The sequence below is a fragment of the Canis lupus genome, chromosome 6, assembly GCF_011100685.1.
Source record: "Canis lupus familiaris isolate Mischka breed German Shepherd chromosome 6, alternate assembly UU_Cfam_GSD_1.0, whole genome shotgun sequence".
NCBI lineage: Eukaryota > Metazoa > Chordata > Mammalia > Carnivora > Canidae > Canis > Canis lupus.
Window position 1 is genome coordinate 47,801,610 of NC_049227.1, and position 60,948 is coordinate 47,862,557.

The 60,948-nt window shown below is 34.4% G+C and overlaps 1 long non-coding RNA gene across 1 annotated transcript; it reads left to right on the plus strand.

Moving 5' to 3' along the window:
* Window positions 1-10,530: 10,530 nt before the first annotated feature.
* LOC102152700 lies at window positions 10,531-60,302 on the plus strand. Its single transcript, XR_005361135.1, has 5 exons — window positions 10,531-10,802; window positions 15,631-15,693; window positions 26,769-26,803; window positions 57,730-58,000; window positions 59,734-60,302. It is a non-coding gene; the product is annotated as an uncharacterized LOC102152700 (long non-coding RNA).
* The last annotated feature ends 646 nt before the right edge of the window (window positions 60,303-60,948 follow it).

The window sequence follows — 60,948 nt, forward strand, 5'->3', positions numbered from 1 at the left end:
TTTGGAATGTTCTTTTATCCTCGAAGTGGGTTTCTTCTTCCTCAAAAATTTCATAAACCATTGTAAAAAAAAAAGAAATCTATATTAAAAAGGTAACCATATACAATATCTAAAACCCATTGATATTTGTGATGTCAAGAGGACATAGGATCTATGGGAATGGTGGCAGTATGTCAAAGACATCCAATAAGTATAAATTGAATGAATATATTTTGGTGCAAATAGGAGGTAAATATTCATGTGTCAAGGGAAATTCTAGACTAAGTTTTAAAAAAAATTGCACACTAAGAAAAGACATTGCATAGGACATAAAAGTTCCCATTCAGCTTAATGGTTTCATTCATAATTTGCGTTTGTGTAAGGGTTTAATGCCCAGTTTCAGCTTCTTTCTCCTTTTCTTTCTCCAAATAGGTTCTTTCTTTCACTGCAAGGTGAAATAATTTATTTAATAATAACATGTTTTTCTTTGTTGTTTTTGTTTCAAGTGGAAATATGACAGTAGAAGGAAATCAAATTGTAAGCTTTATCAATTTTACACCCATGTTACTTTTGTTTTCTGCAACTTTGAAAAGACACCCAAAAAGAAGTTGTTGTTTTTTTTTTAAGTTTTTATTTTAATCACCAGATGCTCATCACAAAGTGTCCCCTTTAATCCCCATCACCTATTTTACCCAACCTGCCACCCACTTTCCCTCTGGGAACCATCAGTTTATTTTCTGTAGTTAAGGGTGTTCCTTGGTTTGTCTCTCTCTCTTTTTCCTTTGTTCCTTTGTTTTGTCTCTTAAATTCCACATACAAGTGAAATATAGTAATTGTCTTTCTCTGACTGACTTATTTTCCTTAGTATTCTACTTTCTAGCTCCATCTTCCTGATTGCAAATGGGAGCATTTCATTCTTTTTGATGACTGAATAATAATTCATTGTATACATATATACCACATCTTTATCCATTTATCAGTCAATGGACCTTTGGACTGTTTCCATATCTTGGCTATTGTAAATGATGCAGCCATAAACATAGGAGTGCAGCGTTCCTTTGAATTAGTATTTTTGTATTTGGATATTTACCCAATTGCTGCATTGTAGGATAGTTCTAGTTTTAACTTTTTGAGGAACCTCCATATGCTGTTTTGCACCAGAGTGTTTGCACCAGTTTGCATTTCTGCCAATAGTGCATGACTGTTTCTTTTTCTCCATCTCCTCGCCAGCACCTGTTGTTTCTTGTTTTTGGTTTTAGCCACTCTAACAGGTGTGAGATGATATCTCATTCCCGTTTCGATTTGTAGTTTCCTGATGATAAGTATCTTTTCATGTGTCTGTTGACCATCTAGATATCTTCTTTGGAGAAATGTCTGTTCATGTCTTCTGCTCATTTTTAATTGGATTATTTGCTTTTTGGATCTTGAATTTAATAAGTTCTTTATATATCTCTGATACTAACCCTTTATTGGATATGTCATTTGCAAATATCTTCTCTCATTCAGTAGGTTACCCATTAATTTTGTTGACTGTTTCCTTCCACTGTGAAGAAGCTCTTTATTTTAATGTGACTACTGTAGCCTATTTTTGCTTTTGTTTCCCTTGCCTCAGGAGACATATGTAGAAAGTCTATTTTTATGCCAGTACCATAACTGTTGTGGTCATACAGCTTTGTAATATAATTTGAAGTCTGGAATTGTTATGCCTCCAGCTTTGCTTGTCTTTCTCAAGATCACTTTGGCTATTTAGGGACTTTTGTGGTTCTATGCACATGTTAGGATTCTTTGTTCTAGTTCTGTGAAAAATGCTGTTGGTGTTTTGACTGAGATTGCATTAAATATGTAGATTGCTTTGGGTAGTAGAGCATTTTAACAATATTTGTTCTTTGAAATAATAAGCCTGGAATGTTTTTCCATTTCTTTATGTTGTCTTCAATTCCTTCATCACTGTTTTATAGTTTTCAGAGTACAGGTCTTTCACCTCTTTGGTGAGGTTTATTCCTAGATATTTTATTACTTTTGAAAATAATTTCTGTAAATCTTTTTGTTATTGTTTTCTTAATTTATCTTTCTGCTCCTTCATTATTGGTGTATACAAATGTAACAGATTTCTGTAGATTGACTTTACCAGTTATAGCAGTTTTTTGACATTCTGATGAATTTTCTATATAGAATATCATTATCATGTCATCTGCAAATAGTGACAGTTTGACTTGTTCCTTGCCATTTGGATGCATTTTGTTTCCTTTTTGTTGTCTGATTGCTATGGCTAGGACTTTAGTACTAGGTTGACTAAATGTGGTGAGAGTGGACATCCTTGGACAGTGGACCTGTTCCTGTTTCTCTCTGTTGACAATGGTATTAGCTGTGGGTTTTTCATTTATGGCCTTTACATGTAGAGGTATATTTCCTCTAAACGTACTTTGTTGAGGGCTTTTATCATGAATGGATGTTGCACTTTGTCAGATGCCTTTTCTGTTTCTACTGAAAGGATCATATGGTTCTTATTCTTTCTCTTACTGAAGTCATGTATCACACACTGATTGATTTCTGAATATTGAACAACCCTTGCAACCCAGGAATAAATCCCACTTGTTTGTGGCAAATTATTTTTCAATGTATTTTTGAATTTGATTTCCTAGTATTTTTTTTTTTTTTTGAGAATTTTGCACCTCTGTTCATCAGAGATATTGACCTGTAGTTTTGTTTTATTTTGGTAACTTTATCTGGTTTTGGTATCAGAATAACACTGGCCTTGCAGTTTTCCTTCCTTTTCCATCTTTTGGCATAGTTTGAGATGAATAAGTATTATCTCTTCTTTAAATGTTTGGTAGACTTCACCTATGGAGCCATGTGGTACTGGACTTTTGTTTGTGGGTTTTTTGATTACTGATACAATTTCTCTTTTGGCTATCAGTTTGCTCAAATTTTCAATTTCTTCCTGTTTCAGTTTTGATAATTTATATGTTTTTAAGAATTTATCCATTTCTTCTATGTTGTCCAATTTGTTACCATATAGTTTTTTACAATATTCTCTTATAATTGTTTGTATTTTAGTATTATTCATTGTTATTTCTCCTCTTTCATTCGTAATTTCATTCATTTAGGTCGCTTCCCTTTTTTTCTTGTTAGGTCAGCCTAGAAACATCAGTTTTATTGATTTTTTTTTTTTTTTTTTCAAAGAACCAGCTTCTGGTTTCATTGATCTGCTCTATCGTTTTTTTGTTTTGTTTTGTTTTGTTTCTTTTTTCCCCACCTCCTTGTTTTGTTTAGTTTCTATATCATTTATTTCTGCTCTAATATTATTTCGTTCTTTCTACCGTTTTTACGTTTTGTTTGTTGTTCTTTATCTAGATCCTTTTGGCGTAAGGTTAGGTTGTTTATTTGATATTTTTCTTGCTTCTTAAGATAGGCCTGTATTGCTATAAACTTCACTTTTAGAACCTCTTTAGCTGCATCCCAAAGATTTTGAACCAGTGTATTTTCCTTTTCATTTATTTCAATGTACTTTTTAATTCTGTCTTTTATTTCCTGCTTGACCTATTCAATGTTTAGTAGCGTGTTATTTAATCTCCATCTACTGGTGGTCTTTCCAGACTTTTTCTTGTGGTGGACTTCTAGTTTCACAGCATTGTGATCAGAAAATATACATGATATGATTTCCATCTTTTTTAATTTGTTGAGGCTTGTTTTGTGGTCTAAGTGATTTATTCTGGAGATGCTCCATGTGCACTTGAAAAGAATGTGAATTCTGCTATTTTAGGATGGAATGTTCTGAATATATCTGTTAAGTCTATCTGGTCCAGTGTGTCATTCAAAGCCATTGATTATTTCCTTGTTGTGCTGTTTAGATGATCTGTCCATTATTGATGTAAGTGGGTGTTAAATTTCCCTACTATTATTTTATTATTATTGAATAATTCCTTTATATTTGTTAATAACTGTTTTATGTATTTATGTATTTGGGTGCTCTCATGTTGGGTGTGTAAATATTTATAATTGTCATATATACTTGTTAAATTGTCTCCTTTATTACTTATTATAAAGGGTCTTTCTTTGTCTCTTGTCACAGTCTTTGTTTTAAAGTCTATTATGAAAAAAATAAAATAAATAAAGTTTATTTTGTCTGGTATAAGTATTGCTACTCTGGCCTTCCTTTGACATCTATTTGCATGATAAATATTCTTCATTGTCTCAGTTTCAATCTGCAAGAGTCTTTAGGCCTGAAATGAGAATTTGTAGGCAGCATATTTTTTTTTAATTTTTTTTAAATTTTTATTTACTTATGATAGTCACACAGAGAGAGAGAGAGAGGCAGAGACACAGGCAGAGAGAGAAGCAGGCTCCATGCACCGGGAGCCCGATGCGGGATTCGATCCCGGGACTCCAGGATCGCGCCCTGGGCCAAAGGCAGGCGCCAAACCGCTGAGCCACCCAGGGATCCCTGTAGGCAGCATGTTGATGGGTGTTGCTTTTCTATCCATTCTGTCAACCCTATGTCTTTTGATTGGAGCAGTTAGTCCATTCACATTTAAAACAACTATTGAAAAATAAATAAATAAATATAAATAAATAAATAATAAATAAAATAAAACAATTATTGGTAGGTAAGTATTTATTGCCATTTTTTTACTTGTTTTGTGGTTGTTTCTAAGATTTCCCTGATCCTTTCATGGGTTTACTGGTTTTCTTTAGTGATATATTTGGATTTTTTTCTCTTTATTCTTTGCATATTTATTAGTGGTTTTTGGTTTGTGGTTATCATTAGGTTTGTATATAACATCTTCTGCATATAGCAATCTATATGAAATTGATGGTCATTTAACTTGAACTGATTATTTACTCTTCTCCTCCAATGTTTTAGGCATATGGTGTCATAATTTACATCATTTTATTTTGTGAGTTGACTGATTTTTTTTACAACTATATTTATTTTTACTCCTTTTGTGTTTTTTACCCACATACTGTCATTTTTGGTCTTTTCTTTCCACTGTAGGAGTTCCCTTTAATATTTTTTAAAGGACTGGCTTAGTGGTCAGGAACTCCTTTAGTTTTTGATCATGTGGAAAATTCTTGATCTCATCTTTTATTTTGAATGATAGCCTTGCTGGATATAGTATTATTAGCTGTAGGTTTTTCTCATTCAGTACTTTGAATATATCATGCCATGCCTTTCTGGCTTAGAAAGTTTCTGCTGAAAAATCCACTGGTAGCCTTAAGAGGTTTCCTTTGTATGTAACTGTCTCCTTTTGTCTTGCTGCTTTTAAGGTTTTTTCTTTATTGCCATATTTTGTTATTTTAATTATAATATGTCTTTGCGTGGATCTGCTTTTGTTGAATTTGTTGGGCATTCTCTGTGCCTCCTGGATGTGGATTTCTGTTTCCTTCCTTTTATTAAGGAGGTTTTCATCTATTATTTCTTCAAGGAAATTCTCCACCCCCTTTCTGTCTTTTCTTCTTCTGGGACTCCTATAATACAAGTGTTATGTTTGATGGAGTCACTGAGTTCTCTAAGGCTATTCTCATTTTGCACGATTCCTTTTTTTTCTTATTTGTTCAGCTTGATTACTTTCCATTACTCTGTCTTCTAGGTCATTAATTCCTTCCTCTGCTTCTTCCAGCCTGCTGTTCATTCCATCAAAAGTGTTTCTCATTTGTTTTTTGAGCCCTTTATCTCTACTATGTTACTGCTTATCTCTGTGTTGATCATCTTACTTATGTCCTCCACTCTTTTCTCAAGTATCCTTATGATCATTGTTTTAAATTCTCCATCAGGCATGTTACTTATATCTGCTTCACTTATATCTCCAGCTGTGGCCTTGTCCTATTCTTTCATTTGGGACAAATTCCTCTGTAATCTCATTTTGTCCAAGTTTCTGTGCCTGTTTCTGTGTGTTAAGGAAATCAACTACATCTCCTGTCCTTGAGGGTAATGGCTTTATGAAGAAGAGGTCCTCTGGTGCCCTGCAGTGTCTCCTGTTCCTCAGGGCCTGAAACTTCTGGGAGTGTCTCCCGTGTGTGTGCTGTCTGCTCTGTTGTTGTGTCCTGGCTGCTTTATCCTTCAGACCAGTAATCTGCAGAAGCTCTCTTTGCCTGTTGTGGGCAGTGTTTGGTCCCTGGGTTGAATGTGGTGTGTTTTAACTAGGGATGTTCTGGTCTGCTTGTGAAATGAGATGTGTCACTGCCATTGGATTTGAGGCCTTGCAAAACTTCCAGGTCAAGAGACAAGATGTTGGCAGGGTTTGAGCCAGTCTTTGGAGTGGGAAGGAGAGGTCCACCACACTGGACTAAAGCAAGAGTAGCCAAGAAGGGCATTTCCACCAGAGCATGGGAGTACGGGGTTTGATGTAAGCAAGTTAGGTAGAGTGTGGGTGCTGTGCTGGTTCCTATAGGTGGCTCTGTTCTCTGTGCTGAGGGGTAGGGGAGAGAAATGCCCTGCCAGATCCTTTGTTCCTAGAGGGGTCTTTCTGTGAACCCTGCCTCTCTGGGATGCACTCTGAGATGAGCAACTGACTTTCCTACTGTGTGCTCCAGGCACTCTTCAGATGGCTGTTTCTATACTGTGAGTCCATGAGCTATTTGTTATACCTTTTCCCCAAGAGCAACCTCAATGTCCTCTGAGCTTTCCCTGAACCAAGCATGCTGATCTTTAAAACTTTCAGCTTTAAGCCCCATTGGTTGTAAGAACTCATGAAATTTGGGTAATCCTGCTTTCCAAGCCAATTGCTATGGCGATTATTTTCCCCGTGCCCTCCTCTGTGTGCTACTCTGCTTTTCACCCTCTTCTGCAATCACAGCTCTTTCCCCACCTCAGCGGCCAGGATTAGTTTCTATCCTGACTATGGCTCTGCACTTCCTACCTTTTTTTGATGTGGCCTCTTTAACGTTAGTAGATTTGGCTACTTGATTTCTCAACAAAGACTGACTTTCCCAACTGGATTGTATTATGACATTTTCCATAAATGGAATAAGTTAAATCTATTACTCTGAGGTTATAGTAAAAGGGATTTAAAACCTTTTAATGGCTAATGTTTACAATATATAATACACAGGAAAATGTATCTCACTACTATTTAAGTCAGTCATTTTTTAATATCAAATTTAAAATGAATAAGAGAGTGTATATTTCAAAATCCTTTCACATGGTATGCAAGCAAAAATGTTCCATTTAGAACATGAGGACAGGAGGGAAATCAAGACATATTTTGTCTAATTAACAGTTGATCGTGAGCCTGGCCCTGTATGTTACTTGCAAAAAGCTAAGGATTCATAATAAACTTCTAAAATCTCCACACACAAAACCAAACATGTAGGTTTTGTGATTGAAACTTTCGAAGATTTTATTTTGATGAGCTGTTATAAGGGCAGGTGTCCTAGCTACTGTGAAATAAGTACAGGAAATGCAACATAATGATAAGGATCTAACTGCCATAATGGTTATTCTTTTGCATCTAAATTATGCAGTGACTAGTCATTCATAGAGGCTGCATTCACACATGGTAAACCACAGTTGAGGATCTAGAAAGGTTTGTTTTGAGGGTTTAAACTAAATCATCTCAGGGCTACAGTGACTGATTGGCTGGGCTCAGCACCACCTGTTTCAGTTATCAGAGCAGCTGAGGTGAAGGCCTAGGCAAACAATCAACCTATGAAAATTAAATATATATGAAAGAATTTCTGGCTGTAAAGCAGTGTGAACTGGATATATATTATAAAGTTGATTGAACTCCCCTTTTTAGCTACACAAGAGTTCTCTTGTTATAAAAATTGTGTTTTGCAACAATCACCTGCCAGTGGAATATTGAGCCTCTGACCTAAATTTTAAAATGCAGTCTTGGGAATTATGTTCTTACCTGTTTATATGCCAGTTAAAAATTCTGACTGTGATGACATTCTGGTCACACAACGATTATATACACATGATTCTAAATACCCAAAAATAAACAAAAGCTCTTGATCAATGATGCATGCTACCACATAACCAAATATTTTCCAAATATTTGTTACTAAAAAGATGAAGAAAATTGTGATTTCATTTCATTTAGTACCACTTTGGACACAACTTAGAAAAATAAAAACCTCATAACAACAACAACAACAACAACATAAAACACCATATAATTTTGATTTAAGCAATTGGTAGCAAAGAATTTGGGAACCACATTGTAGTGACACCTAAGGAATGAAATCTCTTTTCCAGTCCTGTTACACTCAATTGGATAGAAACCTGACTTCACCTTCCTAGATGTATTTTTTCTTTTACATTTACCTAAGTACTTATTTTTAAGAAAAAATATCAGGCTTTTAAAAAAATATTTTATTTATTTGTTCATGAGAGATACAGAGAGAGAGAGAGAGAGATAGGAAGAGACACAGGCAGAGGGAGAAGCAGGCTCCATGCAGGGAGCCTGATGTGGGACTCAATCCTGGGTCTCCAGGATCATGCCCTGGGCCGAAGGTGGCGTTAAACCACTGAGCCACCCAGCTGCCCAGGCTTTTTAATATCACAGTTTTTTTCAATGGAAAATGAATTCAATAATTAAATATATTACATGTATTTTCTAAGTTGAAATTCAACAAACTATTGATCCATTTCCTTGAGGAGACAAATACATTTTATAGTGTTTTCCTCTTATTTTGCCCTGACTATAGGATTAAGGTTTTTAGAATTATAAACATAAATCACCTTTTTAAATTAATCCTCTTTTAAATCTGACTTTTTAAATATCAAGATGTTGCAATAAATAGCATACTATTTTGTACAGCAATTTTAAAAATATATATATTTTTTTATTAAATTACCATCAAACTAGCTGAGTATTTTGAAAGCAAATACATAAAAAAAAAATTGAACATATTTGTTCATTATTCTCTGACATCCCCCTACCCCTAGATCATTTCTCTGACCTTCTCTGTACTACTATGAGCCCCAAGAGGCTAATGCCAATAGGCTGTATCATTTACTGCCCTTACCTTAGGCTTTCGATTAGATTTGGTTATTTCAACAGACTTTCTCAACCAAGACACTACTGACACTTTGGTTGTATCATTTGTTGTTGTGGTTCTGGGGGTCTGCCCTGTGCATTTTAGGATGTTTAGCAGCACCATGGCTTCTACCCACTGGATGCACCTCCTCCCTCTATAGTGGCAATCAGAAAATATCTCCAGACATTATCAAATGTCCTGTTGGTGGGACAAAATTGCCCCTGTTGAGAATCATTGTGTTAATAAGAAGAAGTAACAGGGGATGGAAGAGGAGAGGAGGAGAAGTGGTCCATGTACTTAGATCTACCCCAGCCCTTACTAGGTAATGGCTTTGCCAGTAGCTTTATTCTTCTGTTGTGACTTTCACCTCAAGTCCCTGTTCAAGGCTATGTTTCTCTCTGAATTCTCACAACAGTAACATCATTCCATTCCCTTGCCACACCACTTCTCACTGTTGCCATTCCTTGGATAATTCACCAGCCCTTGATAGTTCTTTAAATCCTGACACTAATCAAACTCTCTGCAGCCTGTTTCCTGCTAAGTTCTTGATGAACAAAATATTTTTGGAAGATGACTTACATGCCCAGTAAGCACAATATTTTTGCTTATCACTAATTGAAGATCTTTCTCATCCTTCCTCACTCTGTCTCTCTGTCTCTATCTCTCTCTTCCTTTATCTAACTCTTGATGCACATTCAATAGACAACATTGCAACATTAACATCATTTGGACTGTACTACAATCTGCATTAAGATTTTTCAGAAAACATTCATCTTTTCATTTCTTGTATGATTAAATACTCTTCCCACTCTTTATAAGGCTTGGTGTTCATTCTCATGTTCTCAGAAAGCTTTACCATCCATTCTAGTCTACACTGACCCTCTGATTAGGGTACCACAATGAACTATATGTTTGTGTCCTGTCCAAAAAATCCTATATTGAAATCCTAATCCCAATGCAATGAGGTTTGGAGATGGGGCCTTTGAGTGGTAATTATGTCATGCAGGTAGAGCCTTGGGGTAGGCTTAGTGCCCTTATACAAAGAGGCATAAAAGGGCTTCCTTCCTTTTTCTCTCTCTCAACTATATCAGTTCCATGTATTACATATAAGATGAAATTTGTCTAGTCCATGAACAAGAATTTGTTGAATATATATTAGAGCCATAACATAGTATTCAATACATTTTTTGAGTGAATCAAAAAGTCACTTCTTTTGAAGAATGTACAAGTTAGGAAAAAGTTTAAATACATTATGTAAAGTACATCATTGAATGTTATCTAATAGATTTGATATATTGGTGAGGGCTGGTAGTTGTTACCTATGGCAAGGTAGCAGACAAATCAGTTATTGGAACACAAGGTCAATTGAGCTTTGGTGGAAAGAAGATAGGGCTAGACTGAAGATCAGACCTTTACCCAGTAGGACAGATCTCTGATCCTAGATGATAGCTATTCATATGGGCTTGACTTATACAATGGAAGTTAAAGTAGAAATGTGCTGCTTAGCTGGCTCAAAGTAGCTTAAAAGCAAATTGTGACCTCATAGTGCACCTAGATAAGGCCACAAGGTTGATTCTAGATCTTACCATTGGTGAAGAAGGAGTTTCTTTTTCTTTTTCTTTTTCTTTTTTTTTGAAGAAGGAGTTTCTAATCTACTTCCACATATCATCTGGATTTGCCCACAAACTTTGATGGGAATGAATCCATACATAGAATTATCTGAAGTTGAGCTTGAAGACAAAAAGATTTAATCACTTCCATTTATTAACATATTTAATTTATATTTATTAATAATTTGCTAGATAATCAACATCATTCCGTGTGCTGAGGATATACCAGTAAGTAACATAAATACCTTTATCACAACCTTATGATGCTTACATACTAATGGATATGTACTGACATAATTCTTATACTCATTTGCACAGTGTTTTTCCTGTAAGAAAGAAAGAAAGACCTCAGCTAAAACTATCATATTGAAGATTTTTATTTTGTCCTAATTTGCTCTTAGATAATGTGATTTCAATTTACATTTTATTATTCTTTTGAGTCTTTGAAACTGTATAGGACTAGCCATGGAAAACTTCAAATAAGGAAAACATGAGTTTGGTTACATTTTATTGCCTTTTTTTTTTTAAAAAAAAAGCTTTATTTATTTGTTTGTTTGTTTGTTTGTTTAACTTATTTGAGACAGAGAGAGACAGGCAGCCTGAGCAGGGGGAAAGGCAGAAGTAGAGGGAGAGAAAGAGAGAGAGTCTCTCAAGCAGACCCCACACTGAGCACTGAGCCTTATGCAGGGCTCAATCCCACGTCCCTGAGATAATGGCCTGAGCAGAAACTGTGTTGGGTGATCAACTGACTGAGCCAGCCAGGAGCTCCTACATTTTAGTGTTTTTTTTTTGTTTTTTTTTTTTTTGCCTCTTCTGCCGTATGGCATTTTCCTGTAAGAAGCCAAAAATAATAATAATAATATAAAAGAAAGAAAAGAAAAATGTTACAGTTTGAAGGTTAGGGCCTACCAGTTTTGAATCTGGAGTATGCTACGTAATAATTGTGTCTTGCCATCTAAATGTCTATAAGACTCAATTTTCATGTTTGTAAACAGACTTGGAAACTGAGACTGCTACCGAGGAGAGATCAGCAGGACAGTACTGTTGTTCTGTTTCTCCCAACCCTCTATGGCTGCTGGACTCCCTCAAATGCTCTGAGAAACCAGGAGAAATGGAAAAATTTCAAGTTGCAAGATAGATTCGAATTTTTATTGATAAACTTTTTTTTTTTTTTTTTTTTTGGATAGCTAAGCTTCTTTTTTAGCACTATGTTAAGAGCTTGAAAGAAAAAAGAAAAATATGAAGGTGCATGTGATTTTCTAGATAATGTATATCTCTTCTCTTTTTCACCCACCTATACAACTGAACTCTGAGCTTCACTTAGTCGGTATCTTAGGAACAGATTATGCTATTTTAACAAAAAGTAAAAGTCTCCTTCTGAAGGTGAAGTTTTCCAGACCAGCTCATTTATTTTGTGGCAAAGATTACCATCACACGTCCAGTGCTTTATTTGCCTGGAGTCAATTCCTGTGGTTCCCATAGTTGGAAGGCAATCAGAAGAAGTAGGAAAGACAGATGCTGGTCAAGGCTAACCATTACTCGGCAGCAGCAGCTTCACATGTTTGAAATCATGTTGTGGCTTTTTTCAGTTTGATTTTTATTGTCTGTTTGGCCCAAACACTGCCACTCTTGTTATGAAGCTAAGGATCATAAAGACCAGTGTTCCTTAATATCACATTGCTTTAATACCTCATTGTTAGAACTAATTCCATCCATAAATCTCTCAAAAGAAGGAACATATTGTAATGACACTTAGGAAAAATTTACAGCTTACGGGTACATTGCTGATTTTAAAGAATACCATTCTTAGAGTTTCACTTGTTTTAAAGGAAGGTAAAGCTTACCCTTCTGAAGAATTTACTGGTAATTCCAGAGGCATGCCACTGAAAATGTGATATATCTCATGCACGAGTGATACACAGATAATCCCCTGTCCCTCAGTTCTTTTTACCTGGAGATTGCCCTTCTCAAAAGTATTAACTCAAATAGCATATCTGTTTGTGAAGTTGGAGTAACTTAGATAGTTCAGAAGCAAGCTTTCCTTCCTGTTAGTTGTGTGGCCTTGAGCAGATTGTCCAACCTCACCAAACCTCATTTTCTGATTTACAATCGGTGATTGTAAGAACTGTGAAGAGGCTGATATTCTCCCCTAATTGCAAGGTAGCATATTAGCATGCTTCGTTTTCATGGATTCTGGCTGAAAACACACAACTAATGAGTCAGAGAAAAGGGACAGTTTATTATGGCAAAACAGTAGCCAGATAATCATTTTTCCTGTGCTCTTTTCCCAAGCTTCAATTCCCACAGGGCAATGCAATGAGGGCTTTTGAGAATCTAGAAGTGGAAAAGACTTTTATATTGACATTTAATCATCCAGTATCATCTTTTAAAGAACAGTACTTTATGCCTACTCTTAGTTTTTATTTTGGAATACAGACTGTCTAGTTAAATCGTTCCATGTACGTGTGTATAAATGTGTGTGTACATACACACACACATATGGAAAGATGGAATATATATATATTTTCCATATATATACTTTCCATATATATGCCAGGGTTAGTCAGGGAATTTATCTGTTTCTTCAAATAGGGGCAAATCTCAGAAGGCCTAAATATCTTTGTAGGTTTCTAAACTCACCAACATCCCTTCTCCAGAGGTACCTGGTGCCTCTGAGCCCCAAATCTTGTGGATTCTGTGTCAGGAAAGCCTCACTTGGGGTGTCTGGGTGGTTTAGTGGGTTAAGTGTCTGACTTCAGCTCAGGTCATGATCCTAGGGTCTTGGGATCCAGCCCTGCAGTGGGCTCCCTCCTCAGCAGAGAGCCTGCTTCTCTCTTTTCCTCTGCTACTCCACCTGCTTCTCTCTCTGCTTGTGTGCTCTCTCTTTATCAAATGAATGAATGAATGAATGAATAAATAAATAAATAAGCAAAATCTTAAAAAAAAAGAGTAAGCCTTACTTATTGGCTTCTTTCTTGCAGACCTCAGTTTTATTTTTCCCATTTTCTAAATCAATCAATGCTTTCCATCCACACTCTGGCTTCTAGAAATTTATTGATATGCCATATTTATGGTTACATCTATTCCCTTTTTATTTGTTTTTGTTGATTTATGCCTGTTTTGTTCCATCACTCTCATTTAAATCAATTTTCAGGAGGAAGCACAGCTTAATAAAAAACTCATATAAGCCTGTTTTTAGAAGTCTACAGTCTGAGATATGTGGAAGTGTTCTTATACTATTTTTAGTCCCAAGTTATTAGCTTACATATACAAACCTAATGTAGAAGATTCCATGGCATTTAATTATTTTTCCTTGGATTTTTCTCTTCTAGAGGTTAAATTTTTTTTTTCTGTTGAAAGCTTGTGACACAAACACAATTTTTCTGACTCCTCTAAAGGATCATAATGATTTATGATTTATCTTAAATGATTTATTATAATGATTTATCAGAGAGAAGTCAATATCATGTGATCTTATGTAAAATTCTTGTCCTGACTAATTGCTGCATTTTGTGAAGAAATCTAGATGCTTTTGTAAAAATCCAGTGTGATATTACACATATTAAAATTATTTGAATAGAACATATATTATATAAATATGATTAAAGGAAAATATCCTATATAACTTAAAAGTTTAAAAGTGCTAATTTTTCTGAATCACCAGTTGATTGATTTCTCTCCAGTTCCTTGATATTCTTCTTAAAGTATAAAGTTCCAACTTAGATGTAGTATCTTTAAAAGAAACCTACCCTCTATGTTTTCATTCATTCCATTAATGTGTTGCATTCCAGTATTGTGTCAGTTTTTGAAGTACATGTGGAATTCCCTTTTAACAAATACCATTTCGATCTCCAGTTCTCCAAAAGAGAATATTCCTAGGCTTCAAAGCATATGAAAAGAGAGTATGACAATTCAAATACTATTTTACTGACTTGGATACAGCAATCTGTATTAAATGAAAAATTCTCTTCACAAGACATATAGACATATTCAGAAATCCCTGTCTACCTAGTGATATTTTAAATGTAAATTGTATCCTTTAAGTATGAGGTATTGCAGATAATTGAAGAGAATAAACTATTATTGGATATTCCATATTCTGAATTATTACTTTAGATTAAAATATATGCTCGTATGCATCTGTAAGACTATTGACGGCATGGGGTGCCTGGGTGGCTCAGTCAGTTAAGCACCGGCCTTCGGCTCAGGTCATGACCCAGAATCTGAGGATTGAGCCCCACATCAGGGTCCCTGCTCAGTAGGGATTCTGTGTCAGGAAAGCCTTACTTGGGGTGCCTGAGTGGTTTAGAGGGTTAAACCTGCTTTTCCTTCTCCTCTACCACTCCACCTGCTTGTGTTCTTTTTCTGTTAAATAAATAAAATCTTGAAAAAAAGTCTACTGACAACAATTTTGCTAAGAAGATAGTTGAGACGGTCAAGAGTATTGACAATTCAAAAGACATGAATCTGGAATTTAGAATGTATTGAACTGAATCACTGAATAAATCATTATCTAAATTCTAAAAGTGTTCTGGAATGTTTCACCATAGCTTTTCTGCTACAAATGCATCACATCTCAAAAGTGGTGAGAATAGCCTCTCAATGTTACTATTCAGGTCTGTGGCAGTTTTGAAACATGGTCACAAAATCTTTGACACTTATTCCATCATGCTGTAGAGTCTATGTCACCTAACCTTGAAATTGGGCAAGCTAGTGATTGCTTCAACCAGTAGAATATGGTACAAATAATGCTATGTGACTCTAAAACTAACTCATAAAAGGCCATATGGTTTTGTCTTGTTATCTGAAACACTCCTTCTTAGAGCCCTGGGTCATCATGTAAGGTGTCCTACTAGCTTGAAGCAATGCCATGAGAAAGCCCATGTTCACAAAAAGACCACGTAGACATTCTGGGTTGACAGTTCCAGCTAAACCCAAATTTGAGTCATCCCATCTCTGGCACAAGATAATTGTTTGAAAATGTGTCTATATGATTCTAGTCTCCAGCTACTCAAGTTACCTACAACCATTTTAATCTTTTCATCTAAAACCCTAGACATCATGGAACATAGACAAGCCATCCAAACTGTGTCCAATCTGCATTTCTGACTCACAAACTGTAAGTATAATAAAATGATTAGTGTTTTGCTACTAAATTTTGGGATGGTTTATTTTCTAACAACAGAAAGTTAGATACCCAACTAATCTTAAATCATCAATGACCTTGAATTTCATTCTTTGCTGTATCAAATTCAAGCATAGCATTGAATTTTTTTTCAAGATTTTATTTATTTATGCATGAGAGACACAGAGATAGAAGCAGAGACAGGGAGAGAGAGACGCAGGCTCCTCACAGGGAGCCCGATGTGGGACTCAATCCCAGACCCTGAGATCACGCCCTTAACCAAAGGCAGATGCTCAGCCACTGAGCCACCCAGGCGTCCCTAGCATTGAATTTTTTAATCAATCACTTTGCAAAAGTCAAGAGAAGCATAACAAAATATCTTTTGAACTCAGGATTCATGCTACTGCTATAGTATTTAGTAATAAATTTATTGGACATGCATTTTTTGTGAGCACATTTCACACTTTAAAATATTTATTTATTATTTATTTATTTTAAATATTTTATTTATTTATTCAAGAGAGACACAGAGAGAGAGAGAGTGCGGCAGAGACACAGCAGAGGGAGAAGCAGGCTCCAAGCAGGGAGCCTGACGTGGGACTGGATCCTGGGTCTCCAGGATCACACCCTGGGCTGAAGGTGGCGCTACACTCCTGAGCCACACGGGCTGCCCCACTTCTAAAAATCTGGACTCAGAAATATATGTACTTTTCTGATGTATGAAATAAATTATACTCATAAATAATAGAATGCAAATATTTCAAATTTTGTAACATGGATAATCATGTATCACTTACAAAATAAATTTAAGGGGCACCTGAGTGGCTTGGTCAGTTGAGTTTGTACTCAATTGCTCACCAATCTTAAAATTAGACAGATAAGATCAACATAACATCCTTATTATTTTTCACAATAAATAGATTTAAGACTTCTTCCTTGGCTTTCTATTAGCTAAACACTTTTGGGGAAGAAAATTGATACTATACTCAACTGACTTTATGTCCCAAATCTCTGTCCTAAGGTACTAGGCATTAGGTGACCTGTTCCCCAACTTAAGAGCCATATTGTGGTATCAGGGAGAACTTGATTCTGAGTCTGGATTTAAATCTCCTACTTACTATTAAAAAAAACACAAACACATCCCAAAATGTCTTTTGTTCATCCTCCCATCTACCGCTTTCCATGTGTTTATTGATATGTCTCCCAAATTACACATGAATTTGTTCTGGGATATGCTCCATATTTGTCCCAAATTTAATATATAAAATCTTCATTCCCCATGAAGTACTGAAAGCAAGATATTCTGGGTAATAAGCATTCCCACAAAGATTCACCCCATAGGGGTTAAATTATATACAAATCTTTTGTCAATAGCTTTACTAACTTACAAATACGAAATAAGTTAAAATGTGAATTTTGTTTTCAAAATATTTCTTGAGTCTATATTTAGCCTAGTTTCACCACCACTCAAATTCACGTTCATATTATGTCTGACATGGATACTTCAATTGTTCCTTCAATCGTCTCCAGGCCTCCACTCTGGCACACTTTCAGTCTGTTCCCCACAACACATCCAGAGCAAAGTTTTTTAACATGCAAATATGATGATTTTTATACCCTGTCAAAAATCTTTTATTGGTTTTCCATTGTTCTTAAAATAACTTGACCAAGAGACTTTCTTTCATATAGTTCAGCCGCAAGGTATCAACAAAGCCATGTTGCCCCCACATTCATTCTTTTTCTTTTCACTGGAGATAGACCAGTCTCCTTTCAGTCCCCTACTCCCTCCAGCCACTTATTTCTCTTGCACATTTATTTTGCCTAGGTAGCTCCTATTCATATTAGATTTCATGTCAAGTATCACTTCCTAGGGTAACTTACCCTGGCCAGTTTAAATATCTCTATTTTCAGCTCTTACCATAGCAGCTGTATCTCTTGCATAGCACAATATACCAATATGTTTACATTTATTCTGTGGTATTTTTAGGAGGATCTCTCTTCTCTAACAAACTATAAACTCCAGGAGGGCATTGACATGTCTCTTTTGCACATTGTTGGACACCTAGAGCCTGGATGAGTATACACCTCAGAGTAGGAACCATTTCCTGACATTCATATTCCTTATTGGGTACATTGATTCCAACCTCATGGAAGTGACACTTAACATTTAGGTCTTGCTTAAAAATGCCATAAAAGTCCTCTCTAATTCTACACATTACATGTTTTTTTTATTTTTAACATTTAATAAGTTACTTCTGAAATCTTTAGAGTTATAGAAAAAAAATGAGGTAGTGAATTGCTTCTAGAATAATTTCCTTTTAGAGGCCCTGACTCATACCCTCAGAGCTATTTATTGTACTGGACAATAGTTTAATAATATAATTCCCAACCTACCAAATTCAGTGCACAGAAAGCCTACAGTTATTCCAAGTTACATCACACCAAGCCCAGATCAGTTATGTTCAGGCATTTTTTATTTTGAGGAGAGTAGAAGATGAAGTTGCCTATCCCAAGTATTAAATCTATCTCAATCTCCCTTCTGTGATTACATGCTTGAATAAATAACAGGACCAATAATAACAATCATTTTAAAAATAACAATCTTAAGATGCTGGAAAAATCTTAATCTGGATTTCTGGAAATTAAATAAAGCATATTTCTCCACTTATGCAGGTCATAATTTTGGAAAATACTATACGCAATTTGCACTTAAAAACAGAATACTATCCAGGATCTACATGTGGTACTTCAGCACTTTCAGAACTTCTAGTGAATAGGTATTTGCCTTATGTTTGCATAATAAGAAATGATAAAAGCATTCATTCTCCCATATCCACTCTTAGAAAGGCATTAACTCTTAAGGTCATGGACTTGCATTACCCTAAGAGTAAGTACATTATTAAATTTTGCACTCTAGATGCTTCACTGGTCTCACCTCGGTCCTGAGCCTGCCTGAATGGCATTATCTAATGCTTGCTTGAGAAGCTTGTAAAAGCAATCTAATGGAATGAATACAAATAAAAATATTTCAACTTGACATAGACTTGAAATTATTCTTGAAAACATGATTTTATTGTGTTTTAATAATGAATATTAATATGAGCAAGCCCCTTACAGATCCTATTAGAAAGCAATAGAATGATTTCTGCTTCCTACCAATGTAGTATAACAAGGATCCTATTCACTCTCCTACCTGAAATAATTAAAAACTAGAAAAATACATGAAGCAAAAGACTCAAGACAATAGACAACAAAGGATGGTGATCCCTGAAAGATGGAAGACAACTGAGGTATAAGTTAAGATTCCCCTTATAACTGCTTGGAAAGTGTTTGCAAGCAGCGTAATAGAAGAGTAAAGCCAGGGGCAGAAAAAGGCAAGAGTACACAGAGAACATGACACTAGAGTTTACAGGATGTTCAGAGAGAAAGTACTTATTCCCACTAGCCTGAATTGAAAACCTATCTCTATGGAGCATGAGGTAGATTACTCAATAGTGTCTTATCTTAGTAGTACTAGAGGGATCAACCATACTGGGTTGTGAACAGAGAGTTCTATCTGGTTGTTACAGTGAATATTTGAGAAATAACCTCTAGAGTCCCTGGCAGTAGGAGGGGGAAAAGTAAGCATTGGCAAACACATCCACAGCCTTCTCCAAAACAAAGGCCTATTTTTAAAAGGAAAAGACTTCATCAGGGTACAATTCTAAAACTTCATTTGGGCCAAAAGAAGGGAACTCTTCCTCCCTCCAGTCCCCTCCAGTCTTTCAGTCTTTCCTAAATTAAGAAAACAGAATAAACAGGAAATTAGACTTCAAGAAAATAGGATGGAAACATGGAAGATAGGGAAAAAAGCAAGATCAAGAGGAAAGACAAATTTATACCACTGGAGGCAAAGACAGACACACATGCAAAGCCATAGGCATGAGTGGAAAGCCCCCTGAAATATTTAGATTGACTAGAAGAATATTGAACATACACTGTCCCCCACAACCTACTGCCACACTAAGATTGTAGCAGGATAACAGTGGATCACAGTGGAAAGAGTGAGACAAAGACTCTTTCCAAGGTACTATACAAAGAAAAGCTGGAAAGCCAAAAGAGAAGATAAAAACAAAGAAACTAGAGGGGTTGGAAGCCTCTGGTACCTGTAAATTTACAACAAATATTAAATGCAGACCAAATCCCAGCCAATTAACATAAGTCCCTGTAGTAAAGCCTATTCACCTCAGGTTTTAACTTCTACAGCATTTCTGACTTTTAACAAAAACTTACAAGGCATGACAAAAGGCAAGAAAAAACACAGGCTACAGAGACAAAGCAATCATCAGAATCACTCAAATAGAGCACAAAGATTAAAATTATTAGACAGGAAATGTAAATTAACTATGATTATTATGTTAAAGACTCTAATGAAAAAAATAGACCATATGCAAGAACAGATGGGCAATATAAGCAGAGAAATAGAAATTCTTGAAGAAATGCTACAAATCAGAAATAGTAATAGAAATAAAGAATGCCTTTGATGGGCTCCTCAGTAGGCCAGCCATAGCTGAAAAAGAATCAATGAGCTTGAAGGTAATTCAGTAGACACTTTCCAAACTAAAATTCACAGAGGGAAAAAAAAAAAAGAGTGAAATATAACAATATCTAAGAACTATGGATATAGGGAACAGATTAAAAGAGGTAACATACACACAATTTGAATACCTAAAGGGAAAGACATGGAGAACAGAAGAGATTTTTGAACTAAAAATAGCTGAGAAATTTCCAAAAACTAACAGACATAAAACCACAGATCTAGTTAGCTTAGAGCACACTGAGGGTGATAGATGCTGAAAGAAGTATACACTTAGGCATATCATGTTGACTGTAGGTTGAACTGTTTCCCCCCAAATGACATGTTTTGTCCTATCTCCAGTACCTGTGAATATAGACTTATTTGGAAGTAAGGCCTTTGCTGATGTAATCATGCTAAAATGAAGTGCTGTTGGATCAGAACAGGCCTTAATGGAGTAACTGATGTCCTTATTAGATAAGGGAAATCTGGGCACCCAAACACAGAGGGAAGACTGTCATATGGAGACAGAGGAAGCACCAGGAGAATGCCACATAACACCGGAAACAGATATTGGAAGTGATAGAGTTGCAAACCAGGGAACAGAAGGGCTGCCAGCAACTACCAAAAGCTAGCGAGAGGTGAGGAAAGACATGAGCCTTTAAAGGAAGTATGGTCTTGTGTCATTTTGATTTTAGAATTCTGGGCTCTAGAGCTGTGAGGGAATAAATTTCTTTTGCTTGAATCCATCCTTTGTGGCATTTTGTTACCACAGATCTTAAAACTAACAGTCAAACTGCTCTAGGACAACCATTAAAATTTTCTTCAGAGAACAAATACATTAAGAGAGGAGATAAAAAGGAATTATATAAAAAGGTCAATTAAAATCAAAGAAAACAAAAAAGTAGAGAGAAGAAAAGAGCTAATGCAATTAATAGAAAACAGTTATAGATACAGTTACAATAATGTTAAATACTAATTCAACTATATCAACATTTTAATTGAGAATATTTTAAACATACTAGTTATGAAGAGATTGTCAATGATGTTTAAAAAAACAAAATACAACTATATGTTTTCTACAAGAAACCCACTTTAATATAAAGACTTTGTTCTTTTTATTTGTTTATTCATGATAGACACACAGAGAGAGGCAGAAACATAGGCATTGGAAGAAGCAGGCTCCCTGAGGGGAGCCTAATGCAGGACTCAATCCCAGGACCCCAGAATCACGACCTGAGCCAAAGACAGAAGCTCAAACATTGAGCCACCCAGGCATCCCTAATATAAAGACTTTGATTGGTTAAAAGTAAAATTATGGAGAGAGATACACCAGGCAACTCTAGTTAGTGAAAACTAGAGTAGTTATATTAATTTCAGAGAAATCAGACTTAAGAACAAGGAAATATGTCAGTGATAAAGAGGGGCATTATGCAATGACTGGTTAATTCTCCAAGAAAATATAACAATCTTAAATATGTATATTCCATACAGCAAAGATAAAAACAAATGAGGAAAAAAACTGATATAACTGGAAAGAATTATTACAGTTGGAGACTTCAATCCTCCTCTGTCAGTAACTGCTGAATCAAGCAGTCAGAAAAACAGTGAGAATTACTTTAACAGCACTAATTAGATCAATATGATCTAATTGATATGTAGAAAATACTCCATCCAACAACAGTAGAATATACTTTTCAAGTTTACATGGAACATTCATCAAGACAGACCAAGATTTATGTTAAAAATACTTGAATCACATAAAATATGTTCTCAAGCTATAATGGAATTACATTAGGAAATCATTAACATAAAGATAGCTGGGAAGAATCCCCAATATTTGGAAAGTAAATGAACAGTCTTAAATATTACAAGGATCAAAGAAGTCCTAAGAAAACTTTGAAAGTATTTTGAATTAAATGAAAAAAAAAATACAATTTATCAAAGCCTGTGGAGTATAGTAGAATCCCAGAGTCTTTAGGGATGTGGTACTTAGAGGAAAATTTGCATTTAATATAACATTAGAAAATAAAAAAATATCTGAAATTAGTAATCTGAGTTCTTACCTTAGTAAAGAAGAGAAAGAAAAGAAAGTTAAATAAAAAGCTAGCAAGAGAAAAGAAATGAAAATAAGAGCAGAAATCAATGAAATTTAAAACAGGAAAAAATAGAGAAAACCAATAAAACTAAAAGCTATTTTTAAAAAAATCAATAAAATTTATAAACTAGCTAGGTTAGCCAAGAAAAAAAGGAAAGAATACATACATATATTACCAAAAGGAGTAATTTTAATGATTCTGTGGCATTAAAAAATGATAGATTATTTTAAAAACTCTATGCCCACAAATTTGATGACTAAGATAAAATAAAACAATTGTTTTGTAAGTCTAAATACTCACTTGAGTAAAAATAGGTAAGATGAATAGCCATAAACCTAACAAAGTAGTTAATAATTGAGTTAATTTAAAACCTTTGAGAGAAAGACAGAGAGAGAGAGGGAGGGAGGAAAGGAAGGAAGGAAGGAAGGAAGGAAGGAAGGAAGGAAGGAAGGAAAGATGGAAGGAAGGAAGGTAGGAAGGAAGGAAAAGAGAGAAGCACTAGGTTCAGAGAAATTCAACCAAATATTTAACGGGAAAATAATACTAATTTTCCACAATCTCTTCCCCCAAAAAGCTATGGAATACTTCTTGACCATTTCATCAGCTTAGCATTGCTCTATTACCAAAAGCAGATAAAGAGCTTACAAAGAAAGAAAACTATAGATTAGTATCCTTCAGGAACATAAAAGCAAAATCCTTAAGAAAGTATTATCAATTTAATCCAGCAATAAGTAAAAGGGATAATAAATCCTGACCAATGGGGTCATTGCAGGAATCGAAACTTGACCCAATTATTTGCACATTAGTCAATATAATTTATTATATTAACACTGTAATAAGAAAAAAACATAGTTATATAAATAGATGCATAAAAGTAGTCAATAAAATTAAACATCCATTTGTTTAAAGAAAAAAGTAAAAAAAAAATATAGGAATTGAGAGGGGAGTTTCCTTAGCCTAATAAAGCACAAATACGAAAAACCTACAGTAATGTGATGCTTATTAGTGAGAGACTTAACACATTTTTCTGTAAGATCAAGCACAAAGCAAGGATGCCTGATCTTACCACTCATATTCAACATTATATTGATTGTTCTAGCTAATACAATAAGAAAAAACAAAAATAAAAGATACACAGATTATAAAGAAATAAAACTGGTATCTTTGTATACAGATGATTGTCTTTGTAGAGAATCTCAAGCAATCTAAAATAATCCTGAACTAAGAGTAAAAATTTATTCCAGATTGCAGGATACCTGACGAGTATACAAAAGACAATACTTTTCTATACATTTTAACTCAGAAATTAAAATAAGCAATACCATTTACTATAGCACCTCCTCTTCTCCTCCCCCTCCAAAATACTTTTTTCTGACAAAATAATTCACAGGCAGAAAACTATGAGGCTGTGTAATGAAAATATCAAAGATCTAAATAAATATAAGGTATTTTATGTCCATGGATCAGAAGAATCAAAATTGTTTTGATGCCAGTTCTTTCGAGCTTGATCTATATGTCCAACATAATCTCAATAAAAATTCCATCTAGCCATCCTATGCATATTAATGAATTGAGTCAATAATTCATATAGAAAAGGGTAGATCCTAAAAAATACTGAACAGGAAGAATAAATACAGTCTGAGAAGTCACACTATCCAATTTCAAGTCTTTATGAAAAACTACAGCTATCAAGAACATGTGGCGTTGGTCAGAGAGTAGACACATAAATCAGTAGTACTGAATAGAAAGCCCAGAAATAGACCCCCACTTCCAGTGGAAGTGTAAACTGGTGCAGTGTTACTATGGAGGTGGATTCTATCTATTATATTGGACATATACATGCCCTGTATACTCTTGAGTATCTACTCAACAGAACTTTCAGTTATGATCACCAAAATATATGAACATGTATATAATAGCCAAAAATGGAAATAACTCAAATCCCCAGCAATTAGATGGATAAATTGTGATAGATTCATAATGGAGTACCATAGTACCATATTCAACAATGAAAATGAGCCAACTACAATTATATGTAATGACCTGAGTGAACCTCACAAATACTGTTGAGTGAAGGAAAACAGATTAACACATAATATACAATTCCATTTGTATAAGGTTAAATATATATATATATATATATATATATATATATATATATATATAACTAATTTAAACTGTTAGAAGTCAGAATAGTGGTTATCCCATGAGGGTAAGTAATAATTAGAAGGGTCACCAGATGACATTTTCCTAAGGGAACAATCTCCATTTTCCTAATGTTATAATTCTTTATCTGAGTTTTGGTTAAATGGTCGGGCTTACTTTGTAAAAATTCTTAAAAGTGTGTTTTGGTTTTTTTTTTTTTTTTTTTTTTTGACTTGTATTGCCCATATGCTATACTTTAATAAAAACAAATTACAAAAAGTTCCACTGATTTTATACATACCAGTGTCATTTGGTAAATGCAAAAATTATTTCCCCTATGTATTTTCTTCATTTGGAGACTGGGACTTCTTTGCTCAAAAAATAAATTGGTTTATTTTTCAAACTTAGTAAAAATGAATGAATCCATTAAATTTGAGCATTACAGTTATCAAAAAGAGAAATAGAGAATTATTGTGCTAGTATCTATATAAAATGTGGTTTCAAATAAAACTATTTCAAAATTCATTAAAATTAGAGTAATGTACCAAAGTAACACCTTCTAGTATCATGTTATAAATATCAAAGTAACACCTTCTAGTATCGTATTATAATAATTTTAGAATCTTTGGTGTTAAGAATCCTGTTTATCTTCAAAATGGATGTTTTTGCAATTTGGCCAGTTCTCTCATCCATTGCCACCACTGTAGTCCAAGATTCCATCAACTTTTACCTGGAATTTTACAATGCCTCCTCCTCCCAGTCTTCTTTGTTTCTATCTTTAGCCTCCTGGCAGTCTATTTTCAACAAAGAGGCCAGAATTATTTGTAAAGACAGATAAATGATGCCATTGCCCAGCTCAAAAATATCCTTGGCATTCCATCTTTCCCAGATTAAAAAATCAAGGGACTTATTAAAATCCACAAGATCTCATGGTTCTTTCCACACTAGTCACACTGGTTTCCTTCTTTCTCTAACTTGTGGTGCATATTCTTGTCTCCAGGACTTTGCACTTGTTGACCCTGCTTGGAATACTTTCCTCACACTATTTGCATGCTCCCTCATTTTTCCTTGTTTAAAATTTCTTTTTTTTTTTTTTTTAAATTTTTATTTATTTATGATAGTCACACAGAGAGAGGAGAGAGGCTGAGACACAGGCAGAGGGAGAAGCAGGCTCCATGCACCCGGAGCCCGACGTGGGATTCGATCCTGGATCTCCAGGATCGCGCCCTGGGCCAAAGGCAGGCGCCAAACCGCTGCGCCACCCAGGGATCCCTTGTTTAAAATTTCTAATGAGGCTTTCCTTTATCTTGCCATCTGAAATCTCGCAGATATATCCGATTTCACAACCCCTTTTCCAGATTTAATTTTCCTTTGTAGCGCTTTCATTATTTAACACACAGGCCTACCCTGGAGCTATTGCAGATTCAGTTTCAGACTGCTGCAATAAAGCAAATGTCACAATAAAGAGAATCAAATTAATTTTTTGGTTTGCCAGTGCATTTACAGCTATGTTGATACTACCTATTAAGTGTACAATAGTATTATGTCTAAAAAACAATGTACATACCTTAATTTTAAAATGCTTTATTATTAAAAAATGCTTTAACTATCATCTGAGCTTTTGGTGGGTTCTAATCTTTTTAGCTGATGGAGGGTTTGCCTTGATATTGAGGGCTGCTGACTGGTCAGGGTGGTGGCTGCTGAAGGCTGGAGTGGCTGTGGTAACTTCTTAATTAAGAAAACAATGAAGTTTGCTGCACTTATTGACTTTTATTCCCTCAAATGATTTCTCTGTAGCATACAATGCTGTTTGATAACATTTTACTCATAGTAGAACTTTTTCCAAAATTGGAGTCAATTCTCTCAAACCCTGCCACTGCTTTATCAACTAAGTTTATATAATATTCCAAATCCTTTATTGTCATGTCAGCAACTTTCACAGCATTTTCACCAGGAGAAGATTTCATCTAATGAACCTATATTTTTGGTTCATCCATAAGAAGCAACCCCTCAGCCATTAAAGCTTTATTCTAAGGTTGCAGCAATTCAAGTGTAGTAATAATGAAAAAGAAATTTTGTAAGAATTACCAAAATGTGATAGAGACAAAGTGAGCAAATATTGGGGAAAAAATGGTGGTGGTAGACTTGCTTGATGAACGGTTGCCACAAACCTTCAATTCGCAAACAATGCAGTATCTGTGGACTGTAATAAAGTGCGGTGAGTGAAACGAGGCAGGCCTTTAATACATATTTATTTTGTTGTTTTTTAGTCTCCTGTCCTAGGAAGGAAAATCCAGATATGAAGGTACTTCTGTCTGTTTTTTTGTTTTGTTTTGTTTTGCTACTACATCACCAGTGCCTAAATGTTAGCTCTTAGTAGATACTGAATGAAATTTAGAGAACATTTGAAAGAATATGTTGAAGTATTTTGTTAAATATAGACACTGTTGGCTATTTTTATCTCTTGAAAAATTACACCCAGAAATTCCAACTTCTCAATGTAGGAAAAAAATAAAAACACTTCAAGAAATTCTAGAACTGGGCTGTAAAGATAGGCCACTAAAAATTAAGGTTATAGCCTTGTGGTTTCCATGTATAAGGGACTTGGAATAGGACTTCATCCTAACAGACATGTTAAAAGATGAAAACTCAACAACTCTTCTTAGATTCATTGGAGAACTAAGATCACACAGCCAACTGCTGCTCTCAAAATTAGAGAGGGAGACAGGGAGATACAAAGAATCACAATTTACTGGAGCAGAAACCAATGTAGTACCAGCAAAGGAAAATCTAAACTGCAATAAATGAACTGCTAGAGGCTCGGTGTGGGGAATTCTGAGTCAAAAACTTCAAGGGCAATCAGTCAAAAAACTCACACTTGTAATCTTTAGCTCCAATAGCTTTACCAGATTCTCACAGTGAATATTGGAGAAAAATCCACTCATGCTTCTGGCAGGGAGAGAGAGAAAGGAATAATGCTAAAATATACAACAGCTTTCTGTTCTTCTTAATAAGGTCTGCTCCTAAGAGAAACTGTTTTACCAGAGCCTAATCTTTTGGGATTTTATCAGAGCCTAACTGCCCCTTGACCTGGGGGGAAGAGCAATGTGTTAGCTTTGGAATCCATTTGGATCTTGTAATCCTTTCAGGACAATGGCAGAAGTTAAAGTGGAGAGAAAAAAATCCTAAATTAATTGCAAAATCGGGGTGTATAGCAACAAACAATAAGGAAGTGTAGAGAATCAAATAGCTAAAATGTCAAATGCTTCAAAAGTTCCTGAGTTTTTATGCAAGGATGGAGAGTTCGTGATCTTTAAGCAGTGGCTGCAAAATAAAGAGAAAATGAACTTCACCTGCTGACCTTAAAGTGTGGAAAGCTCTGAGACTCAATTTCAGTCAGGCAAAGAGAAGTAAATATGTTGTGAACTTGAGAATAAGGGGGAGTTCCTTTATCATGTGTACAGGGTTCATAAAAGAATAGGGCAGAGACTGAAGAAGAACCATTAGAGGCGATGCAAAGACACATATAATGTTCATAGATGACCATGGGCACAGATGGGAAAATGAGGAAAGGATACAGAAATAAGAAGTGCAGACAGGAAAACTGCATCAAGATTTTAGAAGAAACAGTTTCAGTGATTCCCTGGTGGGAGTATCAGTCGCAAGGTCTCTAAAGGTCTTGGGGGAGACAAACACTTTTTTAAAAGCCTCTTTATACCTATGGTAGATCTTGTGAGAAATAAACGTGTCAGGTTGAGGGTTTGGGATAGCTTGCCTTTCTTTCTTTCTTTCTTTCTTTCTTTCTTTCTTTCTTTCTTTCTTTCTTTCTTTCTTTCTTTCTTTCTTCCTTCCTTCCTTCCTTCCTTCCTTCCTTTTTGATAAAAAGAAACAGACTTTACTGACTTCCAGGCTGAGTTCTAGCAGCTATATTGTGACTTTGAGGGAAAGAACTTGGCATCATTCACTGAACTGCTGACCTAATCTCAACATCCACATATCTTAACCATGTGATAATCATATAAGAAACTGTTTTTCTTCTATTTAAGTGATTATAGGTCAGTTTTCTGTTATTTGCAACCTGAGGCAATTCTATCTGATATAACTTCCATGCTCTTCTCAGGGAGAATTAATCTTTCCCCTTTGTACTTTTTCATTGCTTATAATTTCTTTTCCACCCATATTGTTATTTATCTTCCACCCGTATTGTTTTTTATCTTCCTCTCACATAGATTGGACATTCTTTGAAGGAAAAATGCTCTTATGTTTATATTTGTGTTCTAAGTTCTTCTCACAATATCTGGTACATGATAAAAAGTTAAATAGCAGATAAATGAGGAGTCTAGTGGAAACCTATAATTTTATACTCCCAAGAATCACTTCTGGGAATTCTCTTTGCTCTCATACATACATGGCCACTATGAAAGTCATTCTGCTAAATTTAAGGTAAAAAAAATCTTGAACCCATGTCATAAAAGACCAATTCAGAGATAGGACTCTCCATATTACTGCGTCTATTGCACTCTTTTTCTGGGCATTTGGAATACAGAACTGATAATCATGGAAGCAGCATCATACTATTGATAATACCTCAATGGTACAGATAATGATTTTTTTTTCCACTAAGGACCAGAATCTACTCTAATTACCATGTTCCCTAATGTTTACTTGATCAATTTCTCACTGGATTCAGAAAGATACTGATGAATTTCTTTATTAGTAATTACTTTAAATGTAAGTGATTAAGTTTACCTATCAAAACATAAAAATTTACTGAATGAATTTTTTTTTTTAAGATTCAACTATGTCTCTCTATAAGAGACTCACTTTAGATCCAAAGATACAAATAGCACAAATAGGTTGAAAATTAAATAATGGTTGTCAGTTTGGATCCCATAACAAATTACCATTGACTGGGTAGTTTAAACAACAGTTATTTCTTACAGTTCTGGAACCTGAAATTTTCAAGACCAAGGTGTTGGCAAATTTGGTGTCTAGTGAGGTCCTACTTCCTGGTTTTCACATGGATACAAATGGATATATATATATATATATATATATATATATATGGCAGATAGAGAAAGGAAGAGAGATGGCAGAGAGAAAGGAAGAAAGCTCTTGTGTCTCTTCTTATAAAAGCACTAACATCATTCATTAGGGCCTCACCCTTATTGTCATCACACTGAGGGTTGAAATTTCAACATATGAATTTTGCATCAGGCACAAAGAGTCCCAAAAAAGTGTCTAAAAGATAGTACATCCAAATAATAAACAAAAGAGAGCTTAAATGTCTACACTATTAACAGACAGAGTAGACAACAAGCCAAAAATTGCTGTAAGAGATAACGGAAGACATTATATATTAATAAAAGGATCAATTCATCAAGAATATATAATTATAAGCATACAAACCAAACAGTAGAGCATCAAAAATATGACACAAATATTAACATAATTGAAAAAGGAAATATACAGTCCTGCAATAATAGTTAGGAGACTTTAATAACCCATTTTCAATAATAGATAGTGCAGGGCAGCTCAGATGGCTCAGTGGTTTAGCACCGCCTTCTGCCCAAGGCCTGATCCTGGAGTCCTGGGTCAAGTCCCATGTTGGGCTCCCTACATGGAGCCTGCTTCTCCCTCTGCCTGTGTCTCTGCCTCTCTTTCTCTATGTCTCTCATGAATAAATAAATAAAATCATTAAAAAAAATGGATAGAGTATCTAGACAAAAAGCCACAGGAAGGAGAGGCTTTGACCAATAATATAAACTGACTAGGGCTGAAAGACAAAAAGCATTCTTACCCAACAATGCCCAGTACATACTCTTCTCAAGGGCACGTGAAGCATTCTTCAGGATAAACATTTGTTTTTAGGCCACAAAACAAATCTCAATAAATTTTAGAAGATTGATAGCATATAAAGCATCTTCTTGGAACACAATGGGATGAAGCTAGAAATAATAACAGAAGGAAAACTGGAAAATTTACAAATATGTGGAAATCAAACAACACAATCTTTAAAAAAAAAGATTTGTTTATTTATTTGAAAGAGTGAGAGTGGGTGGGAGGGGGTGGAGGGAGAATCTCAAACAGACCCTCCTCTAAGCACAGAGTCTGACACAGGGCTTGATCTCAGAATAAAATCAGGTCATGAGATCATGACCTGACCCAAAATCATGAGTTGTACACTTAACCTACTTAGCCACCCAGGTGCCCCTACACAAAATATTCTTAACAAGCAATTAGGTCAAAGGGAAAATCATGGTGAAGTAAAATACTTATAGACACATGAAACAAAACAGAACATTCCAATATTTGTGGGATATAGTGAAAACAATGCTCTGAGGGAAATTCATAACAGTAAACAGTATACTTTATAAAGGAAGAACACCAATCGATAACATAAATAACTTAAATAATTAGAAAAAAAAGTAAACTAAACCAAAGCTAGCAGAAGAAGGAAATAATAAAGACTAGAATATAGATAATAGAGAATAGAAAAACAGTAGAAAGAATCAGTGGAACCAAAAGTTGGTTCTTTGGAAAGATCAACAAAATATACAGAATTTGACTAGAGTGGTAGGGGAAAAAGGATGCAAATAACTAAAACCAGAAAGGCAGAAATGTTAGTACTGGTCTTATAGAAATAAAAAGGCTTATAATACTATAAGAAAATTTGTGCCAACAAATTAAACAATTGGGCAACCCCGGTGGTGCAGCGCTTTAGCGCAGCCTTCAGCCCAGGGTGTGATTCTGGAGTCCCGGGATCGAGTCCCACGTCGGTCTCCCTGCATGGAGCCTGCTTCTCCCTCTGCCTGTGTCTCTGCCTCTCTCTCTCTCTCTCTCTCTCTGAATAAATAAATATATGCATATATATATATATATCAAATTAAACAACCTAGATTATAGAAATAGATACAGAAATTACCTTAAACAACAAATAGAAATTGATTGACTCTTAGAAATACACAAATTACTTAAATAACAAATAGAAAATCTGAACAGACCCATAAAAAGGAAAAAGATTGAATCAATAATGAAAGCATTCGAGGAAGAAGTCAATGATCTGATGGTTTTGATGGTGAAACCATCAAACATTTGAAGAAGACATAGTATTTTTTCTCTATTCAAAAAATTAGATGGAAGCACTTTATAACTTATTCTACAAGGCAAATATTATCCTGTCACCAAAGCCAAAAACACCATAAGAAAAGAAAACTACAAAGCAAAATTCCTTATGAATATAGATGCCAAATCCTCAACAAAATGCTGGCAAACCTAATTCTAAAGGTTTATGTCATCCTATTAAAAGGTTTATACTCAAGAAAATCAATGTAATAAACCATATTAATAGATCAAAATTAAAAAATCACATGATCATCCCAACTGACAGTGGAAGCACTCACAAAATCCATAGTTTTATTATAAAAACAATCAGAAAACTGAAAATAGAGGGTAATTTCTTCAATGTGATTAAGGGCATTTATATAACAACATACTCAATGTTGAAAGACTGAAAACTTTCTCCCTAACATCAGGAACAAGACAATGATGTCTGCTTTCATTGGTGCTGTACATTTTGCCAGAAGTTACAGCCAGAGTAACTAGGCAATACAAAATTACATAAAGAAAAATAAAAAAAAAATTGTAAAGTCCAAGATCAGCGCTCAAAAATCAGTTGTGATTCTATATACCAGCTATGAACAATCCAAAAAGGAAATTAAGAAATAAGTTCCATTTATGATGACATCCAAAAGAGTAAAATGCCTAGAAATAATTTAAAAGATGATGATAGAGTTGAAAACTACAAAATATTGCATTTTTCAATATTATATTTTTCTGAAAAAGATTAAAGAAAATGTACATAAATATAAAGATATACTGTGTCCATGTACATAAATATAAAGATATACTGTGTCCATTGTCATCAACATTTTTAAGATAGTAATGTTTTCCAAAGTGATCTACAGATATAGTTCAATCCCTATCAATAGCAATGTTCTCTTTGCCAAAATGGAAAGGTTGAGCATCTGATTCATAGGGATTTGCAAGGGGCCCTAAAGAGCTAAAACAATATTGCAAAAGTAAAGTTGGAAGGGCAACTTTATAAGTTGGAAAGACTTATACTATTAAACTCAAGACTAACTACAAAGCTACAGTAAACAACATGCTGTAATACTGGCAAAAGCACAGATATATTGACTAGTGGAATAAGACTGATATCCAGAAATAAACTTATATATCTATTGCAAATTGATTTTGATAAAGATACCAAGACTCTTCATGGGAAAATAATAGTCTCTTCTGCTATGGAATAATAGTCTCTTCAACACATGGTGATGAAACAATTGGATAACCACATACAGAAAATAAAGTTGGAATCCTACCCCATATCATATATAAACATTAAATCAAAATAGATTGACTAATTATAAGTGCTAAAATGACAAATCTCTTAGATTAAAAAATAAGTGTGAAGATAAATCTTTATAATTTTACCAATGGATTTTAATTTTTTAAAAATTTTTAAAAAGATTTTATTTATTTATTGAGAGACACAGAGAGAGAGAGGCAGAGACACTGGCAGAGGGAGAAGCAGGCTCCATGCAGGGAGCCTGACATGAGACTTGAACCCGGGTCTCCAGGATCAGGCCCTGGGCTGAAGATGGAGCTAAACCACTGAGCCACCCAGGCCGCCCACCAATGGATTTTTAGATATGACACCAAAATCCACTAACAACAAAAGTAAAAATAGATAAATTAAACTTCATGAGAACAAAAACCACTGTGCCTCAGAAGACACATAAAGTGAAAAGATAATGTACAAAATAAAATATCTGCAAATCATATATCTGAGAAGTGTCTCTATAGAATATATAAGGAACTCTGATACCTCAATGACAAAGACAGATAAACCATTTAAAAATTGGTAAATGATATAAGTAAACATTCCTTCTAAGAGTATTTCCAGATTGCCAACAGGTACATGAAAAATGCTTACCATCATCAGTCATTAAGGAAATGTAAATCAAAACTGTAATGAGATATCACTTCATAACTACTAGAATGGATATGATAATAAAAAATGAAGACAAGTGTTGGTGATAGGTGGAGTAAATGGAACCAACCCTCATACTTTGCTGGTAGAAATGTCAGCATTTTAGCTACTATGGAAAGAAGGTTTTGTAGTTCTCAGAAAGTAAAACACAGAATTCCCACATACCCCACAATTTTATACCTAAATATATACCCGAAAGAATTGAAACAGGTACTACAACAAATAGATATACATACAACTTCGTAGCAATACAATATATATAATATATACAATATATATATATATTATATATATATTGTATATATATACAATAGCCAAAAGGTGGAAATAACCCAAATGTCTATCAACATATGAATGGATAACCAATTGTGATGTATACGTAAAATAGGATATTATTTGGCCATAAAAATTAATGAAATACTGATAAAAACTGCAATGTGGGTGGACCTTAAAATATTATGATAAGTGAAAAAAACTAGACGTACAAGATCTTGTATGTTTTATTTATATTCACTGAACTGTTCAGTTTAAAATGGTTAATTCTGTGTTATAGAAGTTTTGTTTCTCATGAATAAAATAAATAAATCTTTTAAAAAAAACAATTTCATACCATTTGATAAATTTTTTCCCCTTTCTTCTTGCTTGTAGTAAGATGGCTCAAATTATACTAGCAAAACTATATGTCTCAAAAACTAAGATCTATTTACTTAACAGAAAGTACTTTAAAAGAAACAGAAAATAGTGCCAAAAATTTATAGAAAAAGAAATTCGAACAAATTGCACAGCACCAGAGGATTTCTGTTAAGAGGAAGTACAGATGTTTCTAACATTTCTCAAGTTATGATTATGATTAAATCTGCCTCAATAATAAAACCGAAACGACCATTTTTATGTGTGTGGTCAGTAAAAGAAAGATGTACTGGAGATGATTTAAAAGTATCTTTAATAAAAATGTTTCTTGGAAAAACAGTGTAAGTATAACCATTTAAGTGTGCCTGCTTTGAAAACAATAAAGAAAAGATAATTTTGAAGTTCTGTTCAGTAATATCGCTATATGAAATATTCATTTTCAAAATTATTCATAGATAAACCTCTGCAGTAAAGGAGTTGTAGCTGAAAAGGTGCAAAGATGTCATCAGTGTAGATAATTTCAATCAAAAAAAAAAAAAAGACTTGAAATACAGCCAACTATAAAATATACCATCTATTTCCCTCTTTTGTTTGCAATGTATGCAAAGCAAATATTTTGATTCATCTAAACATGGAAGGGTAAGAAAACAATAGCTCACCCATTTTTATATAAAAGGTTTTATTATAACACATACAAAAATATAGTTGATTTATTATAATATTTCATATGTGATTGGGAGTGTTCATAAAAATATCTGGTGGAAAAGTATTTAAAAGAATTGTGAGTACAAATAAATTACATATTTTTTTTCTGTTATCTCCCCTAAAATTTAGATTTACCAAACTTCTTTTTGGAAGATTTTATTTATTTATTTGAGAGTGAGAACACCCAAGTCAGGGAGAGGGGCTGAGGGAGAAGCTGACTCCCAACTGTGCAGGGAGCCAGCCACTGCCACCACCATGGGGCCAGATCGTAGGACTCTGAGATCATGACCTGAGCCAAAGCAGAGGCTTAACCAATTGAGCTACCCAGACACCTTTACATTTACTAAACTTTTAAAGATTATAAAATGGATGTCAATAATGCCCAGCCTAATAATCTTTTTTTTCTTTTGCACACTTCACTTCAAGGTAAAGATGACATTTTAATAATGACTAAAAAAAAAGGTAATAGCTTTTAAAAAATATTTTATTTATTTATTCATGAGAGACACAGAGAGAGGCAGAGACATAGGCAGAAGGAGAAACAGGCTCCCTGTAAGGAGGCTGATGCGGGACTTGATCCTAGGACCCCAGGTTCATGCCCTGAGCAGAGGAGATGCTCAACCACTGACCCACCCAGGTGCCCTGGCAATAGCTTTTGAATGGAAAATTATACTATGGAGAAACTTTTTGAAAACATATGTATGGAAATACTTCTGTCATGCAATCAGTGCCAAAGCCCACCTGTGTTACCTACAAAGCTTTCATACCTGCATTCATCAAAAATGGAAATATGTATTTTTAACTATCTAAACCTTTCAAAATAAAGATTTTCAGTGAATTTGAAGTCATCTCTAAAAAACATTTAGACACATAACACTTTTTGAAATTTGCAAGAACATTGCTGAGTTCAAGAAAAACATTCACCTAAGTCATGGGTAGAGTGGAAGAGTAAATATCATTAATACTTAGAGTAGACTCTTTCCACTTACAGCAATTAAAATAAAGTATCAAGATAAATTAAACCTAGAACCATATATTTTATATTTTATACAGCAACTTGTAAAGTCAACATTTTTAAAAATAATGAATTCATTTCTATTATATGTCTCTCACTGACAATATTGCTAATATTTTATACTTTAGAGAAAACAAATATCTATATAATAGTGATGAGGTGACATTAGCAAGATGGTGGAACAAGAAGTCCTAGCCTTCCTTCCTCCACAGAAAAACTAATACAATTATACTTGGATCAAAATGGCTTTATGTGAAATCCAGAATACAATTAAGAACTTGAAAGAAAAGAAAAGTTGCAGCACCTCTGGAACATAAGGCTGTAAAAAGTCACACCAAAATAGATAAGGAAAACAAAATAACCTTGCCTGAATTAGTTCTTCTCTTAAACCAGTTAGCTCTGTAGGAGTTTGGAAGTAGGTGCCATGTTTTCAAGTGTGCAGCTACCAATGCATTCTACAAGGAGCATGAAGAATCAGGAAAATATGCCACAGTCAAAGGGAAAAAAAATCTCATAACCCATAAATGAAGATTTATGAATTTCCTGATGAGTGATTAAATTGATGGCCTAAAAGGAGTTCAATGAGATAAGAAAACACTAACAGACAATTAAATAAAATCAGGAAAATGACACATGAACAAAATGAGAATATCTCAAAAAGACATAAACTCTAATAAAAAACAAATAGAAATAGTGGAGCTGAAAAGTACAATAATTGAATTTAAAAAATTACTACAGGATTTCAACAGATTGGTACAAGCAGAAAAAAAAAATCAACAAGCTCGAAGGCAAGTCATTTAAAATTATTCAGCCAGAGAAGCAAAGAAAAGAAGAATGAAAAGAAGTGAAGAAAACCTAAGAGGTTTATGGAATCAGTAAGTGAAGTAATATAGGGATGCCTGCCTGGGTGGCTCAGTGGTTGAATTGGTCACTCTTCAGCTCAGGTTGTGATCTTTGGGTCTTGGGCTCCAGTCTCATGTCAGGTTCCTCACAGGGAACCTGCTTCTCCCCCTCCCTGTGTATCTGCCTCTCTCTTTTTGTCTCTCATTAATAAACAGATAAAATCTTAAATTTAAAAAAAACTCCCATATTCCCTTAAAAAAATTAAACTAATATATACATCATAGGATTCCTAAAGGAAAAAAAGAGTAAAGGAAAGGGGAAAAAGGCCTATTTAAAGAAATAACAGGTGGCAACTCCCCAAATCTGGGGAGGGAAATAGACATCTAGATTTATGAAGCTCAGACAGACTGAATTTAAGAGGCCTACACCAAAGCACATTAAATCAAATTGTCAGAACTCAAAGAGAGAATTTTTAAAGCAGCAAGAGAAAAGTGATTCATTATATAGAAGGAAGTCCCCATAAGCCTATTGGCAGCTTTCTTAACAGAAATCCTACAGGCCAGGAGAAAATGGGATGATACATTCTAAGTGCTGACAGAGAAAAAAAAAAAAAAAAAAAAAAAAAACCTGCCAACTAAGGTTACAATACCTGGCAATGCTGTTCTTCAGAAATAAAGAAGAAATAAATATTTTCCCAGACAGATAAAAACTGAGGGAGTTCACCACTACTAGATCTACATTACATAAAATGCTAAAGGAATTTCTTCAAGTTGATACAAAAATACATTAATTACTAACATGAAGACATATGAAAGTATAAAATCACTGGTGAAGACAAATATACAATCAATTCAGAATGCCCTAACTCACCTTTAACTCTAGTATAAAAGTTAAAAGACAAGATAATAACTATAATAATAGCTGGTTAATTGAAACAATATAAAATATGTAAATAGTAACATCAATAGCTTAAAGTATGATTGGGGAATAAAAGTATTGAGTTTTTGTATTCAAGTGAATTTAAGTTGTCATTGACTTAAAAATACTGTTCTAAATATGAGATTCATTTAATTCCTATTATGATGTGATTTATAATAAATAATATATATTTTTGTCTTAATCCTCATTTCTGGCACAAAGTTCATAAAACCCTTGGAATTTAAGAAGCCGATGAGCACCAAAAAGGTAACTGTTGTTATGCTAATAAGATGACTTTTCGAACTCACCTAGGGATAGGGATCCTTGCCAGTGGAGTTAATCATATGATTAGAAGGCTGAAACTGTAATCCCACTCCTCTATCTCTGGGAGTAGATTTGGTTTAATCACTGGTGGTTAATGATTTAATCTATCATGCCTATATAACGAAGCCTCTGTAAAAATCCAAAACGAAAGAAAGAAAGAAAGAAAGAAAGAAAGAAAGAAAGAAAGAAAGAAAGAGAAAGAAAGAGAAGAAAGAAAGAGAAGAAAGAAAAAGGAAGAAAGAAAAAGAAAGAAAGAAAAAAGAAAGAAAGAAGAAAGAAAAAGAAAGAAAGAAAGAAAGAAAGAAAGAAAGAAAGAAAGAAAGAAAGAAAGAAAGAAAGAAAGAAGAAAGAAAGAAAGAAAGAAGAAAGAAAGAAAGAAAGAAAGAGCGAGCTTCTAGGTAGCTGAACACATGGTGGTGCTGGGGAGTGGAGTGGTATACCTGGAGAGGGCATGGAAACTCCACACTCTTTCCCTAAACCTTACCCTGTCCATCCTCTCCATTTGGCTGTTCCTGAGTTATGTTCTTTTATAATAAACTGGTGATCTTATCTTGTAAGTAAAAAAAAAAAATACTGTTAAGTTTTGTGAGTTGCTTTAGCAAACCAAGGAGGGTGTTGTTGGAACCTCCAATCTATAGCCAGTCAGCCAAAACCACAGGTAATAACCTCGATCTGTGACTGGCACCTGAAGTGAGAGGGGGTGCAGTCTTATAGGACTAATCCTTTAACCTGTGGGATCTAATGCTATCTCCAGGTAATGTCAGAGTTGAACTGAATTATAAAACTTTGACCTGGTGTCAGAAAATAGCTTGTGGATATGTGGGAACACTCCCCCACCCACCCAAGCATTGGAGCTGACTCCAGGAATCCCTTTAACCATGATAATTACACACAAAAAAACTTATAGTAGGTACACAAAGGATAAAGAGAAAGGAATGAAAGCATATCACTATAAAAAATCATCAAGTCACAAAGGAAGAATAACAAGAGAGGAAGAAAGGAACAAAACCCCTGCAAAACAGATATAAAACAATAAGTAAAAGAGCAATAGCCCTCAACTATCAATAATTACTTTTTTTAAAGATTTTTCATTTATTCATGAAAGACACAGAGAGAGAGGCAGAGTCAGAGGCAGAGGGAGAAGCAGACTCTCCGTGAGAACCTGGATGCAGGACTCGATGCAGGACTTGATGTGGGATGCGATCCTGGACTCTGGGATCATGCCTTAAGCCAAAGGCAGTGGCTAACCACTGAGCTTCCCAGGCATCCCAATAATTACTTTAAATGTAAATGGATTAGATTACCTAATCAGATGACATAGAGTAGCTGCATGGATAAAAACAAGTTCTAACCACATGCTGTCTACAAGAGACTTATTTCAGCTTTAAGGGTTCACATAAACTGAAAGTAAAGGGATTACAAAAGATATTCATGCAAATGGTAATCTTGGCCATATTTATGTCAAACGAAATAGATTTTAAGTAAAAAAAACTGTTACAAGAGATCAAGAAGGCTATTACATCATGATGAAAGAGTCAGTTTACTAGAAAGTTATTAAAATTATAAATATTTATGCACCTAACTTCAGAGTACCTAATATATAAGGCAAATAGTAACAGAACTGAAGGGAGAAATAAGCAGGAATGCAATAATAATACTTTTTATTAACTATAATAACTATTATTTTTGTGTTACACTGTATTTTAAATAAAACTATCTAAAAAATTGTTGAAGGAGACTTCAGTATCCCACATCCGACAATGGTTAGATCAACTAGACAGAAAATCAATAAGGAACTGCAGAGTTGAACAACACTATAGACAAATAAACATCACAGACATATACAGATTTCATTCAACAACATCATAATACATATTCTCCTTAAATATACACAGAATGCTACCAAGAATAGCTCACAAGGATAGGACACAAAACAAGTCTTAAAATGTTTAAGAAAATTGAAATCATATCAAATATCTTTTCTAATCACAATGACATGAAACTAAAAATCAGTAGCAGGAAAAAAATTGGGAGATTCACAAATATGTGGAAATTAAATAACACATTTCTGAGGAACTAACTGGTCAAAGAAAAATTAGAAAGGAAATAACTATTTTGAGACTAATTAAAGTGAAAAACGCCCTACTAAAACTTATGGGATGCAGTAAAAGTGGTTCTAAGAGGGAAGTTTGTAATGAAAAATGCCTACATTAAGGAAGAAAAAAGACGTCAAATAAACATCTCAAAGAACAAGAAAAAAGAAGAACTGAGCTCAAAGTTAATAGAAGGAAGGAAATAAAATAAAAATTAGAGCTGAAATAAATGAAAAACAGACTAGAAAGACAACAGAAAAAAATCAATGAAACTGGCAAAAATGAAAGATTAGGGATGAGAGAGGACATTACAACTGAGATAATAATACTACAAGAAAAGAAAATTATAGGGCAATACCCCTGATGAATATAAACGGTAAAACACACAACAGAATTTTAGCAAGCAAATTCAATAGGACAGTAAAAGGATCACACACCGTTATCAGGTGGAATTTATCCCTTAGATGAAATGATGGTTCAGTATTATGCAAATGAGTAAACATGATACACCACATTAAGAATGAAAGTTACAAATCATATGATCATTTCAATATATGTGAGAAAAACATTTGACAAAATTCAACGCCCATTCATGATCAAGAACTCTTAACATATTGAGGATAGAGGGAACTTACCACTCAACATATTAAAGGCCATATATGGCAAGTTCACAACTAACACCAGAATCCATAGTGAAAAGCTGATACTTTCTTCCTCTAAGATCAAGAACGAGACAAGGATGTCCACTATTGCCACTTCTATTTAACAAAGTACTAAGAGTCATACCCAGAGCAGTTTTGCAAGTAAAAAATGTAGGGGCGGGGAGAGAAGTAAAACTGTGTTTGTAGACAATATGATCTCATAAATAGAAAACCCTAAAAATTCCATTAAAATCTGTCAGAACTAATAAACTAATTCAGTACACTTGTATGACACAAAATCAACATATAAAGTCAGTTGTGTTTCTATATAGTAACAATGAACTATCCAAAAAGAAATTGAAAAAATATAATTCCACTTAAAGTAGTATAAAAAAAAACAATTAACTACGTAGGAATAAAATTAACCAGAGATAAAATATTTTTAAGCTGAAAGTTATAATACATTGATGTAAGAAATTAAAGAAAACAGAAATAATGGAAAGACATCCACGTTCATGATTGTTAAAATGCCATACTACCCAAAGCAATCTACAGATTCAATGGTTTTCCCATCAAAATTCCAATGGCATTTTTACTGAAACAGAAAAAATAGACTTAAAATTCACATGGAAGTACAAAAGACCCAAGTAGCCAAAGTGATCTTGAAAAGAAAGAACAAAACTGAAGCTAATATACTTCCTGATTTTGAAATATATTAGAAAGCTCCATAATTAAAATTGTATGTATGGTACTGGCACAAAGACAGATATATAGCATAGAGAGCACAGGAACAAATCCATGGATATATGGACCACTGTTCTTCCTCAAGAGTGGAAAGAATACACAATGGGGAAGTTGGTCATCTTTTTAACAAATGCTGAGAAATTAAATATCCACCTGCAAAAGAAAACGTAGGGAGGAAGCTTTATGACATTGATGTTGACAATGATTTCATGGATATGACACCTAAAGGATAGGCATCAAAAGCAAAATTTGACCTGTGGGACTACATCAAAGTAAAAAAGAAAATCCTGTACAGCAAAGGAAATAAGAGTTGTAGCATTCCTCGACAGTTGGGTTTTCTCTTTTTTTGTAACGCAAGTGGTTGATTTAAGTTTTGATTGCAGAAATATCCGCTTCAGCAATGGTTGTCTTGCATAAACACTTTGCCAGCCACATGACTAAAGAGCTGCACCCCACCTCCATTTTAGTATGCCCCTTTCTCTGAGTTATCTGATGCATTCTTCGATTGTCTTCTATTGTCTTCCACAGAAGATCTAGCATTTCTATTTCATTTAGTATGGATCATAGCTTTCTGCAGGTGTCCAGGCTCTATTCTAGAATATTCCTTGAATTCTAGCCAGGATTAAATTCTGTAATACAGGAGAGTGCTCCTACACAGGTAAACCGTCTCTTCCTCAACTTTATGCTCTGCCTCTTTCATCTAGCAAAGTCTAGTATCATGCATACTCTTCCAGCTTCCATCTTATCAGATCTTGCAGCCACTTCAAAGAGGGTATCATCGCTTTCCTCTGTTAGCAGGGCCAGCATTTCCTGACTGGGTTATAATGGAATATAAAAGTTATGTTGTACCTGTAAAAGGAGGAGAGTAGTATGTATGTTTTCTTGTGAGGAAGAGACTTCTGCATCATCTTCAGGAAACAAGATGCTCTAGATTGGGGCATAATACAGTAAGATAATTTTATATCTCTAAAGAGTTCAGAAGAATCTTATTTAATTCAAGATTCTCTGGAACATTGAGTCAGATGTATCCATTCTGTCTTCACCCTTCACATTTCTCCAATCAGGGCTCTTGCTGGTCCAGACTTTTCCAGATTATGTATTCAGTCTCTGGAGCTCTGTTATAATTATGTTCTGGGCCTGATGCTGTTTTTTTGTGCTGCCAATCACTCACAAAAAAAGTGAAAGTTATGTATTAACTACCCGGGTGGCATTCTGGCTTTTATGCATAGTCTTTAGTTGGTGGTTAATCATTTCATACTTAGAATTTCCTTTCATTTCTCCAATATATCAGTTACCTCCAACAGAAGCCATCCAATTTCATGGCTCTTACTTCTTGAGCTTCTATTATGGCTGAGATATTGCATCTGCTTTCAGCAGTTTCCTAATCCAGTTTAACATAGATGAAAGTTTTAACAATTGCACATTTACATTATGCCAGAGGTTAATCCTATTTTATCTACTACCTATGAGCGGGTCCTCGTGGCCAGATGACCAACTGATAATTCAACTCCAATATCCCATTATAGTTCCTGCTTCCTTAAACCACTTCTGACATTGAATCCTCTTAGGTAAAGTTTCCAGGAAATAGAGATCTGCTTGTAGAATATTTATTGAAGACTGCCTTCAAGATAAATACCTGTGAAAGAGTGAAGAAAGTAAGACTGGTCTAATACAGTTATTAAACTGTAATCTAGGGAGCCCTGGAGCTGGGATAGACCTTAAAAATTGCTTGGGATTGGAAGAGTGTGGCATTTACACTTCTGTTGCATCACTGGATGTAGGGTGCCCAGGGGAAGAAGGAGATCTTTTCCTGGTGTCGATCACAAGAGTGGCAACCCTTGGGAATTGGAAGAAATTTTTCAAAGAACATGTGATTTTCACAGGGTGTGCCATAAGACCCCATTCTGGATCCAGGTCTTGGAAATTCCAAATAATATATAGGTTGTATGTATCTCCTTTTGATGTTTTTGATTTTTCAAGTACACCTGAAAAGATTTATTATTGTAATCATTATTATTATATATATTATATATATTACTTCATTATTTTAGAATTTTCAAAAGGCAGGGGTGCCTGGGTTAAGCGTCTGACTCTTGATATCAGCTTAGGTCATGATCTCAGGAACATGAGTTGGACCCTGTGTTGGACTCCTTGCCAGCAAGAAGACTCCCTGAGATTCTTTCTATACTCTCCCTCTGCTTCTCTCTCCTGCATGTTCTCTCTCGCTCCCTAAAATAAATAACTAAATCTTAAAAAAAAAAATAAATAAATAAATAAATAAATAAATTTCAAAGGCTAAGAATGTCAAAATCAGGTCTCCAATGATATCGACTCAGCATTTGTTGTAACATGTTGACATTTATTTGCCCAACTTCCAACAAAACATTAGCCTATTATGGTTTCCCCAAATGTATATACCACAATTCTTTCTGGAGAACTATAAAAGCATTACTGATAACTCATGTACAAGTTCAGATTTGGGGTATGCAAAAATATTTCACACTGAGAAATGTTTCGAGTTTTTAAAACTTCTTTTCTCGTGTTAGTTTTTTCTACATATAAGAAAATGAAAGCTTCAATATGCTTCAAGGTGGCAGGTGGAGAAACTTGGTGTGAAGGTTCATAATGGAACCCAGACTTCTTGTTTCCTACTTACAAGTTCTGATAAGTGAATTTCTTTGCTTTCCACTATATCTTCTTAAACATTAAATTCATTTAAAAATACAAATTGTTCCAGGATTCTAAGATAAATATTTTCAATCATTCTGACAATATTTGAAATTAAAAGTTAATAGTTTTGAATTCTGTAAGTCTACTCTTTAATGTTAATTTAAATAGAATGGTCTTCAATGTGTGTAATCAACAAAATCATATGACTCACATTTATTTTTGGATTCTTAGTAAGAATAAATTGTATATAAAATGTGATTATTTGTAATTTTTTATTTCTTTTTTGGGTAGATTTTCTGTTCATGTCTATCCATTTTTAGTGGAGTTTCAGGTATTATCAAAACCTTGTCGACATTCATTGAATACTTACTGTGTTTCTGACATTGTTGTATGTACTTCACACATCATAATTCATTTTCTTAACACTAAGTAAGTATTTAACACTAAGTAAGTACTTAACACTAAGTAAGTATAGTATTTACTAAGGTAAATACTATAGTATTCTCATTTTTCAGATAACGAACAAGGAAGAGAGATTAAAGGACTTGCCTGAGGTCACACAGTTTGTTGAACTAGGAATGTTGTTCCCTCATCAGTCCAAAGAACTGGCTGATTCTCATCTTGAAGTCTCTGATCAAATGTCACTTCTTTAAAAGGACATTTCCTGGTCATTCCATCTATTGTCGACTCCTACAGTCAACCTCAGAGAAATTACCATAATTTTTAACTATTTTGTTCACTTATGTGCTTACTTGTCTACTTTCTATCCTGTCAAACAGATTCCCTGTTAGCTGCTGTTAGAAATGCCTATAACATAGGAAGGGCTTCATTAAATATTTTACAAATGAATGAATAAACACTCATTTTAATAACATGTGGAATAAGCCTCCATCATACTTCTTCAGTTAAAACAAATATATTTTTATTCTTATTTTTTCAGATAAACTTCAAGATTTATGCTTTATGAATTCTAATAACTGCTTTATGAATTCTAAGGATTTTTCAGCAAATATCTTAGGTTTTTCTGAAGATGTAGCATTGTTTCATCTTTTCTTATGCTATAATTCGTTCTGTTTGTGCTGGTTCTAGCTTGCTTGCCCTCAGATCCATTCCATTGACTCATCTTTGTTTCAAGTTGTGCAGGAGTCATTTCCCTTTTGATGTGTATGGCCAATGCAAGGTGTTAGCCAAGCTTGAAGGATAAAATAAAGGGAGAAACTGGGAATTTTTCCTTTCCTTTCTGCAGATATCTCTGGAATTAGCAATTTCTCCTCTGTGGTTCCAGCCACTTTCATTCTGATTCACAAGATGATGAATTCATCCCACTTTTCTTTAGGTCCCTCCACCTTACAGTCTGGCACTGTTTGGCTGTCAATCTCTGGGATAACTATTTAGCTTCATATGTCTTCCATCCTTTATATAGTCATTTCCTGAATTAAATTATCTCAGCTTTAAGTGCTTAAAATCCCACTATCTTACTAGTGGGATCCTGATAGGGGGTTTGGTGTATTATTATCTTGGCTAGAAATGTTTGAACATTTGAAAAATTGTACTTATTTTCATATCAACATCTATATTGACAAAATTCTATCCATGCTGATTTTACAGAAAATTTAAGGGAAATGTGTAAATATTTAGGAATGCATTGGATGCCTCAATCCCTTTTAGAAATAGGCAGTATTTGAACCAAAACACTTTCTTATTTTTTTAGGTGTGAATGAAAACACTTCTTTAAAGGTCAAAATAGTCATGTGTTAAGTTTTACTTAAAATTAAATTATTTCATTCATGCTGTAAGTGGCTGAGAAATTATAAATACATGATTGTAAAAAATAAAGTTGATGACTTCTATTCAAATTTCATGTATATGTGACTAAAATCTTTCCATAAGTAGAGAATAAGATGCTGTTGATGAAATCCACAGTTTATTCTTACTTGGAAGATAAAACCACCAACAAGGTTAGGCAACTTTCATAAAGGGACTGCACATAATCCAAACAATATAAGATATGAAGTGCTTTGTACCATAGAAGTAATCAAAGTGATCATTAACTCCATAGATTTGGTAATAATTCTTCATAATGATAAAGCATGATTTTCAAATAACTGTTATTTAAAAAATATCTGTATTTGAGACTTTATATAGTGTTTTATAACTTATTTTTACTTCTTCATCACTCACTTTTTCCCCAAAGTTTTATTCATTGATTCATTTATTCTTTTTTTTTTTCATTTATTCTTCAAATATAATTTAAGTGCCTACTATGTAACAGACACTCTTCTAGGAGCTGGAGATACATCACTAAGAAAAGAAACAGAATTTTCTAGTCCTTGGGATTTTCTATTCTAGCTTTAAAACAAGAACAATAACAAAGCAATAATAAAATATCTAGTAGTGTTTAACTCTTAATATTGTCAATAGCTTATACCGTATCATTTCTAATTTTTCACCTATAGGTAATGATAGAGGCAATGATATATATATATATATATAATTTCATAAGGATTCATAAGCCAGGTGAATATTCTTTAAACACAGAGAAAAGTAGTTAAGTGCTAAGTACTTAGTCCAGGTGTGGAAAAAAAAATGTTAACATAAAGCTACTGATCTAATCTGCTCAGTAAAATTCAACCTTCTAAAGGATCAAGTGGTTTATGAAGCATTTTATCAATATTGGTGAGCAATTATTCTCCACTTTCACAAACCACAAGACAAAATAAGATTTAAATTTAGGGGAAATTTTACCTAAAGGTTGTGAAACACTATAATACATTAAAATATATGAAATGTATGCTGGGAATCATTAAGCATTGATTTAACAAATTATTTCTGAAATGACTTGTTGGACATAGTATGGAAAGAATGTAAACCAATGGACTTCTAACAGCCTTTCAATGTATCTAAGTTATAATTTCAGTTACTCTTTAGTGTTTATTTTCCTTTAATTTGCCATTAGAAAAACTAACCATGTTTATGATCTGATATAAAGTTGTTTCCTTTCTTAAGGAAGAAACAATAAAGATAAAGTTTAGTTTCAGAAGTCAGACCCCTGGATATAATTTAGATAAAGGTTAGACAGAGAGTTAACTTGCTTTCTTTAATAAATCCACAGAATGAGGTAGTAGGTCTTCCTTGGCTACCTGTTGGATACAGAATAGAAGGTGCAGTTGACAGCTAAAAGGAGTTGTAGAAGCCTCAGTGACATTATGGCAGGCAGGAAGTGGTTTGGGAACTTTAAAAAGACAAGGATATCTAACATTTAACTGTAATTTGAAAAACCCAGTATTCCATAGAAAATTGCTGATTATAGCAGGCAACCAGGGAGTACTGGTGTGGAAAATAATCTGGATAGGTAGAAAAAAGTCACAGGATTTAGAGTACTGTTGAGAATACAGAAAGCTTTGGAAAGAGGTTGACTGGATGAAATGTCCCACCCACACTCCACCCTTGCCCATCCAAAAATACTGGAGAGTACCCAACTTTCCCACTGTATGTACAAGCAAGAAAATAATCCTTGTATTTGAATATTTACTTATTTATTTTTATTTTTATTTATTTTAAAGATTTATTTATTTATTTATTTATGAGAGAGAGGGAGAGGGAGAGGGAGAAGCAGGCTCTGTGCTGGGAGCCCGACACGGGACTGGATCCCGGGTCTCCAGGATCACGCCCCGGGCCAAAGGCAGGCGCCAAACCGCTGAGCCACCCAGGGATTCTCTGAATATTTATTTATTTTTAAAAATATTTTATTTATTTATTCATGAGGGACATAGAGAGAAACAGAGACACAGGCAGAAGGAAAAGCAGGCTCCCAGCAGGGAGCCCAATATGGGACTCGATTCCAGGACCCTGGGATCATGCCCTGAGGCAAGAAGCTCAACTGCTGAGCCACCCACGTGTCCTTGTATTTGAATATTTAAGTATAATGTCACTACTGGAAGACTTGAGGACTTTGAATTATCAAAAGTCATCCTGATTATGCTACCCTTCTAGTATAATAAAAAAAGATCATAATGTATTTCCAAAGGTTTGTAATCTAAATAAACAAAATAAAAAACTATTCATAAAAACTTTTATTAACTACTTGAGGGAGAGTATACTAGTTGCAACTTAAATGAAGAGCTAGTAGTGTGTGTACACAAGAAAGAATTCTTGTTTTTTTTTTCACAAGAAAGAATTCTGACTCTTCTAGGTAAATCAATAGTATCAAACATCCTTTAAAATACTACCAGTGATGTTAAAACACATAGACAATTATGTGTTAGATAAATAATAAATTTTAGTGGAAAGCTTATTAAAAAAAAAAAGATTAATACTTGGAAGGGTTAAATCTCATTTAATCCTTCAGAGAAGAAAGCAGAATAAATTTATGTTTACAGGATGTTCAAAGAATTCATTCAAAGTCAAGTCTTTCCTGTAGTTTTAGGCTAAGAGAGGCCAGTGTTTCACATAATGCTAGTAAATTTGAAGAATCTCTTTTATTTTTAAGATTTTATTTATTTATTTATTTGAGAGATAGAGAGGGTGTGCGAGAGGGATGTGGGGGTGGGCAGAGGCAGAAGGAGAAGCAGATTCCCGGGTTGGAGGGAGGCACACTGTGGGGCTGGATCCCAGGACCCTGAGATCATGATCTGAGCCGAAGGCAGATGTTTAACCAACAGAGCCATCCAGATACCCTAAATTTGGGGAATCTTAATCATACTTTTGAGAAAGTACTACTCCTCCACATGAGTGTATTTTAAAACATTTACTGTATTCTTATGGTGTAAATTTGAGGTCACTGTTTTCCTTTTGGTCAGAACACATCTCCAGGTCAATAACTGGTGTCAGTGCTTCCTAACTACACTTAAGGAAAATCTTAAATTAACCTGCATACAATAATATTATGGATTCTTCCCATTCCTTTTACTAATATTTGATGGAGAAAGGGAAAACAAGCTGGAAGCTGTGTGTGGAGACAGGGAGGAAGAAATATGATATGTACTCATGGATGAACAAGATATTTATAGCTGGGGCTATCAATATCATAGCTATGTTTTAATGATATTAAGAATAAAGGTACCTCTCTCTCAGTTACCTTGATAAGTTCACAGACATACCTTAGACTGAAATGATTGAGAAACAGTGATTTACACACCTGATTTAACTGAAAGTAACTATATTTCCTTAAAGTTTTTGTTTTCATACAATCACTAGGAAAGTACGATTTAAATATAATAAATGTTTAACTTTTTTCTTATAAATGTGTGAGTGTGTATGTGTATCTGAAATAATTTTATATTTACTTTTCTGGATAGTATGAAAGGGAATGATTTTTCCCATGGTAGAAGGCATACTAACATGGTTTTAAGGAGATTTGAATTCTAAAGCAAGTTCACCAACATATATGTGAATTCAGGTAACACCATTAACTAGTCTATCTTCAGTTCCTCATTTATAGAATAGGTTGATTGAATTTTTAAATCTTCAATATTTCTTTTAGGTCTGATATTCTTTGAAACAACATGTAATGAAGAACATTTTAAAATGAATTTTGTCAGCATGTTGATTTTTGGTTGAAATTTTAATGCTCTGTAAAAATGTATATTCTTTTATGTTTCCAATAGCAACCAGCACAGTAATGGTCAAATGCTACATTCTGGGAAATGTGTATTTAAAAAAATATATAGAAAACTCTTTGATTCATTATTTTTTCACACATTCAGCAAATTTTCTTTTTTCTTTTCTTTCTTTTTTTTTTTTTTTTTCCAGCAAATTTTCATTGCAGACTTAGTATACACGTTGAATTACCTCCTGGAGATAAAAAGAGCAGGAAAACAAAGTATTGTCATTAATGAGCAGTTTCTTGATATCCTGCTTGGCAAATTAATTTTACCATTTTCAGAAAATCTTTTTCAAAACAAATGACAGAGGAAAATACTATAAAATTATAAATTGCAATGGAAAAAGTACTTGATCTGAAAGTTAAATGTATCCTTATGAATGGGTAAGACAAAATTCATATTTTAGAAGTTGTTACCAAAAACTATAGAATCTAAGCAGGTAAAGGGATATGGAAAATTCCACCTGGGATGAAGTGAGTCTAAAAATCCAGTTCCATTGCTTCAAAGATCAGTTATTATGGGACAATGTAAATATGGGAGAAAAAAAATCTGATCATGAAACCAAACTGACTCCTTTCTTTGTGACTAATACTCTATTTCTGGAAAATATGCATTTCAAAGCACCATGAAGAGCTGAAATTATGAAAGAGGAATTCAAAGGTTTGAAAGCTCAGCTGGTCTGAGGTGAGGAAAAGAATGTGGGGTTTGAAACACCAAAGTAAATTACTCTAAGAGTGAACACTGGGAAATGAAGGACCATACCCTAGAATGACCCTTTCCGGGGTCAGGATTTATTGAATGTTACTCTTTATGACTGTTAAACTTCAAGGCATTTCTTTAATCAAAATCTTTCTCATTTATAATAAATCGTTTTTGGATGAAAATATTTAGTTTGAAACAACTTCATTATTTTTCAAAAAAAAGAGATTTCATTACAATTTACTCTTAACAAAACTCTGGATCCTTATTTAGTATTAGCATAAGCATAGTTACAGGAACATGACACACATTTTAAGAAGAAAAGCAGCGATATACAATGAAGAACATTTTAAACTATCGTTGTCTTTTTGAACGTCAAAATCAATTTTATTGGAATGGGGATTTTTGTTGAAATTTAAAAATACATTCAATCCCTTGCTTTCCACCTAAGCATTAAAAACGTGATAAACACATGACCATAGAGAACTTTATTTTGAATGCTTAGCCTTGAGTCAGACAAATATTTTCAATTAGTGTTCCAGGAGTCAAATCTCTTGTCTAATTTAAATCAGCGTCATTAAAGCTATCATCTCTGTCAGAAAAAAATTAAAGCTAGCACATCTGCAAGGCAGCGCAGCTCGCCAAGTCCCACTGTCTGCAGGCAGGCTGCCCAAACAAACAAAAAGTAAATAAATAAAATAACGAATGTCACTTTTAGTCATTTGTGCTGAAGCACAGTACTACTCTTTGCTTGAATGGTGCTAGTGGAGGGAGTTCAAAAACAGGAAATGAACGGGGAAAAAGAGGTTCTTTCACGAATTACTGACTCTCTAGACACCAAACTGCTTTTACCTCTGAATTCTCTGCTTGTAAAAATGCTAATTCACCTTTACTCTGGAAAAATAAAAAAATATGATACAAATTAGTAGTCTGATATGACTTAACATGTAAATGTTACTTTTATCTTTTTGATGATCTTTCTTTGTCAAAGTTTGTCTTGCTAAAGAATCATCTGAAAAAGATAGGCTCCTTATTATTAACCCCTCTCTAAAAGATGCTATTTCTCAGGGATGCTAATCTCAGAGATTGTCTCTGAAAATAGTCTAGTTTCATGCGTGGATGAAAAGTGTCTACCCTTATTTATTTAAGAGCTCCAGTATGAAAAAAAAAAATAAAACTACTAAAATAGTAGAAAATGACATTTTGGGTTTCTAATTTTCATAAAATTTCTTAAATTACTTTAAAAAAATCAAGGGCCTTAAATGAGAGGAAAAATGCATTTTTAGTGCATGGACTGTTTTTAATTTTTTCCAACCTCCTTCAATTGACTACAGCATGAAAAGAAACCAAAAAACTATTTCACACTAAATGTACTGTAGGAAGGGAGTGGTCCTAGTGGTTAAAGAGTGGGACTTGTAGCTCAGTTTTTTGAGTTCTATTTCTGACTTAATCCCTGGCAAATTCTGTGGTTTTGTGATAGTTGCTTAGATGGTCATATATGGGTTTGCCTATCTGACAACTGGGTGTTGTGAATGCTCTGGAGTCCTAGTAAAAGCAAAGTGAAACAGAGACTTGCATTAAATTGATCCCACTGTTTTTAGCATAATCCTTAAAATGTTTTATTTCAGGTTTGTCTTCATAATATTCTCTGGAACCTACCATATCTAGTGTCTACCAAATATAGAAATTGTGCCCATCCTTCCCTATCCAACCTGAACACCATCTTGTCCTAGTTAGTAAAGTTCATTTGGTTGTGAGAAATAGGAATCTCTTCTGGCTAGGTTAGGTCACAAAGGAAATTTTTCTTCCACTTATGAAAGAGTTCATTTATCACACTTTTGTTATTGAGATTACTGAGACTTGCTGTAAGTGTGGGTCACCATTCAGAGTAGTAAATACAGATTTCAATTAATTTGCTTTATATATATTCTATAGGATATCTTACACAAGAACCAAAACATGACGAGTTTACTTTGCTATCTGATAGGTGCAGTGAATGGCATTTACTGTAGACAAAATGTTGTATCCCTCCCAAATTCTTATATTGAAATCTAATCCCTGATGTGATGGTATTTGGAGGTGGGGCCTTTGTGAGGTAATTAGGTTACAAGGTATAGCATTTGCAAATGGGTTTAGTGCTTTTATAATGGAGGCCTCAGAGAGCTTCTTTGCCCCTTGTGTCATGTAAAGTTATAGTGAAATGATAGTCATCTATGAACCAGGAAGCGGGTCCTCACTAGATGCCAAATCTGATAGCATTGTGATCTTCTACTTCCCAGCTCCCAGAACAGTGAGAAATAAATTTTTGTTGTTTATAGGTTACCCAATCTATAGTATTTTTGTTATGATAGCCCAAGCAGACTATTTTTCTTTCAAAAGTATCTCAATTCTGATCAATAAAAGTAAAGTAGGCTATTGCTGTCCTAGTTGAAGCTATGTACACATCCCTGCTTCTTAGAGCTGTGAATAAACTCGTCCCTGACCTTGTCTTCTTGTTACATATTTTGTTAGTGATAGAAAGACATATATTGGTAAATTTATGTCCCACAGCTCTGTATCGCTCCTAAAATACCACTTTAGAAAGTAGAAAATCAGTCTATACCAAATTTGCCAGTATAATAATATTTTCTCCAGATTCTACTATTATTATAGTTGAAATACATGGAAGAATAACAATTTCTTGATTCTAATATTTTTTATATAAATCTTGATTTCTCTGCATGTGCTCTTCATTTTACAAACATTGTTTGTAAACAATGTTATAAATTGTTATAAACAAACAATATTTATATATAACAGTCTTTTAAAAACAAATATTTAGTATAGTATGGGGGAAGAGAATAATCTCAAATTTCTCTGAGAGAGCTCCAAGAACAGTTGAGCAGTCCAAAATGATAAAATAAAGCCTATGTGTGCATATATACAGACATATATATACATATATACACATATATGTGTGTGTATATATAATATACACATTTATAAAATATTTATTTATTTATTTATTTATTTATTTATTTATTTATTGTGAGCAATTGGCTTATGTGGTCATGGAGGCTGAGAAGTTTCATGATCTGCCTCAAGTGATATAACTCAGTTGGAATCCAAAGGTTTGATAACCAGGGAAGTAAAGAGTATAAATAAGTCTCAGTCCTAGAGCAAAAGGCAATGAGCTGAGCTGAGATGTCTCAGCTAAATGTTTGTCCTTAAAGCAGGAGAAAGGGGTATGTGGGGCACCTGGCCAGCTCAGCCAGTGAAGTATGCAACTCTTGCTCTTGGAGTTGAGAGTTTGAGCCCCACGATGGATGTAGAGATTGTTTAAAGATATTAAAAAAGAAAAAGGAGAAGAGGGTCAGAAAAGTAAGAAAATGCATCATGGAAAAACACTTACTCAAATATTTTCTTAGACAACTCCCTATCTTTAACACTTCTCACTTACAATGACTGCTAAAAGTCTATTTTTTCCTGTTTCCATTATGTTCTTTCATCATCGCTTTCTTTCTTCTACTGCTCTGAGTTTCTCCCTTAAGATATGTAATTTTCTCCCCTGCTGATTGCTTTTCTTGCAAAAATACTCCATCTTTTATTCTTGTTCTAGCCCCTAAAATTCTGAGGAATAAAATTCTCTGGCAATGGAAGATTCAAGAAAATGTCTTAGTAATAGATATGGAATGTAAATGGACTCAAAGATGTCCACAGGCTACCAGAATAATAGGCTGGTTAGGCATTCCTTGTAAATATTTCCCAGGAATATTGCTAAAGACAAGGATGATGAAGACTGAGCCAGGTTTTCAAGAAGTAGTAAGAAGTATCTTTCCTGGTGTAGTCAGAGGCTAAATAAGTACATATTTGTTCAGAGCACTATAATATCCATCACAAAATCTCTGGATAATGTTTACATTCATAAAGTTATTTATCTGAGATACCAAGATATATATATTGTGGGTGTGCATTTATGTGTGTATTTAAAATATTTCTGATCATTACATGATCAAATTTTATGTAAGTTATAATCTTAAATAAAGATCCATTTAAAGCAGTACTAAGAATGGAGATCTTGTAAAAAAATCACTTTCTATAAGTAATAACAGTTATTCCCAAAGTAGGATGCCTTATTTCCTAATTAAGTGACTTATTAATAGATTTGTCTTTCTCTACCCAAACATTAAGATTCTAGGATTTCGGCCAATATCCCATTCAAATATGATGAAATCACTTTCCATATATATGACATATTTTTGAGAATAACTCATGGCACTATTTTTGCTGGTCTGTATTTGCAGTACAATATGAATGTGTATGCATATGAATTAAGAAATTGTCACCAATGATTTGACATTTTTATATGAATTCCTTGACATTTTCTTTCTTTCATTCTTACCATTCATCAAAATTTACTCAGATATCCTGCTTCAGAATTATTGGATAGGAATAGCAAGAGAAGACTATAGGAAGCAGTGCTGGTTGGTTGTCAATATGAAAGTTCACAGAGGTTAGACACAAAGCGTACAATTCCTTATTATCATGAAATGGTAGAGATGAGGAGGAGATCTAAACCTGATGGGATTTTATCGGCGGAACAAATCCTTCTGAAGTCTGAACACTGATTTGGTAAAATATCCCAGTAAACCGTGCTTCAAGAAATGTGTCAAACTTTGTCTTGATTATCCACACCTCAAAAATCTTGTTTCATCAGTGGTGCTGGTGTTTTGTCTTCCTTCCAGGTTGGTAAGAGCCCCGTGGTATTGACAGTATCTTCCTGGGAGTCCAATCCTAGCATGGGTCTCAGGAATATAATGACTCATAACTAAAGTCCCAATGCTTTAAAATAATGGACTGGAGTAACTGGGGGACAAGCATTAAGGAGGGCATGTGATGTGATGAGCAGTGGGTGTTATACTGTATGTTGGCAAACTGAATTTGAATAGAAAAATGAAACAAAATAAAATAATGGGCAAAATCACTTAAACAGGCTCTGTTGCATTTTAAAGCTGCATTAAAGTGCACAATTACGTGTCAACAAAAGCATACAGAGTTCAATGAAAAGAGGAAACCAAGGCATTCAAGTGACAACATAGAATGAACATGTAGTTCAGAAGGAAATGTGTAGTCTAGAAGGAAATATTTATCTAAGGCATGATATATCATAAGCCTCAAAGTTTCAAAATTTTGAGTTAGAAGTTCATATGTAATACTTGTAACTTTCCACATGTGCCGTGCATTTACAAAATGTTAATACAATTATGATATTTCTTCTGTTTAACGTATTTAATGTCTTTTTTTCCTTTCTCTTCTTAGAAAGCATAAAATGACTCAAGGTTAATGTCAGTAGTGTTTCCTGTCTGCAGCAGTGTGTAAAGTTATAAAGTGATTTTAAAATCCCAGAAGAGAGTGCAACTTGAGAGTTGGCATTGAGATAAACAGAACTTATCTTCATTAATCTTTAAGAATAGGTTTTTTATTTCTTAGAAATTTATTCAAACATATAAATCTTGAGTTAGATTTATATATATTGTTTTAAGGCTATAAGTAAGGTCAATAACATTTCCTTTCCTTATTTTAAGATTTGTAATGCTGGAGATTTTATTCATTTTAATAGTTTATATCCAAGAAAATTTTTTTTTTACCATCCGAACAAAAGCAATGATTTATTGGTAATGGCAATGGATGGAATATTGACAGTCTCTGATGAGAATCAAGCAATTATCCAGGAGCTGTAGATCTGATTACATTATGGTCTTCCAGTGTCTTTTGTATCTTAGTTGCTTTCTCCTACTTTTTATGCCTACTATAAAATACAAAAAAAATACATATTCTATAAATTCATTATTTATAACGAAAAAATAATGAGAACAGGTGTGAAATAAAGTTTTTGTCACATATTTTGTTTCTGGATTCCTAGTTTGAACTCTGAGTGTGCCTAACTTCTTCCTTAAAATGAAACTATTAAAATCGCCACATCCCTGCCTCATGAAGATAGATATGAAGACCAACAGGAACAAAACTAAGAATTTTAAATAAAAGTCATTATAATGACAAGAGTGTTTTACATTTAAAAGTATACCTTCAAAAAAAAAAAAGTATACCTTCATATAAAGTATTGCTTGTTCTGTAACCATTTAAATCCATATGTGATTTTCAGTCTTAACAGATTACATTGTGAAAACTTTTGAAATAGGATCTACTGTTTGTGCAGCATTTGAATGTGCAATAATTTGACCATACCAGTACTGGCAGAAAATACAATATTGGGAGGGTTATTAAACACTGTTTCTGCAAAACAAATTAAGTTGGAGTTATTCATCACAGATGTTTTAAAAATCAGATCTATTTTGATATTTAACCGTATTTTGCCAGCCTTAAATCTTGTAGTTGGCATTTGTTGTTGCATCAAGAGAACGTATAAGACTGTCATATAAAAATAACAGAAATGTTGTATATAATTCAGAAATGTGTCTTATGTGAGTCTTCAGTTTCCAAAGCACATGCATTTGGTTCCAGAATGAAATGAATTGCTACAAACGGTGGAGGCACAAAACAGACCACATATGGCTGTCTGGAAATAATAATCATTTTAAGTTGAAAATACTGACAAATGCCAGTGGGGTAGATAACTCCTTGAAGACAGGGTAGAGGTGGAAAGAAGGAGTCTGTTTGTTTGAGAAGGTGTAACAATCATTGTGGTTCCTTTTATTATTTATATTATGAAATGATGTGTCCAAAAAAACTATTTGTATGAGTACATTCTTAAGAAGAAATAATCCCTTTAAAGAAACTAAAATCCTTACCTTCAGCAACCTCATTTTATTAGGAGCAGCCAGTGTGAATCAAGATGAATACTACTCTAATGATAGTTGGGGCGCCATGTGCAGTGAAACACCATTGGTGTGGCACTTCTTTTGGCCACGACACGTGATTCATTAAAATGTTTAAAATCCCATCTTCTACTTTTTACTGATAGAGATGTTGATGCTGTCCTGTACCACTTGGTAAAAAGTCGTGTTATATTTTTGCTGACACACAGGAGCTTAGTAAATGCCGAACTTATTCAATTAAGAAGAAAAAAAAGATACAGAGAGTAAAAATATCTTGACAAAGGTCCAAAAAATATCCCAGTTTTCACCCTGAATCATTCTATTCTGGTTCCTCTTTTCTACTCTGGACAATTATGAGAAAGAACTAGGATGACAAATATAGCTAACGAAAGGATATTTTTAAGAGAGATGCACATGCATGTACAAGGCCATGCTCCTTGGTTGTGGTGAGTTCACTTATATTTTGTTTTCTTTAGGATATTTTAAACGGGATGGGTCAATCATTTCTGAATTGACTCCTTCAACACTCCAACAGACCAAACTTTTCATCTGCAGAGTATGTTTGATCATGGAAATTGGACTAAATTTGGATTTCTCTGAAGTTCTGTAAGTTGTTTCACAGGAAAGGTGCCAAAAAATACCCAGTCATCACTGTGGGGTACTTGTGACGTAGGATGAACTATGGAAATAAACTTTTCTGTCCTCTCCCCACTCCCGCTTTTTGCAGTACAATGGCCCATCTGTGAGGTAAGAGGGACTAACACCATTTTTAAACAGAGCCTAATTTTCAGCCTCTCATGTATTAGAAAAACTGTAAAATAAATGTCAAACTGCTTAGTCATTTCTTTCTTAAAATAATTGACCTAAGTTCAGAAAAGGGCAAGAAAGACAAACCATTAGGCACAGTAAGAGAGGGATTATATTCAACAGCAATTTTCTTTGAAACATTTTAAGTATTTCTGATGTGTGCAAGAGTTTCCCACCCCCGTAATAATTTCTCATTCAAGAAGTCAAATCTGATGCAATGATTTTAGTTATATAGTAAGATGTTTGGAGAAAATGTATATAAATATCCTAGGCATATATATATATATATAAGTATTTTATATATAATATACATATTATATATGTCAATATCTATGTTACATATAACAAAAATAGGAAGGATAAAACATCAGTATGAGAAAATATGAATGTCAGATGATCTAAAAGATGATGCATCTTTTCTAAAATCTTGCTACTTAATCTATATCTTCTTTCCCCTAATTCTACCTGTAACGATTTAGCTCTTATTATATTAGAGTTATTTCTATCTCCCATACTTTACTACTATTTGTATTAGGGCCATCCAGCACTGGACCAGGTTTCTTCATTCCCAGTTGGCTTTTGAGGTCTCCATATTTAAGACACTGGTTCTCAATCTGTATCCCCTGATTCTTAGGGATTTGTGAGGAGCTTAAGGGAGATAGAAACTTTTCACAATGTTCACTAAAGCTCCACGAATTCTGAAGACTGCCTAGAACATTTAAATTCCCCCAATCTGACGTCCCAATCTATTATCAGATTATTTCTCTGAGAAGCCAGAATGGACAATCAACCTAAAATACTCCTACAAAAGAAGCGACTCTTTTTTTTTTTTCTCTCTAAACTTTCCCTGCTTTTGAAAGACTTACAATCCGAACGAATTCTACAAAGCTAGGCAAATATCTCCAACGCTTCTTAATGTGACAAGATAAGAAATGCTATCTAGCTAATGGTGCTCCAAATTAAAGGCCTATGTCCAGGACACTGTTTTTCTGTTACATTCTGAATCTGTGTATGAACAGCAAGGACTGCCTGAAAGGTGACCTGGGAAGTGATGTCCTTGGAAGTGATCTCTTGCGAAGTTGAAGGCGGTGAAGTGTGCATCTTCCAGCTTTCCTCTATACCCTTTGTTGTTAGGTGTTACCCTTTCTTTTGCTGAATTCATCTCCTGTAAATGCATGAGCCTGCTTCTGGGAGCCTCTAGGTCTGGCAGCTGGCTGCAGACTACAGGAGTTAGACAGAAATACCGACTCCTTACCATGAATCTACTATATTTCCTTCCAGAGGCGTTAATTCAGACCCAGGTTATGCCTAGCTGGGCGGTGGCCAGAGGAATTTAGACCACAGAGTACAGAAAGCATAGAGTAGAAATAACTCTATTCACCCAAGACACTTTGCCTGAAAGGACCCTTTCACCCTAGTGAGAAGGCCTGAGATGTGACCAGAAGGTGGGGCTTGCTAGACTGACTGCATCATTTCTCACCTTCTAGAGCAGTATCAGGCCATGGAATTCTCAGTAAATCAGGAGAGCTACTGAGAAACAGTTTGGAATATCATTCTACAGGTTGCTGCAGGTGCTGTTAACTATCTCTAGCTATTGAGTTGGTTTAGGAATCTGGTAGCCTCACAAATACCTATTTCTAAACTTTGTATTTATTTTGCTCTTTTACTTCTAGGAGAAGACCTATAAAACAAGTTCAGAAATACACAAAGAACCGAACAGAAAAGTCGTGTTTCGGAAAGTTTGGCAACTGAAAATTTCCTTTTTTTTATTTTGAGAAAAATGAAGGATACCTAAGATGGCAAAATGACCTATATTTCCATCATAAGGTGCTTAATTTGTAATTGCACTTGCCACATTTAAACACGATTGGATATTTAATCATTTTATGAAACTATATTAGCAACTAGAGGTTGGAGAAGTTAGTTGGTGACTTTTCTCTGTAGCCAATATAAGGCATCCCAAACATTCGCCGGTAGCATTTCTAACATAAAGTGGGGTTTTCATTTGTTTGTTTTAAAGTGTTATCGAAGAGGTAAATTTCTTGATGTGGGAATGTCTTTGTCACAGACGGTGACAGTCATGTTGCAGGTATTTTTGGCTTTAGTATTAGTTGCTTTCCTCATTTTATATGCCTCATCTATGTTGTTAAACAATTCCATCTTGGACCTCCACCTAGTCTCTGTAAACCTTCCTTCCAACTTCTACACCAAGTAAATGGATTATCTGATTAATCTAATGGATCTAATGAGGTGTGTTTCGATAACAGAAAAACTAGGTTCCTAGAGATTAGTGGACGTATGTGCCTCATAAACTTAGTTGAGAATCCTTAAGCACTGAGAGGTCTTAAATACTCAGCGCCGTCCTGGTCAAAGTGTCCAGTCTTTGTCAACGGGAAAAATGTATTCATTCACTCAGCCCATCTCTACTGCGCGCCTAATGTATGTATGCTGGCTACCTTGTTGGGATCTGTTCCAGAACATTTTTGAAAGAGACATCTCAGGAAATATTAAGGAACACAAAGGAGCCAAGAGGAGGGCATAATTTAAGCTTGGAAAAAATGACCAGGTAATCTATAGTCCAGGTTTAAGGGGATTACTTTGGGGGAGGGTAAATAGAAGGAATTTAGATACCTGCCCCTTACTATTTCAACTCTGTGGAGTGCCCAGGCTCTCAGCCCCTGAGGCCCTTTACAGGAGCTGTGGGCCTAAACGCTTGGGCATCTCTCTGCTAGTTGCCTTGCTTGTCCTTCCTCCTCCCGCTTGGCCCCCTCATTGGAGACCAGGTCAGAATCAGCTGGAAAATCAAATCGCTCACCCCCTCAATGTCAGCTCCCATACATCTCTTTCTCCTCCTGCCTCAAAGTACAGTTCGGCTCTTTAAGAGACCA